Below are 72,089 nucleotides of genomic sequence, written 5' to 3'. Positions count from 1 at the left end.
TTCCTGGGAACGATCCAAGCGTAGACTGTTACAGACATTACTCCCACGGAGGGAAGTGCGCATGGTGACTGTTGTATTCAATCCCAATGCAATTTTTGTGTTTCATCAACGCTCTGATAGTCCACAGATTACAGAATGCCTCCAGATGTGCATCGGAGACTACTACTGGTATTCCAGGGAACGATCAAAGCGTAGACAATTTGAGACATTACTCCCATGGAGGGAAGTGCGCATGGTGACTGTTGTATTCAATCCCGATGCAATTTCTGTGTTTCATCAACACTCTGATACTCCACAGATTACAGAATGCCTCCAGATGTGCATCGGAAACTACTACTGGTCTTCCAGGGAACGATTAAAGGGTGGATTGTTTCGGACATTACTCCCATGGAGGAAAGTGCGCATGGTGACTGTTGTATTCAATCCCGATGCAATTTCTGTGTTTCATCAACACTCTGATAGTCCACAGATTACAGAATGTCACCAGATGTGCATCGGAAACTACTACTGAACTTCCAGGTAACGATCAAAGCGTAGACTCTTTGAGACATACCTCCCGTGGAGGAAAGTGAGCATGGTGACTGAATTATTCAATCCCTATGCAATTTCTGTGTTTCATCAACACTCCGATAGTCCACAGATTACAGAATGCGACCAGATGTGCATCGGAAACTACTACTGGTCTTCCAGGGAACGATCAAAGGGTGGACTGTTTCAGACATTACTCCCATGGAGGAAAGTATGCATGGAGACTGTTGTATTCAATCCCGATGCAATATCTGTGTTTCATCAAAGCTCTGAAAGTCCACAGATTACAGAATGCCTCCAGATGTGCATTGGAAACAACCACTGGTCTTTCAGGGTCGATCAAAGCGTAGACTGTTTGAGACATTACTAACATGGGGGAAAGTGCGCATGGTGACTGTTGCATTCAATCCCGTTGCAATTTCTGTGTTTCATCAACACTCTGATAGTCCACAGATTACAGAATGCCTCCAGATGTGCATCGGAAACTACTACTGGTCTTCCAGGGAATGATCAAATCGTAAACTCTTTGAGACATAACTCCCTTGGAGGAAGGTGCGCATGGTGACTGTTGTATTCATTCGCGATGCAGTTTCTGTGTTTCGTCAACACTCTGATAGTGAACAGATTACAGAATGCCTCCAGATGTGCATCGTAAACTACTCCTGGTCTTCCTGGGAACGATCCAAGCGTAGACTGTTAGATACATTTCTCCCATGGAGGGAAGTGCGCATGGTGACTTTTGTATTCAATCGCGGTGCAATTTCTGTGTTTCATCAACACTCTGATACTTTACAGATTACAGAATGACTCCAGATGTGCATCGTAAATTACTACTGGTCTTCCTGGGAACGATCCAAGCGTAGACTGTTAGAGGCATTACGCACATGGAGGGAAGTGCGCATGGTGACTGTTGTATTCAATCCCGATGAATTTTCTGTGTTTCATCAACACTCTGATAGTCCACAGATTACAGAATGCCACGAGATGTGCATCGGAAACTACTACAGGTCCTCCAGGGAACGATCAAAGCGTAGACTGTTTGAGACATACCCCCCGTGGAGGAAAGTGCGCATGGTGGCTGTTTTATTCAATCCCGATGCAATTTCTGTGTTTCATCAACACTCTGATACTCCACAGATTACAGAATGCCTCCAGACGTGCATCGGAGACTGCTACTGGTCTTCCTGGGAACGATCCAAGCGTAGACTGTTAGAGACATTACTCCCATGGAGGGAAGTGCGCATGGTGACTGTTGTATTCAATCCCAATGCAATTTTTGTGTTTCATCAACACTCTGATAGTCAGCATATTACAGAATGCCTCCAAATGTGCATTGGAAACTACCACTGGTCTTCCAGTTAACGATCAAAGCGTAGACTTATTGAGACATTACTAACATGGAGGAAGGTGCGCATGGTGAGTGTTGTATTTAATCCCGATGCATCTTCTGTGTTTCATCAACACTCTGATAGTCCACAGTTTACAGAATGCCTCCAGATGTGCATCGGAAACTACTACGGGTCTTCCAGGTAACGATCAAGGCGTAGACTCTTTGAGACATACCTCCCGTGGAAGAAAGTGCGCAAGGTGACTGTTTTATTCAATCCCGATGCAATTTCTGTGTTTAATCAACACTTTGAAGGTCCACAGATAACAGAATGCCTCCAGATGTGCTTCGGAAACTACAACTGGTCTTCCAGGGAACGATCAAATTGTAGACTGTTTGAGACATACCTCCCGTGGAGGAAAGTGCGCATGTGGCTGTTTTATTCAATCCCGATGAAATTTCTGTGTTTCATTAACACTCTGATAGTCCACAGATAAGAGAATGCCACCAGATGTGCATCGGAAACTACTACTGGTCATCCAGGGAACGATCAAAGTGTGGACTGTTTCAGACATTACTCCCATGGAGGAAAGTGCGCCTGGTGAATGTTGTATTCAATCCCGATGCAATTTCTGTGTTTCATCAACACTCTGATAGTCCACAGATTACAGAATGCCTCCAGATGTGCATTGGAAACTGCCACTAGTCTTCCAGGAAACGATCAAAGCGTAGACTGTTTGAGACATTACTAACATGGAGGGAAGTGCGCATGGTGACTGTTGTATTCAATCCCGATGCAATTTCTGTGTTTCATAACACTCTGATAGTCCACAGATTACAGAATGCCACCAGATGTGCATCGGAAACTACTACTGGTCTTCATGGGAACGATCAAATGTTGGATTGTTTCAGACATTACTCCCGTGGAGGAATGTGCGCATGGTGACTGTTGTATTCAATCCCGATGCAATTTCTGTGTTTCATCAACACTCTGATAGTCCACAGATTACAGAATGTCACCAGATGTGCATCGCAAACTACTACTGGACTTCCAGGTAACGATCAAAGCGTAGACTCTTTGAGACATACCTCCCGTGGAGGAAAGTGCGCATGGTGACTGAATTATTCAATCCCGATGCAATTTCTGTGTTTCATCAACACTCCAATAGTCCACAGATTACAGAATGCGACCAGATGTGCATCGGAAACTACTACTGGTCTTCCAGGGAACGATCAAATGGTGGACTGTTTCAGACATAACTCCCATGGAGGAAAGTATGCATGGAGACTGTTGTATTCAATCCCGATGCAATTTCTGTGTTTCATCAAAACTCCGAAAGTCCACAGATTGCAGAATGCCTCCAGATGTGCATTGGAAACAACCACTGGTCTTTCAGGGTCGATCAAAGCGTAGACTGTTTGAGACATTACTAACATGGGGGAAGGTGCGCATGGTGACTGCTGTATTCAATCCCGAAGCAATTTCTGTGTTTCATCAACACTCTGATAGTCCACAGATTTCAGAATGCCTCCAGATGTGCATTGGAAACTACTACTGGTCTTCCAGGGAATGATCAAAGCGTAAACTCTTTGAGACATTACTCTCTTGGAGGAAGGTGCGCATGGTGACTGTTGTATTCATTCGTGATGCAATTTCTGTGTTTCGTCATCACTCTGATAGTGAACAGATTACAGAATGCCTCCAGATGTGCATCGTAAACTACTCCTGCTCTTCCTGGGAACGATCCAAGCGTAGACTGTTAGAGACATTACTCCCATGGAGGGAAGTGCGCATGGTGACTGTTGTATTCAATCGCGGTGCAATTTCTGTGTTTCATCAACACTCTGTTACTCCACAGATTACAGAATGACTCCAGATGTGCATCGTAAATTACTACTGGTCTTCCTGGGAACGATCCAAGCGTAGACTGTTAGAGACATTACTCCTATGGAGGGAAGTGCGCATGGTGACTGTTGTATTCAATCCCGATGCATTTTCTGTGTTTCATCAACACTCTGATAGTCCACAGATTACAGAATGCCACCAGATGTGCATCGGAAACTACTACTGGTCTTCCAGGGAACGATCAAAGCGTAGACTGTTTGAGGCATTGCTCCTGTGGAGGAAAGTGCGCATGGTGACTGTTGTATTCAATCCCTATGCAATTTATGTGTTTCATCAACACTCTGATAGTCCACAGATTACAGAATGCCACCAGATGTGCATCGGAAACTGCTACTGGTCTTCCTGGGAACGATCCAAGCGTAGACTGTTAGAGACATTACTCCCATGGAGGGAAGTGCGCATGGTGACTGTTGTATTCAATCCCAATGCAATTTTTGTGTTTCATCAACACTCTGATAATCAGTATATTACAGAATGCCTCCAGATGTGCATTGGAAACTACCACTGGTCTTCCAGGGAACGATCAAAGCGTAGACTTATTGAGACATTACTAACATGGAGGAAAGTGCGCATGGTGACTGTTTTATTCAAACCCGATGCAATATCTGTGTTTCATCAACACTTTGAAGGTCCACAGATTACAGAATGCCTCCAGATGTGCATCGGAAACTACTACTGGACTTCCAGGGAGCGATCAAAGCGTAGACTGTTTGAGACATTACTCCCGTGGAGGAAAGTGGGCTTGGTGAGTGTTGTATTAAATCCCGATGCATCTTCTGTGTTTCATCAACACTCTGATAGTCCACAGATTACAGAATGCCTCCAGATGTGCATCGGAAACTACTACTGGTCTTCCAGGTAACGATCAAAGCGTAGACTCTTTGAGACATACCTCCCGTGGAGGAAAGTGCGCATGGTGACTGAATTATTCAATCCCGATGCAATTTCTGTGTTTCATCAACACACCAATAGTCCACAGATTACAGAAAGCGACCAGATGTGCATCGGAAACTACTACTCGTCTTCCAGGGAACGATCAAAGGGTGGACTGTTTCAGACATTACTCCCATGGAGGAAAGTATGCATGGAGACTGTTGTATTCAATCCCGATGCAATTTCTGTGTTTCATCAAAACTCTGAATGTCCACAGATTACAGAATGCCTCCAGATGTGCATTGGAAACAACCAATGGTCTTACAGGGTCGATCAAAGCGTAGACTGTTTGAGACATTACTAACATGGAGGAAAGTGCGCATGGTGACTGTTGTATTCAATCCCGATGCAGTTTCTGTGTTTCATCAACACTCTGATAGTCCACAGATTACAGAATGCCACGAGATGTGCATCGGAAACTACTACAGGTCCTCCAGGGAACGATCAAAGCGTAGACTGTTTGAGACATTGCTCCTGTGGAGGAAAGTGCGCATGATGACTGAATTATTCAATCCCGATGGAATTTCTGTGTTTCATCAACACTCTGATACTCCACAGATTACAGAATGCCTCCAGATGTGCATCGGAAACTGCTACTAGTCTTCCTGGGAACGATCCAAGCGTAGACTGTTTGAGACATACCCCCCGTGGAGGACAGTGCGCATGGTGGCTGTTTTATTCAATCCCGATGCAAGTTCTGTGTTTCAACAACACTCTGATACTCCACAGATTACAGAATGCTTCCAGATGTGCATCGGAAACAGCTACTGGTCTTCCTGGGAACGATCCAAGCGTAGACTGTTAGAGACATTACTCCCACGGAGGGAAGTGCGCATGGTGACTGTTGTATTCAATCCCAATGCAATTTTTGTGTTTCATCAACACTCTGATAGTCAGCATATTACAGAATGCCTCCAGATGTGCATCGGAAACTACCACCGGACTTCCAGGGAACGATCAAAGCGTAGACTGTTTGAGACATTACTCCCGTGGAGGAAAGTGCGCATGGTGAGTGTTGTATTAAATCCCGATGCAACTTCTGTGTTTCATCAACACTCTGATAGTCCACAGATTACAGAATGCTTCCAGATGTGCATCGGAAACTACTACTGGTCTTCCAGGGAATGATCAAAGCGTAAACTCTTTGAGACATAACTCCCTTGGAGGAAGGTGCGCATGGTGACTGTTGTATTCATTCGCGATGCAGTTTCTGTGTTTCGTCAACACTCTGATAGTGAACAGATTACAGAATGCCTCCAGATGTGCATCGTAAACTACTCCTGGTCTTCCTGGGAACGATCCAAGCGTAGACTGTTAGAGACATTACTCCCATGGAGGGAAGTGCGCATGGTGACTTTTGTATTCAATCGCGGTGCAATGTCTGTGTTTCGTCAACACTCTGATACTCCACAGATTACAGAATGACTCCAGATGTGCATCGTAAACTACTCCTGGTCTTCAAGGGAACGATCCAAGCGTAGACTGTTAGAGACATTACTCCCATGGAGGGAAGTGCGCATGGTGACTTTTGTATTCAATCGCGGTGCAATTTCTGTGTTTCATCAACACTCTGATACTCCACAGATTACAGAATGACTCCAGATGTGCATCGTAAATTACTACTGGTCTTCCTGGGAACGATCCAAGCGTAGACTGTTAGAGACATTACGCCCATGGAGGGAAGTGCGCATGGTGACTGTTGTATTCAATCCCGATGAAGGGAAGTGCGCATGGTGACTGTTGTATTCAATCCCAATGCAATTTTTGTGTTTCATCAACACTCTGATAGTCAGCATATTACAGAATGCCTCCAAATGTGCATTGGAAACTACCACTGGTCTTCCAGTTAACGATTAAAGCGTAGACTTATTGAGACATTACTAACATGGAGGAAAGTGCGCATGGTGACTGTTTTATTCAAACCCGATGCAATATCTGTGTTTCATCAACACTTTGAAGGTCCATAGATTACAGAATGCCTCCAGATGTTCATCGGAAACTACTACTGGACTTCCAGGGAACGATCAAAGCGTAGACTGTTTGAGACATTACTCCCGTGGAGGAAAGTGCGCATGGTGAGTGTTGTATTTAATCCCGATGCATCTTCTGTGTTTCATCAACACTCTGATAGTCCACAGATTACAGAATGCCTCCAGATGTGCATCGGAAACTACTACGGGTCTTCCAGGTAACGATCAAGGCGTAGACTCTTTGAGACATACCTCCCGTGGAAGAAAGTGCGCAAGGTGACTGTTTTATTCAATCCCGATGCAATTTCTGTGTTTAATCAACACTTTGAAGGTCCACAGATTACAGAATGCCTCCAGATGTGCTTCGGAAACTACAACTGGTCTTCCAGGGAACGATCAAATTGTAGACTGTTTGAGACATACCTCCCGTGGAGGAAAGTGCGCATGTGGCTGTTTTATTCAATCCCGATGAAATTTCTGTGTTTCATTAACACTCTGATAGTCCACAGATAAGAGAATGCCACCAGATGTGCATCGGAAACTACTACTGGTCATCCAGGGAACGATCAAAGTGTGGACTGTTTCAGACATTACTCCCATGGAGGAAAGTGCGCCTGGTGAATGTTGTATTCAATCCCGATGCAATTTCTGTGTTTCATCAACACTCTGATAGTCCACAGATTACAGAATGCCTCCAGATGTGCATTGGAAACTGCCACTAGTCTTCCAGGAAACGATCAAAGCGTAGACTGTTTGAGACATTACTAACATGGAGGGAAGTGCGCATGGTGACTGTTGTATTCAATCCCGATGCAATTTCTGTGTTTCATAACACTCTGATAGTCCACAGATTACAGAATGCCACCAGATGTGCATCGGAAACTACTACAGGTCTTCCTGGGAACGATCAAAGGTTGGATTGTTTCAGACATTACTCCCGTGGAGGAATGTGCGCATGGTGACTGTTGTATTCAATCCCGATGCAATTTCTGTGTTTCATCAACACTCTGATAGTCCACAGATTACAGAATGTCACCAGATGTGCATCGCAAACTACTACTGGACTTCCAGGTAACGATCAAAGCGTAGACTCTTTGAGACATACCTCCCGTGGAGGAAAGTGCGCATGGTGACTGAATTATTCAATCCCGATGCAATTTCTGTGTTTCATCAACACTCCAATAGTCCACAGATTACAGAATGCGACCAGATGTGCATCGGAAACTACTACTGGTCTTCCAGGGAACGATCAAAGGGTGGACAGTTTCAGACATAACTCCCATGGAGGAAAGTATGCATGGAGACTGTTGTATTCAATCCCGATGCAATTTCTGTGTTTCATCAAAACTCCGAAAGTCCACAGATTACAGAATGCCTCCAGATGTGCATTGGAAACAACCACTGGTCTTTCAGGGTCAATCAAAGCGTAGACTGTTTGAGACATTACTAACATGGGGGAAGGTGCGCATGGTGACTGCTGTATTCAATCCCGAAGCAATTTCTGTGTTTCATCAACACTCTGATAGTCCACAGATTTCAGAATGCCTCCAGATGTGCATTGGAAACTACTACTGGTATTCCAGGGAATGATCAAAGCGTAAACTCTATGAGACATTACTCCCTTGGAGGAAGGTGCGCATGGTGACTGTTGTATTCATTCGCGATGCAATTTCTGTGTTTCGTCATCACTCTGATAGTGAACAGATTACAGAATGCCTCCAGATGTGCGTCGTAAACTACTCCTGCTCTTCCTGGGAACGATCCAAGCGTAGACTGTTAGAGACATTACTCCCATGGAGGGAAGTGCGCATGGTGACTGTTGTATTCAATCGCGGTGCAATTTCTGTGTTTCATCAACACTCTGATACTCCACAGATTACAGAATGACTCCAGATGTGCATCGTAAATTACTACTGGTCTTCCTGGGAACGATCCAAGCGTAGACTGTTAGAGACATTACTCCCATGGAGGGAAGTGCGCATGGTGACTGTTGTATTCAATCCCGATGCATTTTCTGTGTTTCATCAACACTCTGATAGTCCACAGATTACAGAATGCCACCAGATGTGCATCGGAAACTGCTACTGGTCTTCCTGGGAACGATCCAAGCGTAGACTGTTAGAGACATTACTCCCATGGAGGGAAGTGCGCATGGTGACTGTTGTATTCAATCCCAATGCAATTTTTGTGTTTCATCAACACTCTGATAATCAGTATATTACAGAATGCCTCCAGATGTGCATTGGAAACTACCACTGGTCTTCCAGGGAACGATCAAAGCGTAGACTGTTTGAGACATTACTAACATGGAGGAAAGTGCGCATGGTGACTGTTGTATTCAATCCCGATGCAGTTTCTGTGTTTCATCAAAACTCTGAATGTCCACAGATTACAGAATGCCTCCAGATGTGCATTGGAAACAACCAATGGTCTTACAGGGTCGATCAAAGCGTAGACTGTTTGAGACATTACTAACATGGAGGAAAGTGCGCATGGTGACTGTTGTATTCAATCCCGATGCAGTTTCTGTGTTTCATCAACACTCTGATAGTCCACAGATTACAGAATGCCACGAGATGTGCATCGGAAACTACTACAGGTCCTCCAGGGAACGATCAAAGCGTAGACTGTTTGAGACATTGCTCCTGTGGAGGAAAGTGCGCATGATGACTGAATTATTCAATCCCGATGCAATTTCTGTGTTTCATCAACACTCTGATACTCCACAGATTACAGAATGCCTCCAGATGTGCATCGGAAACTGCTACTAGTCTTCCTGGGAACGATCCAAGCGTAGACTGTTTGAGACATACCCCCCGTGGAGGACAGTGCGCATGGTGGCTGTTTTATTCAATCCCGATGCAAGTTCTGTGTTTCAACAACACTCTGATACTCCACAGATTACAGAATGCTTCCAGATGTGCATCGGAAACAGCTACTGGTCTTCCTGGGAACGATCCAAGCGTAGACTGTTAGAGACATTACTCCCACGGAGGGTAGTGCGCATGGTGACTGTTGTATTCAATCCCAATGCAATTTTTGTGTTTCATCAACACTCTGATAGTCAGCATATTACAGAATGCCTCCAGATGTGCATTGGAAACAACCACTGGTCTTCCAGGGTCGATCAAAGCGTCGACTGTTTGAGACGTTACTAACATGGTGGAAAGTGCGCATGGTGACTGTTGTATTCAATCCCGATGCAATTTCTGTGTTTCATCAATACTCCGATAGTCCACAGATTACAGAATGCGACCAGATGTGCATCGGAAACTACTACTGGTCTCCCAGGGAACGATCAAAGGGTGGACTGTTTCAGACATTACTCCCATGGAGGAAAGTATGCATGGAGACTGTTGTATTCAATCCCGATGCAATTTCTGTGTTTCATCAAAACTCTGAAAGTCCACAGATTACAGAATGCCTCCAGATGTGCATTGGAAACAACCACTGGTCTTCCAGGGTCGATCAAAGCGTAGACTGTTTGAGACATTACTAACATGGAGGAAAGTGCGCATGGTGACTGTTGTATTCAATCCCGATGCAATTTCTGTGTTTCATCAACACTCTGATAGTCCACAGATTACAGAATGCCTCCAGATGTGCATCGGAAACTACTACTGGTCTTCCAGGGAATGATCAAAGTGTAAACTCTTTGAGACATTACTCCCTTGGAGGAAGGTGCGCATGAAGACTGTTGTATTCATTCGCGATGCAATTTCTGTGAATCGTCAACACTCTGATACTGAACAGATTACAGAATGCCTCCAGATGTGCATCGTAAACTACTCCTGGTCTTCCTGGGAACGATCCAAGCGTAGACTGTTAGAGACATTACTCCCATGGAGGGAAGTGCGCATGGTGACTGTTGTATTCAATCCCGATGCAATTTCTGTGTTTTATCAACACTTTGAAGGCCCACAGATTACAGAATGCCTCCAGATGTGCACCGGAAACTACTACTGGTCTTCAAGGGAACGATGAAAGCGTAGACTGTATGAGACATTACTCCCGTGGAGGAAAGTGCGCATAGTTAGTGTTGTATTCAATCCCGATGCAATTTCTGTGTTTCATAACACTCTGATAGTCCACAGATTACAGAATGCCACCGGATGTGCATCGGAAACTACTACTGGTCTTCAAGGGAACGATCAAAGGGTGGCTTGTTTCAGACATTACTCCCATGGAGGAAAGTGCGCACGGTGACTGTTGTATTCAATCCCGATGCAATTTCTGTGTTTCATCAACACACTGATAGTCCACAGATTACAGAATGTCACCAGATGTGCATCGGAAACTACTACTGGACTTCCAGGTAACGATCAAAGCGTAGACTCTTTGAGACATACCTCCCGTGGAGGAAAGTGCGCATGGTGACTGAATTATTCATTCCCGATGCAATTTCTATGTTTCATCAACACTCCGATAGTCCACAGATTACAGAATTCGACCAGATGTGCATCGGAAACTACTACTGGTCTTCCAGGGAACGATCAAAGTGTGGACCGTTTCAGACATTACTCCCATGGAGGAAAGTATGCATGGAGACTGTTGTATTCAATCCCGATGCAATTTCTGTGTTTCATCAAAACTCTGAAAGTCCACAGATTACAGAATGCCTCCAGATGTGCATTGGAAACAACCAGTGGTCTTTCAGGGTCGATGAAAGCGTAGACTGTTTGAGACATTACTAACATGGAGGAAAGTGCGCATGGTGACTGTTGTATTCAATCCCGATGCAATTTCTGTGTTTCATCAACACTCTGATAGTCCACAGATTAAAGAATGCCACGAGATGTGCATCGGAAACTACTACAGGTCCTCCAGGGAACGATCAAAACGTAGACTGTTTGAGACATTACTCCCATATAAGAAAGTGCGCGTATTGACTGTTGTATTCAATCCGGAAGCAATTTCTGTGTTTCATCAACACTCTGATACTCCACAGATTACAGAATGCCTCCAGATGTGCATCGGAAACTGCTACTGATCTTTCTGGGAACGCTCCAAGCGTAGACTGTTAGAGACGTTATTCCCATGGAGGGAAGTGCGCATGGTGACTGTTGTATTCAATCCCAATGCAATTTTTGTGTTTCATCATCACTCTGATAGGTAGCATATTACAGAATGCCTAAAGATGTGCATTGGAAACTACCACTGGTCTTCCAGGGAACGATCAAAGCGTAGACTTATTGACACATTACTAACATGGAGGAAAGTGCGCATGGTGACTGTTGTATTCAAACCCGATGCAATATCTGTGTTTCATCAACACTTTGAAGGTCTACCGATTACAGTATGCCTCCAGATGTGCATCGGAAACTACTACTGGACTTCCAGGGAACGATCAAAGCGTAGACTGTTTGAGACATTACTCCCATGGAGGAAAGTGCGCATGGTTGACTGTTTTATTCAATCCTGATGCAATTTCTGTGTTTCATCAACACTCTGATAGTCCACTGATTACAGAATGCCACCAGATGTGCATTGGAAACAACCACTGGTCTTCCGGGGTCGATCAAAACGTAGACTGTTTGAGACATTACTAACATGGAGGAAAGTGCGCATGGTGACTGTTGTATTCAATCCCGATGCAATTTCTGTGTTTCATCAATACTCCGATAGTCCACAGATTACAGAATGCGACCAGATGTGCATCGGAAACTACTACTGGTCTCCCAGGGAACGATCAAAGGGTGGACTGTTTCAGACATTACTCCCATGGAGGAAAGTATGCATGGAGACTGTTGTATTCAATCCCGATGCAATTTCTGTGTTTCATCAAAACTCTGAAAGTCCACAGATTACAGAATGCCTCCAGATGTGCATTGGAAACAACCACTGGTCTTCCAGGGTCGATCAAAGCGTAGACTGTTTGAGAAATTACTAACATGGAGGAAAGTGCGCATGGTGACTGTTGTATTCAATCCCGATGCAATTTCTGTGTTTCATCAACACTCTGATAGTCCACAGATTACAGAATGCCTCCAGATGCGCATCGGAAACTACTACTGGTCTTCCAGGGAATGATCAAAGTGTAATCTCTTTGAGACATTACTCCCTTGGAGGAAGGTGCGCATGGTGACTGTTGTATTCATTCGCGATGCAATTTCTGTGAATCGTCAACACTCTGATACTGAACAGATTACAGATTGCCTCCAGATGTGCATCGTAAACTACTCCTGGTCTTCCTGGGAACCATCCAAGCGTAGACTGTTAGAGACATTACTCCCATGGAGGGAAGTGCGCATGGTGACTGTTGTATTCAATCCCGATGCAATTTCTGTGTTTCATCAACACTTTGAAGGCCCACAGATTACAGAATGCCTCCAGATGTGCACCGGAAACTACTACTGGTCTTCAAGGGAACGATGAAAGCGTAGACTGTATGAGACATTACTCCCGTGGAGGACAGTGCGCATAGTGAGTGTTGTATTCAATCCCGATGCAATTTCTGTGTTTCATAACACTCTGATAGTCCACAGATTACAGAATGCCACCAGATGTGCATCGGAAACTACTACTGGTCTTCAAGGGAACGATCAAAGGGTGGCTTGTTTCAGACATTACTCCCATGGAGGAAAGTGCGCATGGTGACTGTTGTATTCAATCCCGATGCAATTTCTGTGTTTCATCAAAACTCTGAAAGTCCACAGATTACAGAATGCCTCCAGATGTGCATTGGAAACAACCACTGGTCTTTCAGGGTCGATCAAAGCGTAGACTGTTTGAGACATTACTAACATGGAGGAAAGTGCGCATGGTGACTGTTGTATTCAATCCCGATGCAATTTCTGTGTTTCATCAACACGCTGATAGTCCACAGATTAAAGAATGCCACGAGATGTGCATCGGAAACTACTACAGGTCCTCCAGGGAACGATCAAAACGTAGACTGTTTGAGACATTACTCCCATATAAGAAAGTGCGCGTATTGACTGTTGTATTCAATCCGGAAGCAATTTCTGTGTTTCATCAACACTCTGATAGTCCACAGATTACAGAATGCCACCAGATGTGCATCGCAAACTACTACTGGTCTTCCAGGTAACGATCAAAGCGTAGACTGTTTGAGACATACCCCCCGTGGAGGAAAGTGCGCATGGTGGCTGTTTTATTCAATCCCGATGCAATTTCTGTGTTTCATCAACACTCTGATACTCCACAGATTACAGAATGCCTCCAGATGTGCATCGGAAACTGCTACTGATCTTCCTGGGAACGATCCAAGCGTAGACTGTTAGAGACATTATTCCCATGGAGGGAAGTGCGCATGGTGACTGTTGTATTCAATCCCAATGCAATTTTTGTGTTTCATCAACACTCTGATAGTCAGCATATTACAGAATGCCTAAAGATGTGCATTGGAAACTACCACTGGTCTTCCAGGGAACGATCAAAGCGTAGACTTATTGACACATTACTAACATGGAGGAAAGTGCGCATGGTGACTGTTGTATTCAAACCCGATGCAATATCTGTGTTTCATCAACACTTTGAAGCTCCACCGATTACAGTATGCCTCCAGATGTGCATCGGAAACTACTACTGGACTTCCAGGGAACGATCAAAGCGTAGACTGTTTGAGACATTACTCCCATGGAGGAAAGTGCGCATGGTGAGTGTTGTATTAAATCCCGATGCATCTTCTGTGTTTCATCAACACTCTGATAGTCCACAGATTACAGAATGCCTCCAGATGTGCATCGGAAACTACTACTGGTCTTCCAGGGAACGATCAAAGCGTAAACTCTTTGAGACATTACTCCCTGGGAGGAAGGTGCGCATGGTGATTGTTGTATTCAATCCCGTTGCAATTTCTGTGTTTCATCAACACTCTGATTGTCCACAGATTACAGAATGCCACCAGATGTGCATCGGAAACTACTACTGGTCTCCCAGGGAACGATCAAAGGGTGGACTGTTTCAGACATTACTCCCATGGAGGAAAGTATGCATGGAGACTGTTGTATTCAATCCCGATGCAATTTCTGTGTTTCATCAAAACTCTGAAAGTCCACAGATTACAGAATGCCTCCAGATGTGCATTGGAAACAACCACTGGTCTTCCAGGGTCGATCAAAGCGTAGACTGTTTGAGACATTACTAACATGGACGAAAGTGCGCATGGTGACTGTTGTATTCAATCCCGATGCAATATCTGTGTTTCATCAACACTCTGATAGTCCACAGATTACAGAATGCCTCCAGATGTGCATCGGAAACTACTACTGGTCTTCCAGGGAATGATCAAAGTGTAAACTCTTTGAGACATTACTCCCTTGGAGGAAGGTGCGCATGGTGACTGTTGTATTCATTCGCGATGCAATTTCTGTGAATCGTCAACACTCTGATACTGAACAGATTACAGAATGCCTCTAGATGTGCATCATAAACTACTCCTGGTCTTCCTGGGAACGATCCAAGCGTAGACAGTTAGAGACATTACTCCCATGGAGGGAAGTGCGCATGGTGACTGTTGTATTCAATCCCGATGCAATTTCTGTGTTTCATCAACACTTTGAAGGCCCACAGATTACAGAATGCCTCCAGATGTGCACCGGAAACTACTACTGGTCTTCAAGAGAACGATGAAAGCGTAGACTGTATGAGACATTACTCCCGTGGAGGAAAGTGCGCATAGTGAGTGTTGTATTCAATCCCGATGCAATTTCTGTGTTTCATAACACTCTGATAGTCCACTGATTACAGAATGCCACCAGATGTGCATTGGAAACAACCACTGGTCTTCCGGGGTCGATCAAAGCGTAGACTGTTTGAGACATTACTAACATGGAGGAAAGTGCGCATGGTGACTGTTGTATTCAATCCCGATGCAATTTCTGTGTTTCATCAATACTCCGATAGTCCACAGATTACAGAATGCGACCAGATGTGCATTGGAAACTACTACTGGTCTCCCAGGGAACGATCAAAGGGTGGACTGTTTCAGACATTACTCCCATGGAGGAAAGTATGCATGGAGACTGTTGTATTCAATCCCGATGCAATTTCTGTGCTTCATCAAAACTCTGAAAGTCCACAGATTACAGAATGCCTCCAGATGTGCATTGGAAACAACCACTGGTCTTCCAGGGTCGATCAAAGCGTAGACTGTTTGAGACATTACTAACATGGAGGAAAGTGCGCATGGTGACTGTTGTATTCAATCCCGATGCAATTTCTGTGTTTCATCAACACTCTGATAGTCTACAGATTACAGAATGCCTCCAGATGTGCATCGGAAACTACTACTGGTCTTCCAGGGAATGATCAAACTGTAAACTCTTTGAGACATTACTCCCTTGGAGGAAGGTGCGCATGGTGACTGTTGTATTCATTCGCGATGCAATTTCTGTGAATCGTCAACACTCTGATACTGAACAGATTACAGATTGCCTCCAGATGTGCATCGTAAACTACTCCTGGTCTTCCTGGGAACGATCCAAGCGTAGACTGTTAGAGACATTACTCCCATGGAGGGAAGTGCGCATGGTGACTGTTGTATTCAATCCCGATGCAATTTCTGTGTTTCATCAACACTTTGAAGGCCCACAGATTACAGAATGCCTCCAGATGTGCACCGGAAACTACTACTGGTCTTCAAGGGAACGATGAAAGCGTAGACTGTATGAGACATTACTCCCGTGGAGGACAGTGCGCATAGTGAGTGTTGTATTCAATCCCGATGCAATTTCTGTGTTTCATAACACTCTGATAGTCCACAGATTACAGAATGCCACCAGATGTGCATCGGAAACTACTACTGGTCTTCAAGGGAACGATCAAAGGGTGGCTTGTTTCAGACATTACTCCCATGGAGGAAAGTGCGCATGGTGACTGTTGTATTCAATCCCGATGCAATTTCTGTGTTTCATCAAAACTCTGAAAGTCCACAGATTACAGAATGCCTCCAGATGTGCATTGGAAACAACCACTGGTCTTCCAGGTAACGATCAAAGCGTAGACTGTTTGAGACATTACTAACATGGAGGGAAGTGCGCATGGTGACTGTTGTATTTAATCCCGATGCAATTTCTGTGTTTCATCAACACTCTGATAGTCCACAGATTAAAGAATGCCACGAGATGTGCATCGGAAACTACTACAAGTCCTCCAGGGAACGATCAAAACGTAGACTGTTTGAGACATTACTCCCATATAAGAAAGTGCGCGTATTGACTGTTGTATTCAATCCGGAAGCAATTTCTGTGTTTCATCAACACTCTGATAGTCCACAGATTACAGAATGCCACCAGATGTGCATCGCAAACTACTACTGGTCTTCCAGGTAACGATCAAAGCGTAGACTGTTTGAGACATACCCCCCGTGGAGGAAAGTGCGCATGGTGGCTGTTTTATTCAATCCCGATGCAATTTCTGTGTTTCATCAACACTCTGATACTCCACAGATTACAGAATGCCTCCAGATGTGCATCGGAAACTGCTACTGATCTTCCTGGGAACGATCCAAGCGTAGACTGTTAGAGACATTATTCCGTTGGAGGGAAGTGCGCATGGTGACTGTTGTATTCAATCCCAATGCAATTTTTGTGTTTCATCAACACTCTGATAGTCAGCATATTACAGAATGCCTAAAGATGTGCATTGGAAACTACCACTGGTCTTCCAGGGAACGATCAAAGCGTAGACTTATTGGCACATTACTAACATGGAGGAAAGTGCGCATGGTGACTGTTGTATTCAAACCCGATGCAATATCTGTGTTTCATCAACACTTTGAAGGTCCACCGACTACAGTATGCCTCCAGATGTGCATCGGAAACTACTACTGGACTTCCAGGGAACGATCAAAGCGTAGACTGTTTGAGACATTACTCCCATGGAGGAAAGTGCGCATGGTGAGTGTTGTATTAAATCCCGATGCATCTTCTGTGTTTCATCAACACTCTGATAGTCCACAGATTACAGAATGCCTCCAGATGTGCATCGGAAACTACTACTGGTCTTCCAGGGAACGATCAAAGCGTAAACTCTTTGAGACATTACTCCCTGGGAGGAAGGTGCGCATGGTGATTGTTGTATTCAATCCCGTTGCAATTTCTGTGTTTCATCAACACTCTGATTGTCCACAGATTACAGAATGCCACCAGATGTGCATCGGAAACTACTACTGGTCTCCCAGGGAACGATCAAAGGGTGGACTGTTTCAGACATTACTCCCATGGAGGAAAGTATGCATGGAGACTGTTGTATTCAATCCCGATGCAATTTCTGTGTTTCATCAAAACTCTGAAAGTCCACAGATTACAGAATGCCTCCAGATGTGCATTGGAAACAACCACTGGTCTTCCAGGGTCGATCAAAGCGTAGACTGTTTGAGACATTACTAACATGGAGGAAAGTGCGCATGGTGACTGTTGTATTCAATCCCGATGCAATTTCTGTGTTTCATCAACACTCTGATAGTCCACAGATTACAGAATGCCTCCAGATGTGCATCGGAAACTACTACTGGTCTTCCAGGGAATGATCAAAGTGTAAACTCTTTGAGACATTACTCCCTTGGAGGGAAGTGCGCATGGTGACTGTTGTATTCAATCCCGATGCAATTTCTGTGTTTCATCAACACTTTGAAGGCCCACAGATTACAGAATGCCTCCAGATGTGCACCGGAAACTACTACTGGTCTTCAAGGGAACGATGAAAGCGTAGACTGTATGAGACATTACTCCCGTGGAGGAAAGTGCGCATAGTGAGTGTTGTATTCAATCCCGATGCAATTTCTGTGTTTCATAACACTCTGATAGTCCACAGATTACAGAATGTCACCAGATGTGCATCGGAAACTACTACTGGACTTCCAGGTAACGATCAAAGCGTAGACTCTTTGAGACATACCTCCCGTGGAGGAAAGTGCGCATGGTGACTGAATTATTCATTCCCGATGCAATTTCTGTGTTTCATCAACACTCCGATAGTCCACAGATTACAGAATTCGAACAGATGTGCATCGGAAACTACTACTGGTCTTCCAGGGAACGATCAAAGTGTGGACCGTTTCAGACATTACTCCCATGGAGGAAAGTATGCATGGAGACTGTTGTATTCAATCCAGATGCAATTTCTGTGTTTCATCAAAACTCTGAAAGTCCACAGTTTACAGAATGCCTCCAGATATGCATTGGAAACAGCCACTGGTCTTTCAGGGTCGATCAAAGCGTAGACTGTTTGAGACATTACTAACATGGAGGAAAGTGCGCATGGTGACTGTTGTATTCAATCCCGATGCAATTTCTGTGTTTCATCAACACTCTGATAGTCCACAGATTAAAGAATGCCACGAGATGTGCATCGGAAACTACTACAGGTCCTCCAGGGAACGATCAAAACGTAGACTGTTTGAGACATTACTCCCATATAAGAAAGTGCGCGTATTGACTGTTGTATTCAATCCGGAAGCAATTTCTGTGTTTCATCAACACTCTGATAGTCCACAGATTACAGAATGCCACCAGATGTGCATCGCAAACTACTACTGGTCTTAAAGGTAACGATCAAAGCGTAGACTGTTTGAGACATACCCCCGTGGAGGAAAGTGCGCATGGTGGCTGTTTTATTCAATCCCGATGCAATTTCTGTGTTTCATCAACACTCTGATACTCCACAGATTACAGAATGCCTCCAGATGTGCATCGGAAACTGCTACTGATCTTCCTGGGAACGATCCAAGCGTAGACTGTTAGTGAAATTATTCCCATGGAGGGAAGTGCGCATGGTGACTGTTGTATTCAATCCCAATGCAATTTTTGTGTTTCATCAACACTCTGATAGTCAGCATATTACAGAATGCCTAAAGATGTGCATTGGAAACTACCACTGGTCTTCCAGGGAACGATCAAAGCGTAGACTTATTGACACATTACTAACATGGAGGAAAGTGCGCATGGTGACTGTTGTATTCAAACCCGATGCAATATCTGTGTTTCATCAACACTTTGAAGGTCCACCGATTACAGTATGCCTCCAGATGTGCATCGGAAACTACTACTGGACTTCCAGGGAACGATCAAAGCGTAGACTGTTTGAGACATTACTCCCATGGAGGAAAGTGCGCATGGTGAGTGTTGTATTAAATCCCGATGCATCTTCTGTGTTTCATCAACACTCTGATAGTCCACAGATTACAGAATGCCTCCAGATGTGCATCGGAAACTACTACTGGTCTTCCAGGGAACGATCAAAACGTAAACTCTTTGAGACATTACTCCCTGGGAGGAAGGTGCGCATGGTGACTGTTGTATTCAATCCCGTTGCAATTTCTGTGTTTCATCAACACTCTGATTGTCCACGGATTACAGAATGCCACCAGATGTGCATCGGAAACTACTACTGGTCTTGCAGGTAACGATCAAAGCGTTGACTGTTTGAGACATACCTCCCGTTCAGGAAAGTGCGCATGTGGCTGTTTTATTCAATCCCGATGAAATTTCTGTGTTTCATCAACACTCTGATAGTCTACAGATTACAGAATGCCTCCAGATGTGCATCGGAAACTACTACTGGTCTTCCAGGGAATGATCAAACTGTAAACTCTTTGAGACATTACTCCCTTGGAGGAAGGTGCGCATGGTGACTGTTGTATTCATTCGCGATGCAATTTCTGTGAATCGTCAACACTCTGATACTGAACAGATTACAGATTGCCTCCAGATGTGCATCGTAAACTACTCCTGGTCTTCCTGGGAACGATCCAAGCGTAGACTGTTAGAGACATTACTCCCATGGAGGGAAGTGCGCATGGTGACTGTTGTATTCAATCCCGATGCAATTTCTGTGTTTCATCAACACTTTGAAGGCCCACAGATTACAGAATGCCTCCAGATGTGCACCGGAAACTACTACTGGTCTTCAAGGGAACGATGAAAGCGTAGACTGTATGAGACATTACTCCCGTGGAGGACAGTGCGCATAGTGAGTGTTGTATTCAATCCCGATGCAATTTCTGTGTTTCATAACACTCTGATAGTCCACAGATTACAGAATGCCACCAGATGTGCATCGGAAACTACTACTGGTCTTCAAGGGAACGATCAAAGGGTGGCTTGTTTCAGACATTACTCCCATGGAGGAAAGTGCGCATGGTGACTGTTGTATTCAATCCCGATGCAATTTCTGTGTTTCATCAAAACTCTGAAAGTCCACAGATTACAGAATGCCTCCAGATGTGCATTGGAAACAACCACTGGTCTTCCAGGTAACGATCAAAGCGTAGACTGTTTGAGACATTACTAACATGGAGGGAAGTGCGCATGGTGACTGTTGTATTTAATCCCGATGCAATTTCTGTGTTTCATCAACACTCTGATAGTCCACAGATTAAAGAATGCCACGAGATGTGCATCGGAAACTACTACAAGTCCTCCAGGGAACGATCAAAACGTAGACTGTTTGAGACATTACTCCCATATAAGAAAGTGCGCGTATTGACTGTTGTATTCAATCCGGAAGCAATTTCTGTGTTTCATCAACACTCTGATAGTCCACAGATTACAGAATGCCACCAGATGTGCATCGCAAACTACTACTGGTCTTCCAGGTAACGATCAAAGCGTAGACTGTTTGAGACATACCCCCCGTGGAGGAAAGTGCGCATGGTGGCTGTTTTATTCAATCCCGATGCAATTTCTGTGTTTCATCAACACTCTGATACTCCACAGATTACAGAATGCCTCCAGATGTGCATCGGAAACTGCTACTGATCTTCCTGGGAACGATCCAAGCGTAGACTGTTAGAGACATTATTCCGTTGGAGGGAAGTGCGCATGGTGACTGTTGTATTCAATCCCAATGCAATTTTTGTGTTTCATCAACACTCTGATAGTCAGCATATTACAGAATGCCTAAAGATGTGCATTGGAAACTACCACTGGTCTTCCAGGGAACGATCAAAGCGTAGACTTATTGGCACATTACTAACATGGAGGAAAGTGCGCATGGTGACTGTTGTATTCAAACCCGATGCAATATCTGTGTTTCATCAACACTTTGAAGGTCCACCGACTACAGTATGCCTCCAGATGTGCATCGGAAACTACTACTGGACTTCCAGGGAACGATCAAAGCGTAGACTGTTTGAGACATTACTCCCATGGAGGAAAGTGCGCATGGTGAGTGTTGTATTAAATCCCGATGCATCTTCTGTGTTTCATCAACACTCTGATAGTCCACAGATTACAGAATGCCTCCAGATGTGCATCGGAAACTACTACTGGTCTTCCAGGGAACGATCAAAGCGTAAACTCTTTGAGACATTACTCCCTGGGAGGAAGGTGCGCATGGTGATTGTTGTATTCAATCCCGTTGCAATTTCTGTGTTTCATCAACACTCTGATTGTCCACAGATTACAGAATGCCACCAGATGTGCATCGGAAACTACTACTGGTCTCCCAGGGAACGATCAAAGGGTGGACTGTTTCAGACATTACTCCCATGGAGGAAAGTATGCATGGAGACTGTTGTATTCAATCCCGATGCAATTTCTGTGTTTCATCAAAACTCTGAAAGTCCACAGATTACAGAATGCCTCCAGATGTGCATTGGAAACAACCACTGGTCTTCCAGGGTCGATCAAAGCGTAGACTGTTTGAGACATTACTAACATGGAGGAAAGTGCGCATGGTGACTGTTGTATTCAATCCCGATGCAATTTCTGTGTTTCATCAACACTCTGATAGTCCACAGATTACAGAATGCCTCCAGATGTGCATCGGAAACTACTACTGGTCTTCCAGGGAATGATCAAAGTGTAAACTCTTTGAGACATTACTCCCTTGGAGGGAAGTGCGCATGGTGACTGTTGTATTCAATCCCGATGCAATTTCTGTGTTTCATCAACACTTTGAAGGCCCACAGATTACAGAATGCCTCCAGATGTGCACCGGAAACTACTACTGGTCTTCAAGGGAACGATGAAAGCGTAGACTGTATGAGACATTACTCCCGTGGAGGAAAGTGCGCATAGTGAGTGTTGTATTCAATCCCGATGCAATTTCTGTGTTTCATAACACTCTGATAGTCCACAGATTACAGAATGTCACCAGATGTGCATCGGAAACTACTACTGGACTTCCAGGTAACGATCAAAGCGTAGACTCTTTGAGACATACCTCCCGTGGAGGAAAGTGCGCATGGTGACTGAATTATTCATTCCCGATGCAATTTCTGTGTTTCATCAACACTCCGATAGTCCACAGATTACAGAATTCGAACAGATGTGCATCGGAAACTACTACTGGTCTTCCAGGGAACGATCAAAGTGTGGACCGTTTCAGACATTACTCCCATGGAGGAAAGTATGCATGGAGACTGTTGTATTCAATCCAGATGCAATTTCTGTGTTTCATCAAAACTCTGAAAGTCCACAGTTTACAGAATGCCTCCAGATATGCATTGGAAACAGCCACTGGTCTTTCAGGGTCGATCAAAGCGTAGACTGTTTGAGACATTACTAACATGGAGGAAAGTGCGCATGGTGACTGTTGTATTCAATCCCGATGCAATTTCTGTGTTTCATCAACACTCTGATAGTCCACAGATTAAAGAATGCCACGAGATGTGCATCGGAAACTACTACAGGTCCTCCAGGGAACGATCAAAACGTAGACTGTTTGAGACATTACTCCCATATAAGAAAGTGCGCGTATTGACTGTTGTATTCAATCCGGAAGCAATTTCTGTGTTTCATCAACACTCTGATAGTCCACAGATTACAGAATGCCACCAGATGTGCATCGCAAACTACTACTGGTCTTAAAGGTAACGATCAAAGCGTAGACTGTTTGAGACATACCCCCGTGGAGGAAAGTGCGCATGGTGGCTGTTTTATTCAATCCCGATGCAATTTCTGTGTTTCATCAACACTCTGATACTCCACAGATTACAGAATGCCTCCAGATGTGCATCGGAAACTGCTACTGATCTTCCTGGGAACGATCCAAGCGTAGACTGTTAGTGAAATTATTCCCATGGAGGGAAGTGCGCATGGTGACTGTTGTATTCAATCCCAATGCAATTTTTGTGTTTCATCAACACTCTGATAGTCAGCATATTACAGAATGCCTAAAGATGTGCATTGGAAACTACCACTGGTCTTCCAGGGAACGATCAAAGCGTAGACTTATTGACACATTACTAACATGGAGGAAAGTGCGCATGGTGACTGTTGTATTCAAACCCGATGCAATATCTGTGTTTCATCAACACTTTGAAGGTCCACCGATTACAGTATGCCTCCAGATGTGCATCGGAAACTACTACTGGACTTCCAGGGAACGATCAAAGCGTAGACTGTTTGAGACATTACTCCCATGGAGGAAAGTGCGCATGGTGAGTGTTGTATTAAATCCCGATGCATCTTCTGTGTTTCATCAACACTCTGATAGTCCACAGATTACAGAATGCCTCCAGATGTGCATCGGAAACTACTACTGGTCTTCCAGGGAACGATCAAAACGTAAACTCTTTGAGACATTACTCCCTGGGAGGAAGGTGCGCATGGTGACTGTTGTATTCAATCCCGTTGCAATTTCTGTGTTTCATCAACACTCTGATTGTCCACGGATTACAGAATGCCACCAGATGTGCATCGGAAACTACTACTGGTCTTGCAGGTAACGATCAAAGCGTTGACTGTTTGAGACATACCTCCCGTTCAGGAAAGTGCGCATGTGGCTGTTTTATTCAATCCCGATGAAATTTCTGTGTTTCATCAACACTCTGATAGTCCACAGATAAGAGGATGCCACCAGATGTGCATCGGAAACTACTACTGGTCATCCAGGGAACGATCAAAGGGTGGACTCTTTCAGACATTACTCCCATGGAGGAAAGTGCGCCTGGTGACTGTTGTATTCAATCCCGATGCAATTTCTGTGTTTAATCAACACTCTGATAGTCCACAGATTACAGAATGCCTCCAGATGTGCATCGGAAACTACTACTGGTCTTCCAGGGAACGATGAAAGCGTAAACTCTTTGAGACATTACTCCCTTGGAGTAAGGTGCGCATGGTGACTGTTGTATTCAATCCCGATGCAATTTCTGTGTTTCGTCAACACTCTGATAGTCCACAGATTACAGAATGCCTCCAGATGTGCATCGGAAACTGCTACTGGTCTTCCTGGGAACGATCCAAACTTAGACTGTTAGAGACATTACTCCAATGGAGGGAAGTGCGCATGGTGACTGTTGTATTCAATCCCGATGCAATTTCTGTGTTCCATCAACACTCTGATGGTCCACAGATTACAGATTGCCTCCAGATGTGCATCGGAAACTACTACTGATCTTCCTAAAAACGATCCAAGCGTAGACTGTTAGAGACATTACTCCCATGGAGGGATGTGCGCATGGTGACTGTTGTATTCAATCCCGATGCAATTTCTGTGTTTCATCAACACTCTGATAGTCCACAGATTACAGAATGCCACCAGAAGTGCATCGGACACTACTACTTGTCTTCCAGGTAACGATCAAAGCGTAGACTGATTGAGACATACCTCCTGTGGAGGAAAGTGCGCATGGTGACTGTTATATTCACTCCCGATGCAATTTCTGTGTTTCATCAATATTTTGAAGGTCCACAGATTACAGAATGCATCCAGATGTGTTTCAGAAACTACTACTGGTCTTCTAGGTAACGATCAAAGCGTAGACAGATTGAGACATTATTCCAGTGGAGGAAAGTGCGCATGGTGACTGTTGTATTCAATCCCTATGCAATTTCTGTCTTTCATCAACACTCTGATACTCCACAGATTACAGAATGCCACCAGATGTGCATCGGAATCTACTACTGGTCTTCCAGGGAACGATCAAATGGTAGACTGTTTGAGACATTACTCCCGTGGAGGAAAGTGAGCGTGGTGACTGTTGTATTCAATCCCGATGCAATCTCTGTGTTTCATCAACACTCTGATAGTCCACAGATTACAGAATGCCTCCAGATGTGCATTGGAAACTACCACTGGTCTTCCAGGGAACGATCAAAGCGTAGACTGTTTGAGACATTACTAACATGGACGAAAGTGCGCATGTTGAGTGTTGTATTCAATCCCGATGCAATTTCTGTGTTTCATCAACACTCTGATAGTCCACATATTGCAGAATGCCACCAGATGTGCATCGGAAACTACTACTGGTCTTCCAGGTAACGATCAAACCGTAGACTCTTTGAGACATACCTTCCGTGGAGGAAAGTGCGCATGGTGACTGTTTTATTCAATCCCGGGCAAATTTCTGTGTTTCATCAACACTCTGGTAGTCCACAGATTACAGAATGCCACCAGATGTGAATCGGAAACTACTACTGGTCTTCCAGCGAACGATCAAAGCGTGGAATGTTTCAGGCATTACTCCCATGGAGGAAAGTGTGCATGGTGACTGTTGTATTCAATCCCGTGCAATCTCTGTGTTTCATCAACAATCTGTTAGTCTGCAGATTACAGAATGCCTCCACATGTGCATTGGAAACTACCACTGGTCTTCCAGGGACGATCAGAGCGTAGACTGTTTAAGGCATTACCAACATGGATTAAAGTGCGCATGGTGACTGTTGTATTCAATCCCGATGAAATTTCTGAGTTTCATCAACACTCTGATAGTCCACAGATTACAGAATGCCTCCAGATGGGCATCGGAAACTAATACTGGTCTTCCAGGGAACGATCGAATCGTAGACTGTTAGAGACATTACTCCCATGAAGGGAAGTGCGCATGGTGACTGTTTTATTCAATCCCGATGCAATTTCTGTGTTTCATCAACACTCTGATAGTCCACAGGTTACAGAATGCCTCCAGATGTGCATCGGAAACTACTACTGGTCTTCCAGGGAACGATCAAAGCGTAAACTCTTTGAGACATTACTCCCTTGGAGGAAGGTGCGCATGGTGACAGTTGTATTTAATCACGATGCAATTTCTGTGTTTCATCAACACTCTGATACTCCACTGATTACACAATGCCTCCAGATGTTCATCAGAAACTACTACTGGTCTTCCTGGGAACGATCCAAGCGTAGACTGTTTGAGACATTACTCCCATGGAGGGAAGTGCGAATGGTGATTGTTATATTCAATCCCGATGCAATTTCTGTGTTTCATCAACACTCTGATAGTCCACAGATTACAGAATGCCTCCAGATGTGCATCGGAAACTACCACTGGTCTTCCAGGGAACGATCAAAGCGTAGACTGATTGAGACATACCTCCCGTGGAGGAAAGTGCGCATTGTCACTGTTGTATTCACTCCCGATGCAATTTCTGTGTTTCATCAACATTTTGAAGGTCCACAGGCTACAGAATGCATCCAGATGTGTTTCAGAAGCTACTACTAGTCTTCCTGGGAACGATCCAAGCGTAGACTGTTTGAGACATTACTCCAGTGGAGGAAAGTGCGAATGGTGACTGTTGTATTCAATCCCTATGCAATTTCTGTGTTTCATCAACACTCTGATAGTCCACAGATTACAGAATGCCTCCAGATGTGCATTGGAAACTACCACTGGTCTTCCAGGGAACGATCAAGACCTAGACTGTTTGAGACATTACTAACATGGAGGAAAGTGCGCATGGTGACTGTTGTATTCAATTCCGATGCAATTTCTGTGTTTCATCAACACTCTGATAGTCCACAGGTTAGAGAATGCCTCCAGATGTGCATCGGAAACTACTACTGGTCTTCCAGGGAACGATCAAAGCGTAAACTCTTTGAGACATTACTCCCTTGGAGGAAGGTGCGCATGGTGACAGTTGTATTTAATCACGATGCAATTTCTGTGTTTCATCAACACTCTGATACTCCACTGATTACACAATGCCTCCAGATGTTCATCAGAAACTACTACTGGTCTTCCTGGGAACGATCCAAGCGTAGACTGTTTGAGACATTAGTCCCATGGAGGGAAGTGCGAATGGTGACTGTTATATTCAATCCCGATGCAATTTCTGTGTTTCATCAACACTCTGATAGTCCACAGATTACAGAATGCCTCCAGATGTGCATCAGAAACTACCACTGGTCTTCCAGGGAACGATCAAAGCGTAGACTGATTGAGACATACCTCCCGTGGAGGAAAGTGCGCATTGTCACTGTTGTATTCACTCCCGATGCAATTTCTGTGTTTCATCAACATTTTGAAGGTCCACAGACTACAGAATGCATCCAGATGTGTTTCAGAAGCTACTACTAGTCTTCCTGGGAACGATCCAAGCGTAGACTGTTTGAGACATTACTCCAGTGGAGGAAAGTGCGAATGGTGACTGTTGTATTCAATCCCTATGCAATTTCTGTGTTTCATCAACACTCTGATAGTCCACAGATTACAGAATGCCTCCAGATGTGCATTGGAAACTACCACTGGTCTTCCAGGGAACGATCAAGACCTAGACTGTTTGAGACATTACTAACATGGAGGAAAGTGCGCATGGTGACTGTTGTATTCAATTCCGATGCAATTTCTGTCTTTCATCAACACTCTGATAGTCCACAGGTTACAGAATGCCTCCAGATGTGCATCGGAAACTACTACTGGTCTTCCAGGGAACGATCAAAGCGTAAACTCTTTGAGACATTACTCCCTTGGAGGAAGGTGCGCATGGTGACAGTTGTATTTAATCACGATGCAATTTCTGTGTTTCATCAACACTCTGATACTCCACTGATTACACAATGCCTCCAGATGTTCATCAGAAACTACTACTGGTCTTCCTGGGAACGATCCAAGCGTAGACTGTTTGAGACATTAGTCCCATGGAGGGAAGTGCGAATGGTGACTGTTATATTCAATCCCGATGCAATTTCTGTGTTTCATCAACACTCTGATAGTCCACAGATTACAGAATGCCTCCAGATGTGCATCGGAAACTACCACTGGTCTTCCAGGGAACGATCAAAGCGTAGACTGTTTGAGACATTACTCCCATGGAGGAAAGTGCGCATGGTGACTATTGTATTCAATCCCGATGCAATTTCTGTGTTTTATCAACACTCTGATAGTCCACAGATTACAGAATGCCTCCAGATGTGCATCGGAAACTAATACTTGTCTTCCAGGGAACGATCAAAGCGTAGGCTGTTTGACACATTACTCCCATGGATGAAAGTGTGCATGGTGACTGTTGTATTCAATCCCGATGCAATCTCTGTGTTTCATCAACACTCTGATAGTCCACAGATTACAGAATGCCTCATGATGTGCATTGGAAACTACCACTGGTCTTCCAGGGAACGATCAAAGCGTAGACTGTTTGAGACATTACTAACAAGGAGGAAAGTGCGCATGATGACTGTTGTATTCAATCACGATGCAATTTCTGTGTTTCATCAACACTTTGAAGGTCCACAGATTACAGAATGCCACCAGATGTGCATCGGAAGCTAATACTGGTTTTCCAATGAACGATCAAAGCGTAAACTGTTTGAGATATTACTCCCATAGAGGAAAGTGCGTATGGTGACTGTTGTATTTAATCCCGATGCAATTTCTGTTTTTCATCAACACTCCGATAGTCCACAGTTTACAGAATGCCTCCAGATGTGCATCAGAAAGTACTACTGGTCTTCCAGATAACGATCCAATCGTAGACTGTTAGAGACATTACTCCCATGGAGGGAAGTGCGCATGGTGACTGTTGTATTCAATCCCGATGCAATTTCTGTGTTTTATCAACACTCTGATAGTCCACAGATTACAGAATGCCACCAGAAGTGCATCGGAAACTACTACTTGTCTTCCAGGTAACGATCAAAGCGTAGACTGATTGAGACATACCTCCCGTGGAGGAAAGTGCGCATTGTCACTGTTGTATTCACTCCCGATGCAATTTCTGTGTTTCATCAACATTTGGAAGGTCCACAGACTACAGAATGCATCCAGATGTGTTTCAGAAGCTACTACTAGTCTTCCTGGGAACGATCCAAGCGTAGACTGTTTGAGACATTACTCCAGTGGAGGAAAGTGCGAATGGTGACTGTAGTATTCAATCCCTATGCAATTTCTGTGTTTCATCAACACTCTGATAGTCCACAGATTACAGAATGCCTCCAGATGTGCATTGGAAACTACCACTGGTCTTCCAGGGAACGATCAAGACCTAGACTGTTTGAGACATTACTAACATGGAGGAAAGTGCGCATGGTGACTGTTGTATTCAATCCCGATGCATTTTCTGTGTTTCATCAACACTCTGATAGTCCACAGGTTACAGAATGCATACAGATGTGCATCGGAAAATACTACTGGTCTTCCGGGGAACGATCAAATCGTAAACTCTTTGAGACATTACTCCCTTGGAGAAAGGTGCGCATGGTGACAGTTGTATTAAATCACAATGCAATTTCTGTGTTTCATCAACACTCTGATACTCCACAGATTACACAATGCCTCCAGATGTTCATCAGAAACTAATACTCGTCTTCCTGGGAACGATCCAAGCGTAGACTGTTTGAGACATTACTCCCATGGAGAGAAGTGCGAATGGTGACTGTTGTATTCAATCCCGATGCAATTTCTGTGTTTCATCAACACTCTGATGGTATACAGATTACAGAATGCCTCCAGATATGAATCGGAAACTACCACTGGTCTTCCAGGGAACGATCAAAGGGTAGCATGTTTGAGACATTACTCCCATGGAGGAAAGTGCGCATGGTGACTGTTTTATTCAATCCCGATGCAATTTCTGTGTTTCATCAACACTCTGATAGTCCACAGATTACAGAATGCCACCAGATGTGCATCGGGAACTACTACAGGTCTTCCAGGGAACGACCAAAGGGTGGAATGTTTCAGACATTACTCCCATGGAGGAAAGTGTGCATGGTGACTGTTGTATTCAAACCCGTGCAATCTCTGTGTTTCATCAACAATCTGTTAGTAAACAGATTACAGAATGCCTCCACATGTGCATTGGAAACTACCACTGGTCTTCCAGGGACGATCAGAGCGTAGACTGTTTGAGACATTACTAACATGGAGGAAAGTGAGCATGGTGACTGTTGTATTCAATCCCGATGAAATTTCTGTGTTTCATCAACACTCTGACAGTCCACAGATTACAGAATGCCACCAGATGTTCATCGGAAACTACTACTGGTATTCCAGGGAACGATCAAATCGTAGACTGTTTGAGACATTACTCCTGTGGAGGAAAGTCCGCATGGTGACTGTAGTATTCAATCCCTATGCAATTTCTGTGTTTCATCAACACTCTGATAGTCCACAGATTACAGAATGTTACCAGATGTGCATCGGAAGCTACTGCTGGTCTTCCAATGAACGATCAAAGCGTAGACTGTTTTAGATATTACTCCCATGGAGGAAAGTGCGTATGGTGACTGTTGTATTCAATCCCGATGCAATTTCTGTGTTTCATCAACGCTCTGATACTCCACAGATAACAGAATGCTTCCAGATGTGCATCAGAAACTACCACTGGTCTTCCTGATAACGATCCAATCGTAGACTGTTAGAGACATTACTCCCATGGAGGGAAGTGCGCATGGTGACTGTTGTATTCAATCTAGATGCAATTTCTGTTTTTCATCAACACTCAGTTAGTGCACAGATTTCAGAATGCCTCCCGATGTGCATCGGAAACTACTACTGGTCTTCCAGGGAACGATCCAATCGTAGACTGTGAGAGACATTACTCCCATGGAGGGAAGTGCGCATGGTGACTGTTGTATTCAATCCCGATGCAATTTCTGTGCTTCATCACCACTTTGAAGGTCCACAGATTACAGAATTCATCCAGATGTGCTTTGGAAACTATCACTGGTCTTCCAGGGAACGATCAAAGCGTAGACTGTTTGAGACATTACTAACACGGAGGAAAGTGCGCATGGTGACTGTTGTATTGAATCCCGATGGAATATCTGTGTTTCATCAACACTTTGAAGGTCCACAGATTACAGAATGCCTCCAGATGAGCATTGGAAACTACCACTGGTCTTCCAGGGAACGATCAAAGCGTAGACTGTTTGAGACATTAGTAACATGGAGGAAAGTGCGCATGTTGAGAGTTGTATTCAATCCCGATGCAATTTCTGTGTTTCATCAACACTCTGATAGTCCACAGATTACAGAATGCCACCAGATGTGCATCGGAAACTACTACTGGTCTTCCAGGTAACGATCAAAGCGTAGACTCTTTGAGACATACCTCCCGTGAAGGAAAGTGCGCATGGTGACTGTTTTATTCAATCCCGATGCAATTTCTGTGTTTCATCAACACTCTGATAGTCCACAGATTACAGAATGCCACCAGATGTGCATCGGAAACTACTACTGGTCTGCCAGGGAACTATGAAAGGGTGGAATGTTTCAGACATTACTCCCATGGAGGAAAGTGTGCATGGTGACTGTTGTATTCAATCCTGTGCAATCTCTGTTTTTCATCAACAATCTGTTAGTCCACAGATTACAGAATGCCTCCACATGTGCATTAGAAACTACCACTGGTCTTCCAGGAACGATCAGAGCGTAGACTGTTTGAGACATTACTAACGTGGAGGAAAGTGCGCATGGTGACTGTTGTATTCAATCCCAATGCAATTTCTGTGTTTCATCAACACTCTGATAGTCCACAGTTTACAGAATGCCTCCAGATGTGCATCAGAAACTACTACTGGTCTTCCTGATAACGATCCAATTGTAGACTGTTAGAGACATTACTCCCATGGAGGGAAGTGCGCATGGTGACTGTTGTATTCAATCCCGATGCAATTTCTGTGTTTCATCAACACTCTGACGGTCCACAGATTATAGAATGACTCCAGATGTGCATCGGAAACTACTACTGATCTTCCTAAAAACGATCCAAGCGTAGACTGTAAGAGACATTACTCCCATGGAGGGAAGTGCGCATGGTGACTGTTGTATTCAATCCCGATGCAATTTCTGTGTTTCATCAACACTCTGATAGTCCACAGATTACAGAAGCCACCAGAAGTGCATCGGAAACTACTACTTGTCTTCCAGGTACCGATCAAAGCGTAGACTGATTGAGACATACCTCCCGTGGTGGAAAGTGCGCATGGTGACTGTTGTATTCACTCCCGATGCAATTTCTGTGTTTCATCAACACTCTGATAGTCCACAGATTACAGAATGCCAAACGAAGTGCATCGGAAACTACTAATTGACTTCCAGGTAACGATCAAAGCGTAGACTGATTGAGACATACCTCCCGTGGAGGAAAGTGCGCGTGGTGAGTGTTGTATTCAATCTAGATGCAATTTCTGTGTTTCATCAACACTCAGTTAGTGCACAGATTTCAGAATGCCTCCCGATGTGCATCGGAAACTACTACTGGTCTTCCAGGGAACGATCAAAGCTTAAACTGTTTGAGACATTACACCCTTGGAGGAAGGTGAGCATGCTGACTGTTGTATTCAATCCCGATGCAATTTCTGTGTTTCATCAACACTCTGATACTCCACAGCTTACAGAATGCCCCCAGATGTGCATCAGAAACTACTACTGGTCTTCCTGGAAACGATCCAAGCGTAGACAGTTTCAGACATTACTCCCATGGAGGGAAGTGCGCAAGGTGACTGTTGTATTCAATCCCGATGCAATTTCTGTGTTTCATCAACACTTTGAAGGTCCACAGATTACAGAATGCCTCCAGATGTGCATCGGAAACTACTGCTGGTCTTCCAGGGAACGATCAAAGCGTAGTCTGTTTGAGACATTACTCCCGTGGAGGAAAGAGCGCATGGTGAGTGTTGTATTCAATCCCGATGAAATTTCTGTGTTTCATCAACACTCTGATAGTCCACAGATTACAGAATGCCACCAGATGTGCATCGGAAACTATTACCGGTCTTCCAGGGAACGTCCAAGCGTAGACTGTTTGAGACATTACACCCAAGGAGGAAAGTGCGCATGGTGACTGTTGTAATCAATCCCCATGCAATTTCTGTGTTTCATCATCACTCTGATAGTCCACAGATTACAGAATGCCACCAGGTATGCATCGGAAACTACAACTGGTCTTCCAGGTAACGATCAAAGCGTAGACTGTTTGAGACATTACTCCCGTGGGGGAAAGAGCGCATGGTGAGTGTTGTATTCAATCCCGATGCAATTTCTGTGTTTCATCAACACTCTGATAGTCCACAGATTACAGAATGCCTCCAGATGTGCATTGGAAACTACCACTGGTCTTCCAGGGAACGATTAAAACGTAGACTGTTTGAGACATTACTTACATGGAGGAAAGTGCGCATGGTGACTGTAGTATTCAATCCCGATGCAATTTCTGTGTTTCATCAACACTCTGATAGACCACAGATTACAGAATGCCAAAAGAAGTGCATCGGAAACTACTACTTTTCTTCCAGGTAACGATCAAAGCGTAGACTGATTGAGACATACCTCCCGTGGAGGAAAGTGCGCATGGTGACTGTTGTATTCACTCCCGATGGAATTTCTGTGTTTCATCAACATTTTGAAGGTCTACAGATTACAGAATGCATCCAGATGTGTTTCAGAAACTACTACTTGTCTTCCTGGGAACGATCCAAGCGTAGACTTCTTGAGACATTACTCCAGTTGAGGAATGTGCGCATGGTGTCTGTTGTATTCAATCTAGATGCAATTTCTGTGTTTCATCAACACTCTGATATTCCACAGATTACAGAATGCCCCCAGATGTGCATCATAAACTACTACTGGTCTTCCTGGAAACGAGCCAAGCGTAGACAGTTTGAGACATTACTCCCATGGAGGGAAGTGCGCATGGTGACTGTTGTATTCAATCCCGATGCAATTTCTGTGTTTCATCAACACTTTGAAGGTCCACAGATTACAGAATGCCTCCAGATGTGCATCGGAAACTACTGCTGGTCTTCCAGGGAACGATCAAAGCGTAGTCTGTTTGAGACATTACTCCCGTGGAGGAAAGAGCGCATGGTGAGTGTTGTATTCAATCCCGATGCAATTTCTGTGTTTCATCAACACTCTGATAGTCCACAGATTACAGAATGCCACCAGATGTGTATCGGAAACTACTACCGGTCTTCCAGGGAACGTCCAAGCGTAGACTGTTTGAGACATTACACCCATGGAGGAAAGTGCGCATGGTGACTGTTGTAATCAATCCCCATGCAATTTCTGTGTTTCATCATCACTCTGATAGTCCACAGATTACAGAATGCCACCAGGTATGCATCGGAAACTACAACTGGTCTTCCCGGTAACGATCAAAGCGTAGACTGTTTGAGACATTACTCCCGTGGGGGAAAGAGCGCATGGTGAGTGTTGTATTCAATCCCGATGCAATTTCTGTGTTTCATCAACACCCTGATAGTCCACAGATTACAGAATGCCTCCAGATGTGCATTGGAAACTACCACTGGTCTTCCAGGGAACGATCAAAACGTAGACTCTTTGAGACATTACTTACATGGAGGAAAGTGCGCATGGTGACTGTAGTATTCAATCCCGATGCAATTTCTGTGTTTCATCAACACTTTGAAGGTCCACAGATTACAGAATGCCTCCAGATGTGCATCGGAAACTACTACTGGTCTTCCAGGGAACGATCAAAGCGTTGACTGTTTGAGACATTACTCCCGTGGAGGAAAGTGCGCATGGTGAGTGTTGTATTCAATCCCGATGCAATTTCTGTGTTTCATCAACACTCTGATAGTCCACAGATTACAGAATGCCACCAGATGTGCATCGGAAACTACTACCGGTCTTCCAGGGAACGTCCAAGCGTAGACTGTTTGAGACATTACACCCCTGGAGGAATGTGCGCATGGTGACTGTTGTATTCAATCCCGATGCAATTTCTGTGTTTCATCATCACTCTGATAGTCCACAGATTACAGAATGCCACCAGGCTTGCATCGGAAACTACTACTGGTCTTCCAGGGAACGATCAAATCGTAAACTCTTTGGGACATTACTTCCTTGGAGAAAGGTGCGCATGGTGACAGTTGTATTAAATCACGATGCAATTTCTGTGTTTCATCAACACTCTGATACTCCACAGATTACACAATGCCTCCAGATGTTCATCAGAAACTACTACTGGTCTTTCTGGGAACGTTCCAAGCGTAGACTGTTTGAGACATTACTTCCATGGAGGGAAGTGCGAATGGTGACTGTTGTATTCAATCCCGATGCAATTTCTGTGTTTCATCAACACTCTGATATTCCACAGATTACAGAATGCCACCAGATATACATCGGAAACCACCACTGGTCTTCCAGGGAACGATCAAAGCGTAGAATGTTTGAGACATTACTCCCATGGAGGAAAGTGCGCATGGTGACTGTTGTATTCAATCCCGATGCAATTTCTGTGTTTCATCAACACTCTGATAGTCCACAGATTACAGAATGCCACCAGATGTGCATTGGAAACTACCACTGGTCTTACAGGGACGATCAGAGCGTAGACTGTTTGAGACATTACTTACATGGAGGAAAGTGAGCATGGAGACTGTCGTATTCAATCCCGATGAAATTTCTGAGTTTCATCAACACTCTGACAGTCCACAGATTACAGAATGCCACCAGATCTTCATCGGAAACTACTACTGGTCTTCCAGGGAACGATCAAAGCGTAGACTGTTTGAGACATTACTCCTGTGGAGGAAAGTCCGCATGGTGACTGTAGTATTCAATCCCTATGCAATTTCTGTGTTTCATCAACACTCTGATAGACCACAGATTACAGAATGCCAAAAGAAGTGCATCGGAAACTACTACTTTTCTTACAGGTAACGATCAAAGCGTAGACTGATTGAGACATACCTCCCGTGGAGGAAAGTGCGCATGGTGACTGTTGTATTCACTCCCGATGGAATTTCTGTGTTTCATCAACATTTTGAAGGTCTACAGATTACAGAATGCATCCAGATGTGTTTCAGAAACTACTACTTGTCTTCCTGGGAACGATCCAAGCGTAGACTTTTTGAGACATTACTCCAGTTGAGGAATGTGCGCATGGTGTCTGTTGTATTCAATCTAGATGCAATTTCTGTGTTTCATCAACACTCAGTTAGTCCACAGATTTCAGAATGCCTCCCGATGTGCATCGGAAACTACTACTGGTCTTCCAGGGAACGATCAACGCGTAGGCTGTTTGACACATTACTCCCATGGAGGAAAGTGTACATGGTGACTGTTGTATTCAATCCCGATGCAATCTCTGTGTTTCATCAACACTCTGATAGTCCACAGATTACAGAATGCCTCCAGATGTGCATTGGAACCTACCACTGGTCTTCCAGGGAACGATCAAATCGTAGACTGTTTGAGACATTACTAACATGGAGGAAAGTGCGCATGGTGACTATAGTATTCAATCCCGATGCAATTTCTGTGTTTCATCAACACTTTGAAGGTCCACAGATTACAGAATGCCTCCAGATATGCATCGGAAACTACTACTGGTCTTCCAGGGAACGATCAAAGCGTAGACTGTGAGAGACATTACTCCCATGGAGGGAAGTGCGCATGGTGACTGTTGTATTCAATCCCGATGCAATTTCTGTGTTTCATCACCACTTTGAAGGTCCACAGATTACAGAATGCATCCAGAAGTGCTTTGGAAGCTATCACTGGTCTTCCAGGGAACGATCAAATCGTAGACTGTTTGAGACCTTACTAACACGGAGGAAAGTGCGCATGGTTACTGTTCTATTCAATCCCGATGGAATATCTGTGTTTCATCAACACTTTGAAGGTCCACAGATTACAGAATGCCTCCAGATGAGCATTGGAAACTACCACTGGTCTTCCAGGGAACGATCAAAGCGTAGACTGTTTGAGACATTAGTAACATGGAGGAAAGTGCGCATGGTGACTGTAGTATTCAATCCCGATGCAATCTCTGATAGTCCACAGATTACAGAATGCCTCCAGATGTGCATTGGAAACTACCACTGGTCTTCCAGGGAACGATCAAAGCGTAGACTCTTTGAGACATTACTAACATGGAGGAAAGTGCGCATGTTGAGTGTTGTATTCAATCCCGATGCAATTTCTGTGTTTCATCAACACTCTGATAGTCCACAGATTACAGAATGCCACCAGATGTGCATCGGAAACTACTACTGGTCTTCCAGGTAACGATCAAAGCGTAGACTCTTTGAGACATACCTCCCGTGAAGGAAAGTGCGCATGGTGACTGTTTTAATCAATCCCGATGCAATTTCTGTGTTTCATCAACACTCTGATAGTCCACAGATTACAGAATGCCACCAGATGTGCATCGGAAACTACTACTGGTCTGCCAGGGAACGATGAAAGGGTGGAATGTTTCAGACATTACTCCCATGGAGGAAAGTGTGCATGGTGACTGTTGTATTCAATCCTGTGCAATCTCTGTGTTTCATCAACAATCTGTTAGTCCACAGATTACAGAATGCCTCCACATGTGCATTAGAAACTACCACTGGTCTTCCAGGAACGATCAGAGCGTAGACTGTTTGAGACATTACTAACGTGGAGGAAAGTGCGCATGGTGACTGTTGTATTCAATCCCAATGCAATTTCTGTGTTTCATCAACACTCTGATAGTCCACAGTTTACAGAATGCCTCCAGATGTGCATCAGAAACTACTACTGGTCTTCCTGATAACGATCCAATCGTAGACTGTTAGAGACATTACTCCCATGGAGGGAAGTGCGCATGGTGACTGTTGTATTCAATCCCGATGCAATTTCTGTGTTTCATCAACACTCTGACGGTCCACAGATTACAGAATGACTCCAGATGTGCATCGGAAACTACTACTGATCTTCCTAAAAACGATCCAAACGTAGACTGTTAGAGACATTACTCCCATGGAGGGAAGTGCGCATGGTGACTGTTGTATTCAATCCCGATGCAATTTCTGTGTTTCATCAACACTCTGATAGTCCACAGATTACAGAAGCCACCAGAAGTGCATCGGAAACTACTACTTGTCTTCCAGGTACCGATCAAAGCGTAGACTGATTGAGACATACCTCCCGTGGTGGAAAGTGCGCATGGTGACTGTTGTATTCACTCCCGATGCAATTTCTGTGTTTCATCAACACTCTGATAGTCCACAGATTACAGAATGCCAAACGAAGTGCATCGGAAACTACTACTTGACTTCCAGGTAACGATCAAAGCGTAGTCTGATTGAGACATACCTCCCGTGGAGGAAAGTGCGCGTGGTGACTGTTTTATTCACTCCCGATGGAATTTCTGTGTTTCATCAACATTTTGAAGGTCTACAGATTACAGAATGCATCCAGATGTGTTTCAGAAACTACTACTTGTCTTCCTTGGAACGATCCAAGCGTAGACTTTTTGAGACATTACTCCAGTGGAGGAAAGTGCGCATGGTGACTGTTGTATTCAATCTAGATGCAATTTCTGTGTTTCATCAACACTCAGTTAGTGCACAGATTTCAGAATGCCTCCAGATGTGCATCGGAAACTACTACTGGTCTTCCAGGGAACGATCAAAGCTTAAACTGTTTGAGACATTACACCCTTGGAGGAAGGTGAGCATGCCGACTGTTGTATTCAATCCCGATGCAATTTCTGTGTTTCATCAACACTCTGATACTCCACAGATTACAGAATGCCCCCAGATGTGCATCAGAAACTACTACTGGTCTTCCTGGAAACGAGCCAAGCGTAGACAGTTTGAGACATTACTCCCATGGAGGGAAGTGCGCATGGTGACTGTTGTATTCAATCCCGATGCAATTTCTGTGTTTCATCAACACTTTGAAGGTCCACAGATTACAGAATGCCTCCACATGTGCATCGGAAACTACTGCTGGTCTTCCAGGGAACGATCAAAGCGTAGTCTGTTTGAGACATTACTCCCGTGGAGGAAAGAGCGCATGGTGAGTGTTGTATTCAATCCCGATGCAATTTCTGTGTTTCATCAACACTCTGATAGTCCACAGATTACAGAATGCCACCAGATGTGCATCGGAAACTACTACCGGTCTTCCAGGGAACGTCCAAGCGTAGACTGTTTGAGACATTACACCCATGGAGGAAAGTGCGCATGGTGACTGTTGTAATCAATCCCCATGCAATTTCTGTGTTTCATCATCACTCTGATAGTCCACAGATTACAGAATGCCACCAGGTATGCATCGGAAACTACAACTGGTCTTCCAGGTAACGATCAAAGCGTAGACTGTTTGAGACATTACTCCCGTGGGGGAAAGAGCGCATGGTGAGTGTTGTATTCAATCCCGATGCAATTTCTGTGTTTCATCAACACTCTGATAGTCCACAGATTACAGAATGCCTCCAGATGTGCATTGGAAACTACCACTGGTCTTCCAGGGAACGATCAAAACGTAGACTGTTTGAGACATTACTTACATGGAGGAAAGTGCGCATGGTGACTATAGTATTCAATCCCGATGCAATTTCTGTGTTTCATCAACACTTTGAAGGTCCACAGATTACAGAATGCCTCCAGATATGCATCGGAAACTACTACTGGTCTTCCAGGGAACGATCAAAGCGTAGACTGTGAGAGACATTACTCCCATGGAGGGAAGTGCGCATGGTGACTGTTGTATTCAATCCCGATGCAATTTCTGTGTTTCATCACCACTTTGAAGGTCCACAGATTACAGAATGCATCCAGAAGTGCTTTGGAAGCTATCACTGGTCTTCCAGGGAACGATCAAATCGTAGACTGTTTGAGACCTTACTAACACGGAGGAAAGTGCGCATGGTTACTGTTCTATTCAATCCCGATGGAATATCTGTGTTTCATCAACACTTTGAAGGTCCACAGATTACAGAATGCCTCCAGATGAGCATTGGAAACTACCACTGGTCTTCCAGGGAACGATCAAAGCGTAGACTGTTTGAGACATTAGTAACATGGAGGAAAGTGCGCATGGTGACTGTAGTATTCAATCCCGATGCAATCTCTGATAGTCCACAGATTACAGAATGCCTCCAGATGTGCATTGGAAACTACCACTGGTCTTCCAGGGAACGATCAAAGCGTAGACTCTTTGAGACATTACTAACATGGAGGAAAGTGCGCATGTTGAGTGTTGTATTCAATCCCGATGCAATTTCTGTGTTTCATCAACACTCTGATAGTCCACAGATTACAGAATGCCACCAGATGTGCATCGGAAACTACTACTGGTCTTCCAGGTAACGATCAAAGCGTAGACTCTTTGAGACATACCTCCCGTGAAGGAAAGTGCGCATGGTGACTGTTTTAATCAATCCCGATGCAATTTCTGTGTTTCATCAACACTCTGATAGTCCACAGATTACAGAATGCCACCAGATGTGCATCGGAAACTACTACTGGTCTGCCAGGGAACGATGAAAGGGTGGAATGTTTCAGACATTACTCCCATGGAGGAAAGTGTGCATGGTGACTGTTGTATTCAATCCTGTGCAATCTCTGTGTTTCATCAACAATCTGTTAGTCCACAGATTACAGAATGCCTCCACATGTGCATTAGAAACTACCACTGGTCTTCCAGGAACGATCAGAGCGTAGACTGTTTGAGACATTACTAACGTGGAGGAAAGTGCGCATGGTGACTGTTGTATTCAATCCCAATGCAATTTCTGTGTTTCATCAACACTCTGATAGTCCACAGTTTACAGAATGCCTCCAGATGTGCATCAGAAACTACTACTGGTCTTCCTGATAACGATCCAATCGTAGACTGTTAGAGACATTACTCCCATGGAGGGAAGTGCGCATGGTGACTGTTGTATTCAATCCCGATGCAATTTCTGTGTTTCATCAACACTCTGACGGTCCACAGATTACAGAATGACTCCAGATGTGCATCGGAAACTACTACTGATCTTCCTAAAAACGATCCAAACGTAGACTGTTAGAGACATTACTCCCATGGAGGGAAGTGCGCATGGTGACTGTTGTATTCAATCCCGATGCAATTTCTGTGTTTCATCAACACTCTGATAGTCCACAGATTACAGAAGCCACCAGAAGTGCATCGGAAACTACTACTTGTCTTCCAGGTACCGATCAAAGCGTAGACTGATTGAGACATACCTCCCGTGGTGGAAAGTGCGCATGGTGACTGTTGTATTCACTCCCGATGCAATTTCTGTGTTTCATCAACACTCTGATAGTCCACAGATTACAGAATGCCAAACGAAGTGCATCGGAAACTACTACTTGACTTCCAGGTAACGATCAAAGCGTAGTCTGATTGAGACATACCTCCCGTGGAGGAAAGTGCGCGTGGTGACTGTTTTATTCACTCCCGATGGAATTTCTGTGTTTCATCAACATTTTGAAGGTCTACAGATTACAGAATGCATCCAGATGTGTTTCAGAAACTACTACTTGTCTTCCTTGGAACGATCCAAGCGTAGACTTTTTGAGACATTACTCCAGTGGAGGAAAGTGCGCATGGTGACTGTTGTATTCAATCTAGATGCAATTTCTGTGTTTCATCAACACTCAGTTAGTGCACAGATTTCAGAATGCCTCCAGATGTGCATCGGAAACTACTACTGGTCTTCCAGGGAACGATCAAAGCTTAAACTGTTTGAGACATTACACCCTTGGAGGAAGGTGAGCATGCCGACTGTTGTATTCAATCCCGATGCAATTTCTGTGTTTCATCAACACTCTGATACTCCACAGATTACAGAATGCCCCCAGATGTGCATCAGAAACTACTACTGGTCTTTCTGGAAACGAGCCAAGCGTAGACAGTTTGAGACATTACTCCCATGGAGGGAAGTGCGCATGGTGACTGTTGTATTCAATCCCGATGCAATTTCTGTGTTTCATCAACACTTTGAAGGTCCACAGATTACAGAATGCCTCCACATGTGCATCGGAAACTACTGCTGGTCTTCCAGGGAACGATCAAAGCGTAGTCTGTTTGAGACATTACTCCCGTGGAGGAAAGAGCGCATGGTGAGTGTTGTATTCAATCCCGATGCAATTTCTGTGTTTCATCAACACTCTGATAGTCCACAGATTACAGAATGCCACCAGATGTGCATCGGAAACTACTACCGGTCTTCCAGGGAACGTCCAAGCGTAGACTGTTTGAGACATTACACCCATGGAGGAAAGTGCGCATGGTGACTGTTGTAATCAATCCCCATGCAATTTCTGTGTTTCATCATCACTCTGATAGTCCACAGATTACAGAATGCCACCAGGTATGCATCGGAAACTACAACTGGTCTTCCAGGTAACGATCAAAGCGTAGACTGTTTGAGACATTACTCCCGTGGGGGAAAGAGCGCATGGTGAGTGTTGTATTCAATCCCGATGCAATTTCTGTGTTTCATCAACACTCTGATAGTCCACAGATTACAGAATGCCTCCAGATGTGCATTGGAAACTACCACTGGTCTTCCAGGGAACGATCAAAACGTAGACTGTTTGAGACATTACTTACATGGAGGAAAGTGCGCATGGTGACTGTAGTATTCAATCCCGATGCAATTTCTGTGTTTCATCAACACTTTGAAGGTCCACAGATTACAGAATGCCACCAGATGTGCATCGGAAACTACTACCGGTCTTCCAGGGAACGTCCAAGCGTAGACTGTTTGAGACATTACACCCCTGGAGGAATGTGCGCATGGTGACTGTTGTATTCAATCCCGATGCAATTTCTGTGTTTCATCATCACTCTGATAGTCCACAGATTACAGAATGCCACCAGGTGTGCATCGGAAACTACTACTGGTCTTACAGGGAACGATCAAATCGTAAACTCTTTGAGACATTACTTCCTTGGAGAAAGGAGCGCATGGTGACAGTTGTATTAAATCACGATGCAATTTCTGTGTTTCATCAACACTCTGATACTCCACAGATTACACAATGCCTCCAGATGTTCATCAGAAACTACTACTGGTCTTCCTGTGAACGATCCAAGCGTAGACAGTTTGAGACATTACTCCCATGGAGGGAAGTGCGCATGGTGACTGTTGTATTCAATCCCGATGCAATTTCTGTGTTTCATCAACACTTTGAAGGTCCACAGATTACAGAATGCCTCCACATGTGCATCGGAAACTACTGCTGGTCTTCCAGGGAACGATCAAAGCGTAGTCTGTTTGAGACATTACTCCCGTGGAGGAAAGAGCGCATGGTGAGTGTTGTATTCAATCCCGATGCAATTTCTGTGTTTCATCAACACTCTGATAGTCCACAGATTACAGAATGATACCAGATGTGCATCGGAAACTACTACCGGTCTTCCAGGGAACGTCGAGCGTAGACTGTTTGAGACATTACACCCATGGAGGAAAGTGCGCATGGTGACTGTTGTAATCAATCCCCATGCAATTTCTGTGTTTCATCATCACTCTGATAGTCCACAGATTACAGAATGCCACCAGGTATGCATCGGAAACTACAACTGGTCTTCCAGGTAACGATCAAAGCGTAGACTGTTTGACACATTATTCCCGTGGGGGAAAGAGCATATGGTGAGTGTTGTATTCAATCCCGATGAAATTTCTGTGTTTCATCAACACTCTGATAGTCCACAGATTACAGAATGCCTCCAGATGTGCAATGGAAACTACCACTGGTCTTCCAGGGAACGATCAAAACGTAGACTGTTTGAGACATTACTTACATGGAGGAAAGTGCGCATGGTGACTGTAGTATTCAATCCCGATGCAATTTCTGTGTTTCATCAACACTTTGAAGGTCCACAGATTACAGAATGCCTCCAGATGTGCATCGGAAACTACTACTGGTCTTCCAGGGAACGATCAAAGCGTTGACTGTTTGAGACATTACTCCCGTGGAGGAAAGTGCGCACGGTGAGTGTTGTATTCAATCCCGATGCAATTTCTGTGTTTCATCAACACTCTGATAGTCCACAGATTACAGAATGCCACCAGATGTGCATCGGAAACTACTACCGGTCTTCCAGGGAACGTCCAAGCGTAGACTGTTTGAGACATTACACCCCTGGAGGAGTATGCGCATGGTGACTGTTGTATTCAATCCCGATGCAATTTCTGTGTTTCATCATCACTCTGATAGTCCACAGATTACAGAATGCTACCAGGTGTGCATCGGAAACTACTACTGGTCTTCCAGGGAACGATCAAATCGTAAACTCTTTGAGACATTACTTCCTTGGAGAAAGGTGCGCATGGTGACAGTTGTATTAAATCACGATGCAATTTCTGTGTTTCATCAACACTCTGATACTCCACAGATTACACAATGCCTCCAGATGTTCATCAGAAACTACTACTGGTCTTCCTGGGAACGATCCAAGCGTAGACTGTTTGAGACATTACTTCCATGGAGGGAAGTGCGAATGGTGACTGTTGTATTCAATCCCGATGCAATTTCTGTGTTTCATCAACACTCTGATATTCCACAGATTACAGAATGCCACCAGATATACATCGGAAACCACCACTGGTCTTCCAGGGAACGATCAAAGCGTAGAATGTTTGAGACATTACTCCCATGGAGGAAAGTGCGCATGGTGACTGTAGTATTCAATCGCGATGCAATCTCTGATAGTCCACAGATTACAGAATGCCTCCAGATGTGCATTGGAAACTACCACTGGTCTTCCAGGGAACGATCAAAGCGTAGACTGTTTGAGACATTACTAACATGGAGGAAAGTGCGCATGTTGAGTGTTGTATTCAATCCCGATGCAATTTCTGTGTTTCATCAACACTCTGATAGTCCACAGATTATAGAATGCCACCAGATGTGCATCGGAAACTACTACTGGTCTTCGAGGTAACGATCAGAGCGTAGACTCTTTGAGACATACCTCCCGTGGAGGAAAGTGCGCATGGTGACTGTTTTATTCAATCCCGATGCAATTTCTGTGTTTCATCAACACTCTGATAGTCCACAGATTACAGAATGCCACCAGATGTGCATCGAAAACTACTACTGGTCTGCCAGGGAACGATGAAAGGGTGGAATGTTTCAGACGTTACTCCCATGAAGGAAATTGTGCATTGTGACTGTTGTATTCAATTCTGTGCAATCTCTGTGTTTCATCAACAATCTGTTAGTCCACAGATTACAGAATGCCTCCACATGTGCATTGGAAACTACCACTGGTCTTCCAGGGAACGATCAAATCGTAGACTGTTTGAGACATTACTAACATGGATTAAAGTGCGCATGGTGACTGTTGTATTCAATCCCGATGAAATTTCTGAGTTTCATCAACACTCTGATAGTCCACAGATTACAGAATGCCACCAGATGTTCATCGGAAACTACTACTGGTCTTCCAGGGAACGATCAAAGCGTAGACTGTTTGAGACATTACACCTGTGGAGGAAAGTCCGCATGGTGACTGTAGTATTCAATCCCTATGCAATTTCTGTGTTTCATCAACATTCTGATAGCCCACAGATTACAGAATGGCACCAGATGTGCATCGGAAGCTACTACTGGTTCTCCAAAGAACGATCAAAGCGTAGACTGTTTGAGATATTACTCCCATGGAGGAAAGTGCGTATGGTGACTGTTGTATTCAATCCCAATGCAATTTCTGTGTTTCATCAACACTCTGATAGTCCACAGTTTACAGAATGCCTCCAGATGTGCATCAGAAACTACTTCTGGACTTCCTGATAACGATTCAATCGTAGACTGTTAGAGACATTACTCACATGGAGGGAAGTGCGCATGGTGACTGTTGTATTCAATCCCGATGCAATTTCTGTGTTTCATCAACACTCTGACGGTCCACAGATTACAGAATGACTCCAGATGTGCATCGGAAACTACTACTGATCTTCCTAAAAACAATCCAAGCGTAGACTGTTAGAGACATTACTCCCATGGAGGGAAGTGCGCATGGTGACTGTTGTATTCAATCCCGTGCAATCTCTGTGTTTCATCAACAATCTGTTAGTCCACAGATTACAGAAGCCACCAGAAGTGCATCGGAAACTACTACTAGTCTTCCAGGTTTCGATCAAAGCGTAGACTGATTGAGACATACCTCCCGTGGAGGAAAGTGCGCATGGTGACTGTTGTATTCACTCCCGATGCAATTTCTGTGTTTCATCAACATTTTGAAGGTCCACAGATTACAGAATGCATCCAGATGTGTTTCAGAAGCTACTACTTGTCTTCCTGGGAACAATCCAAGCGTAGACTGTTTGAGACGTTACCCCAGTGGAGGAAAGTGCGAATGGTGACTGTTGTATTCAATCCCTATGCAATTTCTGTGTTTCATCAACACCCTGATAGTCCACAGATTACAGAATGCCTCCAGATGTGCATTGGAAACTACCACTGGTCTTCCAGGGAACGATCAAGACCTAGACTGTTTGAGACATTACTAACATGGAGGAAAGTGCGCATGGTGACTGTTGTATTCACCCCGATGCAATTTCTGTGTTTCATCAACACTCTGATAGTCCACAGGTTACAGAATGCCTCCAGATGTGCATCGGAAACTACAACTGGTCTGCCAGGGAACGATCAAATCGTAAACTCTTTGAGACATTACTCCCTTGGGGAAAGGTGCGCATGGTGACAGTTGTATTAAATCACGATGCAATTTCTGTGTTTCATCAACACTCTGATACTCCACAGATTACATAATGCCTCCAGATGTTCATCAGAAACTACTACTGGTCTTCCTGGGAACGATCCAAGCGTAGACTGTTTGAGACATTACTCCCATGGAGGGAAGTGCGAATGGTGACTGTTGTATTCAATCCCGATGCAATTTCTGTGTTACATCAACACTCTGATAGTCCACAGATTACAGAATGCCTCCAGATATGCATCGGAAACTACCACTGGTCTTCCGGGAACGATGAAAGCGTAGAATGTTTGAGACATTACTCCCATGGAGGAAAGTGTGCATGGTGACTGTGGTATTCAATCCCGTGCAATCTCTGTGTTTCATCAACAATCTGTTAGTCCACAGATTACAGAATGCCACCAGATGTGCATCGAAAGCTACTACTGGTCTTCCAATGAACGATCAAAGCATAGACTGTTTTAGATATTACTCCCATGGAGGAATGTGCGTATGGTGACTGTTGTATTCAATCCCGATGCAATATCTGTGTTTCATCAACACTCTCATACTCCACAGTTTACAGAATGCTTCCAGATTTGCATCAGAAACTACTACTGGTCTTCCTGATAACGATCCAATCGTAGACTTTAGAGACATTAATCCAATGGAGGGAAGTGCGCATGGTGACTGTTGTATTCAATCCCGATGCAATTTCTGTGTTTCATAAACACTCTGATGGTCCACAGATTACAGAATGACTCCAGATGTGCATCGGAAACTACTACTGTTCTTCCTAAAAACGATCCAAGCGTAGACTGTTAGAGACATTACTCCCATGGAGGGAAGTGCGCATGGTGACTGTTGTATTCTATCGCGATGAAATTCCTGTGTTTCATCATCACTCTGACAGTCCACAGATTACATAATGCTACCAGATGTTCATCGGAAACTACTACTGGTCTTCCAGGGAACGATCAAAGCGTAGACTGTTTGAGACATTACTCCTGTGGAGGAAAGTCCGCATGGTGACTGTAGTATTCAATCCCTATGCAATTTCTTTGTTTCATCAACACTCTGATATTCCACATATTACAGAATGCCACCAGATGTGCATCGGAAGCTTTTACTGGTCTTCCAATGAACGATCAAAGCGTGAACTGTTTTAGATATTACTCCCTTGGAGGAAAGTGCGTATGGTGACTGTTGTATTCAATCCCGATGTAATTTCAGAGTTTCATCAACACTCTGATACTCCACAGTTTACAGAATGCCTCCAGATGTGCATCAGAAACTACTACTGGTCTTCCTGATAACGATCCAATCGTAGACTGCTAGAGACATTACTCCCATGGAGGGAAATGCGCATGGTGACTGTTGTATTCAATCCCAATGCAATTTCTGTGTTTCATCAACACTCTGATGGTCCACAGATTACAGAATGACTCTAGATGTTCATCGGAAGCTACTAATGATCTTCCTAAAAACGATCCAAGCGTAGACTGTTGGAGACATTACTCCCATGGAGGGAAGTGCGCATGGTGACTGTTGAATTCAATCTAGATGCAATTTGTGTGTTTCATCAACACTCAGTTAGTCCACAGATTTCAGAATGCCTCCAGATGTGCATCGGAAACTACTACTGGTATTCCAGGGAACGATCAACGCGTAGGCTGTTTGACACATTACTCCCATGGAGGAAAGTGTGCATGGTGACTGTTGTATTCAATCCCGATGCAATCTCTGTGTTTCATCAACACTCTGATAGTTAACAGTTTACTGAATGCCTCCAGATGTGCATCGGAAACTACTACTGGTCTTCCAGGTAACGATCAAATTGTAAACTGTTTGAGACATTACTCCCTAGGAGGAAGGTGAGCATGGTGACTGTTGTATTCAATCCCGATGCAATTTCTGTGTTTCATCAACAATCTGACACTCCACAGATTACAGAATGCCTCCAGATGTGCATCAGAAACTACTACTGGTCTTCCTGGAAACGATCCAAGCGTAGACAGTTTGAGACATTGCTCCCATGGAGGGAAGTGCGCATGGTGAGTATTGTATTCAATCCCGATGCAATTTCTGTGTTTCATCAACACTCTGATAGTCCACAGATTACAGAATACCACCACATGTGCATCGGAAACTACTACCGGTCTTCCAGGAAACGTCCAAGCGTAGAATGTTTGAGACATTACACCCATGTAGGAAAGTGCGCATGGTGACTGTTGTATTCAATCCCGATGCAATTTCTGTGTTTCATCATCACTCTGATAGCCCACAGATTACAGAATGCCACCAGGTGTGCATCGGAAACTACTACTGGTCTTCCAGGTAACGATCAAAGCGTAGACTGTTTGAGACATACCTCCCGTTGGAGGAAAGTGCGCATGGTGACTGTTTTATTCAATCCCGATGTAATTTCTGTGTTTCATCAACACGCTGATAGTCCACAGATTACAGAATGCCTCCAGATGTGCATTGGAAACTACCACTGGTCTTCCAGGGAACGATCAAAACGTAGACTCTTTGAGACATCACTAACATGGAGGAAAGTGCGCATGGTGACTGTTGTATTTAATCCGAATGCAATTTCTGTGTTTCATCAACACTCTGATAGTCCACAGATTACAGAATGCCTCCAGATGTGCATCGCAAACTACTACTGGTCTTCCAGGGAACGATCAAATTGTAAACTGTTTGAGACATTACCCCCTTGGAGGAAGGTGAGCATGGTGACTGTTGTATTCAATCCCGATGCAATTTCTGTGTTTCATCAACACTCTGATAGTCCACAGATTACAGAATGTCTCCAGAAGTGCATCGGAAACTTCCACTGGTTTTCCAGGGATCGATCAAAGCGTAGACTGTTTGAGACATTACTCCCATGGAGGAAAGTGCGCATGGTGACTGTTGAATTCAGTCCCGATGCAATTTCTGTGTTTCATCAACACTGTGATAGTCCACAGATTTCAGAATGCCTCCAGATGTGCATCGGGAACTACTACTGGTCTTCCAGGGAACGATCAAAGCGTAGACTGTTTGAGACATTACTAACATGGAGGAAAGTGCGCATGGTGACTGTTGTATTCAATCGCTATGCAATTTCTGTGTTTCATCAAAACTCTGATAGTCCACAGATTACAGAATGCCACCAGAAGTGCATAGGAAACTACTACTTGTCTTCCAGGTAACGATCAAAGCGTAGACTGATTGAGACATACCTCCCGTGGAGGAAAGTGCGCATGGTGACTGTTGTATTCACTCCCGATGGAATTTCTGTGTTTCATCAACATTTTGAAGGTCCACAGATTACAGAATGCATCCAGATGTGTTTCAGAAACTACTACTTGTCTTCCTGGGAACGATCCAAGCGCAGACTGTTTGAGACATTACTCCAGTGGAGGAAAGTGCGCATGGTGACTGTTGTATTCAATCCCTATGCAAATTCTGTGTTTCATCAACACTCTGATAGTCCACGGATTACAGAATGCCTCCAGATGTGCATTGGAAACTACCACTGGTCTTCCAGGGAACGATCAATACCTAGACTGTTTCAGACATTACTAACATGGAGGAAAGTGCGCATGGTGACTGTTGTGTTCAATCCCGATGCAATTTCTGTGTTTCATCAACACTCTGATAGTCCACAGGTTACAGAATGCCTCCAGATGTGCTTTGGAACCTACCACTGGTCTTCCACGGAACGATCAAAGCGTAGACTGTTTAAGACATTACTCACATGGAGGAAAGTGCGCATGGTGACTGTTGTATTCAATCTAGATGCAATTTCTGTGTTTCATCAACACTCAGTTAGTCCACAGATTTCAGTATGCCTCCAGATGTGCATCGGAAACTACTACTGGTCTTCCAGGGAACGATCAACGCGTAGGCTGTTTGACACATTACTCCCATGGAGGAAAGTGTGCAAGGTGACTGTTGTATTCAATCCCGATGCAATCTCTGTGTTTCATCAACACTCTGATAGTCCACAGATTACAGAATGCCTCCAGATGTGCATTGGAAACTACCACTGGTCTTCCAGGGAACGATAAAATCGTAGACTGTTTGAGACATTACTAACATGGAGGAAAGTGCGCATGGTGACTGTAGTATTCAATCCCGATGCAATTTCTGTGTTTCAACAACACTTTGAAGGTCCACAAATTACAGAATGCCTCCAGATGTGCATCGGAAACTACTACTGGTCTTCCAGGGAACGATCAAAGCGTAGACTGTTTGAGACATTACTCCTGTGGAGGAAAGTGCGCATGGTGAGTGTTGTATTCAATCCCGATGCAGTTTCTGTGTTTCATCAACACTCTGATAGTGCACAGATTACAGAATGCCACCAGATGTGCATCGGAAGCTACTACTGGTCTTCCAATGAACGATCAAAGCGTAGACTGTTTGAGTTATTACTTCCATGGAGGAAAGTGCGCATGGTGACAGTTGTATTCAATCCCGATGCAATTTCTGTGTTTCATCTACACTCTGATACTCCACAGTTTACAGAATGCCTCCAGATGTGCATCGGAAACTACTACTTGTCTTCCAGGGAACGATCCAATCGTAGACTGTTAGAGACATTACTCCCATGGAGGGAAGTGCGCATGGTGACTGTTGTATTCAATCCCGATGCAATTTCTGTGTTTCATCAACACTCAGATAGTCCGCAGATTACAGAATGCATCCAGATGTGCATTGGAAACTATCACTGGTCTTACAGGGAACGATCAAAGCGTAGACTGTTTGAGACATTACTAACATGGAGGAAAGTGCGCATGGTGACTGTTGTATTCAATCTTGATGCAATTTCTGTGTTTCATCAACACTTTGAAGGTCAACAGATTACAGAATGCCTCCAGATGTGCATCGGAAACTACTACTGGTCTTCCAAGGAACGATCAAAGCGTAGACTCTTTGAGACATTACTCCCATGGAGGAAAGTGCGCATGGTGAGTGTTGTATTCAATCCCGATGCAATTTCTGTGTTTCATCAACACTCTGATAGTTCACAGATTACAGAATGCCACCAGATGTGCATCGGAAACTACTACTGGTCTTCCAGGTAACGATCGAAGCGTAGACAGATTGAGACATTGATCCTGTAGAGGAAAGTGCGAATGGTGACTGTTCTATTCAATCCCTATGCAATTTCTGTGTTTCATCAACACTCTGATACACAGATTACAGAATGCCACCAGATGTGCATCGGAAACTACTACCGGTCTTCCAGGGAACGTCCAAGCGTAGAATGTTTGAGACATTACACCCATGTAGGAAAGTGCGCATGGTGACTGTTGTATTCAATCCCAATGAAATTTCTGTGTTTCATCATCACTCTGATAGTCCACAGATTACAGAATGCCACCAGGTGTGCATCGGAAACTACTACTGGTCTTCCAGGTAACGATCAAAGCGTAGACTGTTTGAGACATACCTCCTGTGGAGGAAAGTGCGCATGGTGACTGTTTTATTCAATCCCGATGTAATTTCTGTGTTTTATCAACACACTGATAGTCCACAGATTACAGAATGCCTCCAGATGTGCATTGGAAACTACCACTGGTCTTCCAGGGAACGAACAAAACGTAGACTCTTTGAGACATTACTAACATGGAGGAAAGTGCGCATGGTCACTGTTGTATTCAATCCGGATGCAATTTCTGTGTTTCATCAACACTCTGATAGTCCACAGATTACAGAATGCCTCCAGATGTGCATCGCAAACTATTACTGGTCTTCCAGGGAACGATCAAAGCGTAAACTGTTTGAGACATTACTCCCTTGGAGGAAGGAGAGCATGGTGACTGTTGTATTAAATCCCGATGCAATTTCTGTGTTTCATCAACAATCTGATACTCCACAGATTACAGAATGCCTCCAGATGTGCATTGGAAACTACCACTGGTCTTCTAGGGAACGATCAAAGCGTAGACAGTTTGAGACATTACTCCCATGGAGGGAAGTGCGCATGGTGACTGTTGTATTCAATCCCGATGCAATTTCTGTGTTTCATCAATACTCTGATAGTCCACAGATTTCAGAATGCCTCCAGATGTGCATCGGGAACTACTACCGGTCCTCCAGGGAACGATCAAAGCGTAGACTGTTTGAGACATTACTCCAATGGAGGAGAGTGCGCATGGTGACTGTTGTATTTAATCCCGATGCAATTTCTGTGTTTCATCATCACTCTGATAGGCCACAGATTACAGAATGCCTCCAGATGTGCATTGGAAACTACCACTGGTCTTCTAGGGAACGATCAAAGCGTAGACTGTTTGAGACATTACTAACATGGAGGAAAGTGCGCATGGTGACTGTTGTATTCAATCCCGATGCAATTTCTGTGTTTCATCAAGACTTTGAAGGTCCACAGATTACAGAATGCCTCCAGATGTGCATCGGAAACTACTACTGGTCTTCCAAGGAACGATCAAAGCGTAGACTGTTTGAGACATTACTAACATGGAGGGAAGTGCGCATGGTGACTGTTGTATTCAATCCCGATGCAATTTCTGTGTTTCATCAACAATCTGATACTCCACAGATTACAGAATGCCTCCAGATGTGCATCAGAAAATACTACTGGTCTTCCTGAAAACGATCCTAGCGTAGACAGTTTGAGACATTACTCCCATGGAGGGAAGTGCGCATGGTGACTGTTGTATTCACTCCCGATGGAATTTCTGTGTTTCATCAACATTTTGAAGGTCCACAGATTACAGAATGCATCCAGATGTGTTTCAGAAACTACTACTTGTCTTCCTGGGAACGATCCAAGCGCAGACTGTTTGAGACATTACTCCAGTGGAGGAAAGTGCGCATGGTGACTGTTGTATTCAATCCCTATGCAAATTCTGTGTTTCATCAACACTCTGATAGTCCACGGATTACAGAATGCCTCCAGATGTGCATCGGAACCTACCACTGGTATTCCACGGAACGATCAAAGCGTAGACTGTTTAAGACATTACTCACATGGAGGAAAGTGCGCATGGTGACTGTTGTATTCAATCTAGATGCAATTTCTGTGTTTCATCAACACTCAGTTAGTCCACAGATTACAGAATGCCTCCAGATGTGCATTGGAAACTACCACTGGTCTTCCAAGGAACGATAAAATCGTAGACTGTTTGAGACATTACTAACATGGAGGAAAGTGCGCATGGTGACTGTAGTATTCAATCCCGATGCCATTTCTGTGTTTCAACAACACTTTGAAGGTCCACAAATTACAGAATGCCTCCAGATGTGCATCGGAAACTACTACTGGTCTTCCAGGGAACGATCAAAGCGTAGACTGTTTGAGACATTACTCCTGTGGAGGAAAGTGCGCATGGTGAGTGTTGTATTCAATCCCGATGCAGTTTCTGTGTTTCATCAACACTCTGATAGTCCACAGATTACAGAATGCCTCCAGATGTGCATCGCAAACTATTACTGGTCTTCCAGGGAACGATCAAAGCGTAAACTGTTTGAGACATTACTCCCTTGGAGGAAGGAGAGCATGGTGACTGTTGTATTCAATCCCGATGCAATTTCTGTGTTTCATCAACAATCTGATACTCCACAGATTACAGAATGCCTCCAGATGTGCATCAGAAACTGCTACTTGTCTTCCTGGAAACGATCCTAGCGTAGACAGTTTGAGACATTACTCCCATGGAGGGAAGTGCGCATGGTGACTGTTGTATTCAATCCCGATGCAATTTCTGTGTTTCATCAATACTCTGATAGTCCACAGATTTCAGAATGCCTCCAGATGTGCATCGGGAACTACTACCGGTCCTCCAGGGAACGATCAAAGCGTAGACTGTTTGAGACATTACTCCAGTGGAGGAAAGTGCGCATGGTGACTGTTGTATTCAATCCCTATGCAAATTCTGTGTTTCATCAACACTCTGATAGTCCACAGATTACAGAATGCCTCCAGATGTGCATTGGAAACTACCACTGGTCTTCCAAGGAACGATAAAATCGTAGACTGTTTGAGACATTACTAACATGGAGGAAAGTGCGCATGGTGACTGTAGTATTCAATCCCGATGCCATTTCTGTGTTTCAACAACACTTTGAAGGTCCACAAATTACAGAATGCCTCCAGATGTGCATCGGAAACTACTACTGGTCTTCCAGGGAACGATCAAAGCGTAGACTGTTTGAGACATTACTCCTGTGGAGGAAAGTGCGCATGGTGAGTGTTGTATTCAATCCCGATGCAGTTTCTGTGTTTCATCAACACTCTGATAGTCCACAGATTACAGAATGCCTCCAGATGTGCATCGCAAACTATTACTGGTCTTCCAGGGAACGATCAAAGCGTAAACTGTTTGAGACATTACTCCCTTGGAGGAAGGAGAGCATGGTGACTGTTGTATTCAATCCCGATGCAATTTCTGTGTTTCATCAACAATCTGATACTCCACAGATTACAGAATGCCTCCAGATGTGCATCAGAAACTGCTACTTGTCTTCCTGGAAACGATCCTAGCGTAGACAGTTTGAGACATTACTCCCATGGAGGGAAGTGCGCATGGTGACTGTTGTATTCAATCCCGATGCAATTTCTGTGTTTCATCAATACTCTGATAGTCCACAGATTTCAGAATGCCTCCAGATGTGCATCGGGAGCTACTACCGGTCCTCCAGGGAACGATCAAAGCGTAGACTGTTAGAGACATTACTCCTATGGAGGAGAGTGCGCATGGTGACTGTTGTATTTAATCCCGATGCAATTTCTGTGTTTCATCAACACTCTGATAGGCCACAGATTACAGAATGCCTCCAGATGTGCATTGGAAACTACCACTGGTCTTCTAGGGAACGATCAAAGCGTAGACTGTTTGAGACGTTACTAACATGGAGGAAAGTGCGCATGGTCACTGTTGTATTCAATCCGGATGCAATTTCTGTGTTTCATCAACACTCTGATAGTCCACAGATTACAGAATGCCTCCAGATGTGCATCGCAAACTATTACTGGTCTTCCAGGGAACGATCAAAGCGTTAACTGTTTGAGACATTACTCCCTTGGAGGAAGGTGAGCATGGTGACTGTTGTATTCAATCCCGATGCAATTTCTGTGTTTCATCAACAATCTGATACTCCACAGATTACAGAATGCCTCCAGATGTGCATCAGAAAATACTACTGGTCTTCCTGGAAACGATCCTAGCGTAGACAGTTTGAGACATTACTCCCATGGAGGGAAGTGCGCATGGTGACTGTTGTATTCACTCCCGATGGAATTTCTGTGTTTCATCAACATTTTGAAGGTCCACAGATTACAGAATGCATCCAGATGTGTTTCAGAAACTACTACTTGTCTTCCTGGGAACGATCCAAGCGCAGACTGTTTGAGACATTACTCCAGTGGAGGAAAGTGCGCATGGTGACTGTTGTATTCAATCCCTATGCAAATTCTGTGTTTCATCAACACTCTGATAGTCCACGGATTACAGAATGCCTCCAGATGTGCATTGGAAACTACCACTGGTCTTCCAGGGAACGATCAATACCTAGACTGTTTCAGACATTACTAACATGGAGGAAAGTGCGCATGGTGACTGTTGTGTTCAATCCCGATGCAATTTCTGTGTTTCATCAACACTCTGATAGTCCACAGGTTACAGAATGCCTCCAGATGTGCATCGGAACCTACCACTGGTCTTCCACGGAACGATCAAAGCGTAGACTGTTTAAGACATTACTCACATGGAGGAAAGTGCGCATGGTGACTGTTGTATTCAATCTAGATGCAATTTCTGTGTTTCATCAACACTCAGTTAGTCCACAGATTTCAGAATGCCTCCAGATGTGCATCGGAAACTACTACTGGTCTTCCAGGGAACGATCAACGCGTAGGCTGTTTGACACATTACTCCCATGGAGGAAAGTGTGCAAGGTGACTGTTGTATTCAATCCCGATGCAATCTCTGTGTTTCATCAACACTCTGATAGTCCACAGATTACAGAATGCCTCCAGATGTGCATTGGAAACTACCACTGGTCTTCCAGGGAACGATAAAATCGTAGACAGTTTGAGACATTACTAACATGGAGGAAAGTGCGCATGGTGACTGTAGTATTCAATCCCGATGCAATTTCTGTGTTTCAACAACACTTTGAAGGTCCACAAATTACAGAATGCCTCCAGATGTGCATCGGAAACTACTACTGGTCTTCCAGGGAACGATCAAAGCGTAGACTGTTTGAGACATTACTCCTGTGGAGGAAAGTGCGCATGGTGAGTGTTGTATTCAATCCCGATGCAGTTTCTGTGTTTCATCAACACTCTGATAGTGCACAGATTACAGAATGCCACCAGATGTGCATCGGAAGCCACTACTGGTCTTCCAATGAACGATCAAAGCGTAGACTGTTTGAGTTATTACTTCCATGGAGGAAAGTGCGCATGGTGACAGTTGTATTCAATCCCGATGCAATTTCTATGTTTCATCAACACTCTGATACTCCACAGTTTACAGAATGCCTCCAGATGTGCATCGGAAACTACTACTTGTCTTCCAGGGAACGATCCAATCGTAGACTGTTAGAGACATTACTCCCATGGAGGGAAGTGCGCATGGTGACTGTTGTATTCAATCCCGATGCAATTTCTGTGTTTCATCAACACTCTGATAGTCCACAGATTACAGAATGCATCCAGATGTGCATTGGAAACTATCACTGGTCTTACAGGGAACGATCAAAGCGTAGACTGTTTGAGACATTACTAACATGGAGGAAAGTGCGCATGGTGACTGTTGTATTCAATCTTGATGCAATTTCTGTGTTTCATCAACACTTTGAAGGTCAACAGATTACAGAATGCCTCCAGATGTGCATCGGAAACTACTACTGGTCTTCCAAGGAACGATCAAAGCGTAGACTCTTTGAGACATTACTCCCATGGAGGAAAGTGCGCATGGTGAGTGTTGTATTCAAACCCGATGCAATTTCTGTGTTTCATCAACACTCTGATAGTTCACAGATTACAGAATGCCACCAGATGTGCATTGGAAACTACTACTGGTCTTCCAGGTAACGATCAAAGCGTAGACAGATTGAGACATTGATCCTGTAGAGGAAAGTGCGAATGGTGACTGTTCTATTCAATCCCTATGCAATTTCTGTGTTTCATCAACACTCTGATACACAGATTACAGAATGCCACCAGATGTGCATCGGAAACTACTACCGGTCTTCCAGGGAACGTCCAAGCCTAGAATGTTTGAGACATTACACCCATGTAGGAAAGTGCGCATGGTGACTGTTGTATTCAATCCCAATGAAATTTCTGTGTTTCATCATCACTCTGATAGTCCACAGATTACAGAATGCCACCAGGTGTGCATCGGAAACTACTACTGGTCTTCCAGGTAACGATCAAAGCGTAGACTGTTTGAGACATACCTCCCGTGGAGGAAAGTGCGCATGGTGAGTGTTGTATTCAATCCCGATGCAGTTTCTGTGTTTCATCAACACTCTGATAGTCCACAGATTACAGAATGCCTCCAGATGTGCATCGGAACCTACCACTGGTCTTCCAGGGAACGATCAAAGCGTAGACTGTTTAAGACATTACTCACATGGAGGAAAGTGCGCATGGTGACTGTTGTATTCAATCTAGATGCAATTTCTGTGTTTCATCAACACTCAGTTAGTCCACAGATTTCAGAATGCCTCCAGATGTGCATCGGAAACTACTACTGGTCTTCCAGGGAACGATCAACGCGTAGGCTGTTTGACACATTACTCCCATGGAGGAAAGTGTGCAAGGTGACTGTTGTATTCAATCCCGATGCAATCTCTGTGTTTCATCAACACTCTGATAGTCCACAGATTACAGAATGCCTCCAGATGTGCATTGGAAACTACCACTGGTCTTCCAGGGAACGATAAAATCGTAGACTGTTTGAGACATTACTAACATGGAGGAAAGTGCGCATGGTGACTGTAGTATTCAATCCCGATGCAATTTCTGTGTTTCAACAACACTTTGAAGGTCCACAAATTACAGAATGCCTCCAGATGTGCATCGGAAACTACTACTGGTCTTCCAGGGAACGATCAAAGCGTAGACTGTTTGAGACATTACTCCTGTGGAGGAAAGTGCGCATGGTGAGTGTTGTATTCAATCCCGATGCAGTTTCTGTGTTTCATCAACACTCTGATAGTCCACAGATTACAGATTCCTCCAGATGTGCATCGCAAACTATTACTGGTCTTCCAGGGAACGATCAAAGCGTAAACTGTTTGAGACATTACTCCCTTGGAGGAAGGAGAGCATGGTGACTGTTGTATTCAATCCCGATGCAATTTCTGTGTTTCATCAACAATCTGATACTCCACAGATTACAGAATGCCTCCAGTTGTGCATCAGAAACTACTACTGGTCTTCCTGGAAACGATCCTAGCGTAGACAGTTTGAGACATTACTCCCATGGAGGGAAGTGCGCATGGTGACTGTTGTAGTCAATCCCGATGCAATTTCTGTGTTTCATCAATACTCTGATAGTCCACAGATTTCAGAATGCCTCCAGATGTGCATCGGGATCTACTACCGGTCCTCCAGGGAACGATCAAAGCGTAGACTGTTTGAGACATTACTCCTATGGAGGAGAGTGCGCATGGTGACTGTTGTATTTAATCCCGATGCAATTTCTGTGTTTCATCAACACTCTGATAGGCCACAGATTACAGAATGCCTCCAGATGTGCATTGGAAACTACCACTGGTCTTCTAGGGAACGATCAAAGCGTAGACTGTTTGAGACATTACTAACATGGAGGAAAGTGCGCATGGTCACTGTTGTATTCAATCCGGATGCAATTTCTGTGTTTCATCAACACTCTGATAGTCCACAGATTACAGAATGCCTCCAGATGTGCATCGCAAACTATTACTGGTCTTCCAGGGAACGATCAAAGCGTAAACTGTTTGAGACATTACTCCCTTGGAGGAAGGTGAGCATGGTGACTGTTGTATTCAATCCCGATGCAATTTCTGTGTTTCATCAACAATCTGATACTCCACAGATTACAGAATGCCTCCAGATGTGCATCAGAAAATACTACTGGTCTTCCTGGAAACGATCCTAGCGTAGACAGTTTGAGACATTACTCCCATGGAGGGAAGTGCGCATGGTGACTGTTGTATTCACTCCCGATGGAATTTCTGTGTTTCATCAACATTTTGAAGGTCCACAGATTACAGAATGCATCCAGATGTGTTTCAGAAACTACTACTTGTCTTCCTGGGAACGATCCAAGCGCAGACTGTTTGAGACATTACTCCAGTGGAGGAAAGTGCGCATGGTGACTGTTGTATTCAATCCCTATGCAAATTCTGTGTTTCATCAACACTCTGATAGTCCACGGATTACAGAATGCCTCCAGATGTGCATTGGAAACTACCACTGGTCTTCCAGGGAACGATCAATACCTAGACTGTTTCAGACATTACTAACATGGAGGAAAGTGCGCATGGTGACTGTTGTGTTCAATCCCGATGCAATTTCTGTGTTTCATCAACACTCTGATAGTCCACAGGTTACAGAATGCCTCCAGATGTGCATCGGAACCTACCACTGGTCTTCCACGGAACGATCAAAGCGTAGACTGTTTAAGACATTACTCACATGGAGGAAAGTGCGCATGGTGACTGTTGTATTCAATCTAGATGCAATTTCTGTGTTTCATCAACACTCAGTTAGTCCACAGATTTCAGAATGCCTCCAGATGTGCATCGGAAACTACTACTGGTCTTCCAGGGAACGATCAACGCGTAGGCTGTTTGACACATTACTCCCATGGAGGAAAGTGTGCAAGGTGACTGTTGTATTCAATCCCGATGCAATCTCTGTGTTTCATCAACACTCTGATAGTCCACAGATTACAGAATGCCTCCAGATGTGCATTGGAAACTACCACTGGTCTTCCAGGGAACGATAAAATCGTAGACAGTTTGAGACATTACTAACATGGAGGAAAGTGCGCATGGTGACTGTAGTATTCAATCCCGATGCAATTTCTGTGTTTCAACAACACTTTGAAGGTCCACAAATTACAGAATGCCTCCAGATGTGCATCGGAAACTACTACTGGTCTTCCAGGGAACGATCAAAGCGTAGACTGTTTGAGACATTACTCCTGTGGAGGAAAGTGCGCATGGTGAGTGTTGTATTCAATCCCGATGCAGTTTCTGTGTTTCATCAACACTCTGATAGTGCACAGATTACAGAATGCCACCAGATGTGCATCGGAAGCCACTACTGGTCTTCCAATGAACGATCAAAGCGTAGACTGTTTGAGTTATTACTTCCATGGAGGAAAGTGCGCATGGTGACAGTTGTATTCAATCCCGATGCAATTTCTGTGTTTCATCAACACTCTGATACTCCACAGTTTACAGAATGCCTCCAGATGTGCATCGGAAACTACTACTTGTCTTCCAGGGAACGATCCAATCGTAGACTGTTAGAGACATTACTCCCATGGAGGGAAGTGCGCATGGTGACTGTTGTATTCAATCCCGATGCAATTTCTGTGTTTCATCAACACTCTGATAGTCCACAGATTACAGAATGCATCCAGATGTGCATTGGAAACTATCACTGGTCTTACAGGGAACGATCAAAGCGTAGACTGTTTGAGACATTACTAACATGGAGGAAAGTGCGCATGGTGACTGTTGTATTCAATCTTGATGCAATTTCTGTGTTTCATCAACACTTTGAAGGTCAACAGATTACAGAATGCCTCCAGATGTGCATCGGAAACTACTACTGGTCTTCCAAGGAACGATCAAAGCGTAGACTCTTTGAGACATTACTCCCATGGAGGAAAGTGCGCATGGTGAGTGTTGTATTCAATCCCGATGCAATTTCTGTGTTTCATCAACACTCTGATAGTTCACAGATTACAGAATGCCACCAGATGTGCATCGGAAACTACTACTGGTCTTCCAGGTAACGATCAAAGCGTAGACAGATTGAGACATTGATCCTGTAGAGGAAAGTGCGAATGGTGACTGTTCTATTCAATCCCTATGCAATTTCTGTGTTTCATCAACACTCTGATACACAGATTACAGAATGCCACCAGATGTGCATCGGAAACTACTACCGGTCTTCCAGGGAACGTCCAAGCGTAGAATGTTTGAGACATTACACCCATGTAGGAAAGTGCGCATGGTGACTGTTGTATTCAATCCCAATGAAATTTCTGTGTTTCATCATCACTCTGATAGTCCACAGATTACAGAATGCCACCAGGTGTGCATCGGAAACTACTACTGGTCTTCCAGGTAACGATCAAAGCGTAGACTGTTTGAGACATACCTCCCGTGGAGGAAAGTGCGCATGGTGACTGTTTTATTCAATCCCGATGTAATTTCTGTGTTTTATCAACACTCTGATAGTCCACAGATTACAGAATGCCTCCAGATGTGCATTGGAAACTACCACTGGTCTTCCAGGGAACGAACAAAACGTAGACTCTTTGAGACATTACTAACATGGAGGAAAGTGCGCATGGTCACTGTTGTATTCAATCCGGATGCAATTTCTGTGTTTCATCAACACTCTGATAGTCCACAGATTACAGAATGCCTCCAGATGTGCATCGCAAACTATTACTGGTCTTCCAGGGAACGATCAAAGCGTAAACTGTTTGAGACATTACTCCCTTGGAGGAAGGAGAGCATGGTGACTGTTGTATTCAATCCCGATGCAATTTCTGTGTTTCATCAAGAATCTGATACTCCACAGATTACAGAATGCCTCCAGATGTAGTTTCAGAAACTACTACTGGTCTTCCTGGAAACGATCCTAGCGTAGACAGTTTGAGACATTACTCCCATGGAGGGAAGTGCGCATGGTGACTGTTGTATTCAATCCCGATGCAATTTCTGTGTTTCATCAATACTCTGATAGTCCACAGATTTCAGAATGCCTCCAGATGTGCATCGGGAACTACTACCGGTCCTCCAGGGAACGATCAAAGCGTAGACTGTTTGAGACATTACTCCTATGGAGTAGAGTGCGCATGGTGACTGTTGTATTTAATCCCGATGCAATTTCTGTGTTTCATCAACATTCTGATAGGCCACAGATTACAGAATGCCTCCAGATGTGCATTGGAAACTACCACTGGTCTTCTAGGGAACGATCAAAGCGTAGAGTGTTTGAGACATTACTAACATGGAGGAAAGTGCGCATGGTGACTGTTGTATTCAATCCCGATGCAATTTCTGTGTTTCATCAAGACTTTGAAGGTCCACAGATTACAGAATGCCTCCAGATGTGCATCGGAAACTACTACTGGTCTTCCAAGGAACGATCAAAGCGTAGACTGTTTGAGACATTACTAACATGGAGGGAAGTGCGCATGGTGACTGTTGTATTCAATCCCGATGCAATTTCTGTGTTTCATCAACAATCTGATACTCCACAGATTACAGAATGCCTCCAGATGTGCATCGGAACCTACCACTGGTCTTCCACGGAACGATCAAAGCGTAGACTGTTTAAGACATTACTCACATGGAGGAAAGTGCGCGTGGTGACTGTTGTATTCAATCTAGATGCAATTTCTGTGTTTCATCAACACTCAGTTAGTCCACAGATTTCAGAATGCCTCCAGATGTGCATCGGAAACTACTACTGGTCTTCCAGGGAACGATCAACGCGTAGGCTGTTTGACACATTACTCCCATGGAGGAAAGTGTGCAAGGTGACTGTTGTATTTAATCCCGATGCAATCTCTGTGTTTCATCAACACTCTGATAGTCCACAGATTACAGAATGCCTCCAGATGTGCATTGGAAACTACCACTGGTCTTCCAGGGAACGATAAAATCGTAGACTGTTTGAGACATTACTAACATGGAGGAAAGTGCGCATGGTGACTGTAGTATTCAATCCCGATGCAATTTCTGTGTTTCAACAACACTTTGAAGGTCCACAAATTACAGAATGCCTCCAGATGTGCATCGGAAACTACTACTGGTCTTCCAGGGAACGATCAAAGCGTAGACTGTTTGAGACATTACTCCTGTGGAGGAAAGTGCGCATGGTGAGTGTTGTATTCAATCCCGATGCAGTTTCTGTGTTTCATCAACACTCTGATAGTCCACAGTTTACAGAATGCCTCCAGATGTGCATCGCAAACTATTACTGGTCTTCCAGGGAACGATCAAAGCGTAAACTGTTTGAGACATTACTCCCTTGGAGGAAGGAGAGCATGGTGACTGTTGTATTCAATCCCGATGCAATTTCTGTGTTTCATCAACAATCTGATACTCCACAGATTACAGAATGCCTCCAGATGTGCATCAGAAACTACTACTGGTCTTCCTGGAAACGATCCTAGCGTAGACAGTTTGAGACATTACTCCCATGGAGGGAAGTGCGCATGGTGACTGTTGTATTCAATCCCGATGCAATTTCTGTGTTTCATCAATACTCTGATAGTCCACAGATTTCAGAATGCCTCCAGATGTGCATCGGGAACTACTACCGGTCCTCCAGGGAACGATCAAAGCGTAGACTGTTTGAGACATTACTCCTATGGAGGAGAGTGCGCATGGTGACTGTTGTATTTAATCCCGATGCAATTTCTGTGTTTCATCAACACTCTGATAGGCCACAGATTACAGAATGCCTCCAGATGTGCATTGGAAACTACCACTGGTCTTCTAGGGAACGATCAAAGCGTAGACTGTTTGAGACATTACTAACATGGAGGAAAGTGCGCATGGTCACTGTTGTATTCAATCCGGATGCAATTTCTGTGTTTCATCAACACTCTGATAGTCCACAGATTACAGAATGCCTCCAGATGTGCATCGCAAAGTATTACTGGTCTTCCAGGGAACGATCAAAGCGTAAACTGTTTGAGACATTACTCCCTTGGAGGAAGGTGAGCATGGTGACTGTTGTATTCAATCCCGATGCAATTTCTGTGTTTCATCAACAATCTGATACTCCACAGATTACAGAATGCCTCCAGATGTGCATCAGAAAATACTACTGGTCTTCCTGGAAACGATCCTAGCGTAGACAGTTTGAGACATTACTCCCATATAGGAAAGTGCGCATGGTGACTGTTGTATTCACTCCCGATGGAATTTCTGTGTTTCATCAACATTTTGAAGGTCCACAAATTACAGAATGCATCCAGATGTGTTTCAGAAACTACTACTTGTCTTCCTGGGAACGATCCAAGCGCAGACTGTTTGAGACATTACTCCAGTGGAGGAAAGTGCGCATGGTGACTGTTGTATTCAATCCCGATGCAAATTCTGTGTTTCATCAACACTCTGATAGTCCACGGATTACAGAATGCCTCCAGATGTGCATTGGAAACTACCACTGGTCTTCCAGGGAACGATCAATACCTAGACTGTTTCAGACATTAGTAACATGGAGGAAAGTGCGCATGGTGACTGTTGTGTTCAATCCCGATGCAATTTCTGTGTTTCATCAACACTCTGATAGTCCACAGGTTACAGAATGCCTCCAGATGTGCATCGGAACCTACCACTGGTCTTCCACGGAACGATCAAAGCGTAGACTGTTTAAGACATTACTCACATGGAGGAAAGTGCGCATGGTGACTGTTGTATTCAATCTAGATGCAATTTCTGTGTTTCATCAACACTCAGTTAGTCCACAGATTTCAGAATGCCTCCAGATGTGCATCGGAAACTACTACTGGTCTTCCAGGGAACGATCAACGCGTAGGCTGTTTGACACATTACTCCCATGGAGGAAAGTGTGCAAGGTGACTGTTGTATTCAATCCCGATGCAATCTCCGTGTTTCATCAACACTCTGATAGTCCACAGATTACAGAATGCCTCCAGATGTGCATTGGAAACTACCACTGGTCTTCCAGGGAACGATAAAATCGTAGACTGTTTGAGACATTACTAACATGGAGGAAAGTGCGCATGGTGACTGTAGTATTCAATCCCGATGCAATTTCTGTGTTTCAACAACACTTTGAAGGTCCACAAATTACAGAATGCCTCCAGATGTGCATCGGAAACTACTACTGGTCTTTTAAGGAACGATCAAAGCGTAGACTGTTTGAGACATTACTCCTGTGGAGGAAAGTGCGCATGGTGAGTGTTGTATTCAATCCCGATGCAGTTTCTGTGTTTCATCAACACTCTGATAGTGCACAGATTACAGAATGCCACCAGATGTGCATCGGAAGCCACTACTGGTATTCCAATGAACGATCAAAGCGTAGACTGTTTGAGTTATTACTTCCATGGAGGAAAGTGCGCATGGTGACAGTTGTATTCAATCCCGATGCAATTTCTGTGTTTCATCAACACTCTGATACTCCACAGTTTACAGAATGCCTCCAGATGTGCATCGGAAACTACTACTTGTCTTCCAGGGAACGATCCAATCGTAGACTGTTAGAGACATTACTCCCATGGAGGGAAGTGCGCATGGTGACTGTTGTATTCAATCCCGATGCAATTTCTGTGTTTCATCAACACTCTGATAGTCCACAGATTACAGATTGCATCCAGATGTGCATTGGAAACTATCACTGGTCTTACAGGGAACGATCAAAGCGTAGACTGTTTGAGACATTACTAACATGGAGGAAAGTGCGCATGGTGACTGTTGTATTCAATCTTGATGCAATTTCTGTGTTTCATCAACACTTTGAAGGTCAACAGATTACAGAATGCCTCCAGATGTGCATCGGAAACTACTACTGGTCTTCCAAGGAACGATCAAAGCGTAGACTCTTTGAGACATTACTCCCATGGAGGAAAGTGCGCATGGTGAGTGTTGTATTCAATCCCGATGCAATTTCTGTGTTTCATCAACACTCTGATAGTTCACAGATTACAGAATGCCACCAGATGTGCATCGGAAACTACTACTGGTCTTCCAGGTAACGATCAAAGCGTAGACAGATTGAGACATTGATCCTGTAGAGGAAAGTGCGAATGGTGACTGTTCTATTCAATCCCTATGCAATTTCTGTGTTTCATCAACACTCTGATACACAGATTACAGAATGCCACCAGATGTGCATCGGAAACTACTACCGGTCTTCCAGGGAACGTCCAAGCGTAGAATGTTTGAGACATTACACCCATGTAGGAAAGTGCGCATGGTGACTGTTGTATTCAATCCCAATGAAATTTCTGTGTTTCATCATCACTCTGATAGTCCACAGATTACAGAATGCCACCAGGTGTGCATCGGAAACTACTACTGGTCTTCCAGGTAACGATCAAAGCGTAGACTGTTTGAGACATACCTCCCGTGGAGGAAAGTGCGCATGATGACTGTTTTATTCAATCCCGATGTAATTTCTGTGTTTTATCAACACTCTGATAGTCCACAGATTACAGAATGCCTCCAGATGTGCATTGGAAACTACCACTGGTCTTCCAGGGAACGAACAAAACGTAGACTCTTTGAGACATTACTAACATGGAGGAAAGTGCGCATGGTCACTGTTGTATTCAATCCGGATGCAATTTCTGTGTTTCATCAACACTCTGATAGTCCACAGATTACAGAATGCCTCCAGATGTGCATCGCAAACTATTACTGGTCTTCCAGGGAACGATCAAAGCGTAAACTGTTTGAGACATTACTCCCTTGGAGGAAGGAGAGCATGGTGACTGTTGTATTCAATCCCGATGCAATTTCTGTGTTTCATCAACAATCTGATACTCCACAGATTACAGAATGCCTCCAGATGTGCATCAGAAACTACTACTGGTCTTCCTGGAAACGATCCTAGCGTAGACAGTTTGAGACATTACTCCCATGGAGGGAAGTGCGCATGGTGACTGTTGTATTCAATCCCGATGCAATTTCTGTGTGTCATCAATACTCTGATAGTCCACAGATTTCAGAATGCCTCCAGATGTGCATCGGGAACTACTACCGGTCCTCCAGGGAACGATCAAAGCGTAGACTGTTTGAGACATTACTCCTATGGAGGAGAGTGCGCATGGTGACTGTTGTATTTAATCCCGATGCAATTTCTGTGTTTCATCAACACTCTGATAGGCCACAGATTACAGAATGCCTCCAGATGTGCATTGGAAACTACCACTGGTCTTCCAGGGAACGATCAAAGCGTAGACTGTTTGAGACATTACTAACATGTAGGAAAGTGCGCATGGTGACTGTAGTATTCAATCCCGATGCAATTTCTGTGTTTAATCAACACTTTGAAGGTCCACAGATTACAGAATGACTCCAGATGTGCATCGGAAACAACTACTGATCTCCCAGGGAACGATCAAACTGTAGACTGTTTGAGACCTTACTCCCGTATAGGAAACTGCGCATGGTGAGTGTTGTATTCAATCCCGATGCAGTTTCTGTGTTTCATCAACACTCTGATAGTGCACAGATTACAGAATGCCACCAGATGTGCATCGGAAGCTACTACTGGTCTTCCAATGAACGATCAAAGCGTAGACTGTTTGAGTTATTACTTCCATGGAGGAAAGTGCGCATGGTGACAGTTGTATTCAATCCCGATGCAATTTCTGTGTTTCATCAACACTCTGATAGTCCACAGATTACAGAATGCATCCAGATGTGCATTGGAAACTATCACTGGTCTTACAGGGAACGATCAAAGCGTAGACTGTTTGAGACATTACTAACATGGAGGAAAGTGCGCATGGTCACTGTTGTATTCAATCCGGATGCAATTTCTGTGTTTCATCAACACTCTGATAGTCCACAGATTACAGAATGCCTCCAGATGTGCATCGCAAAGTATTACTGGTCTTCCAGGGAACGATCAAAGCGTAAACTGTTTGAGACATTACTCCCTTGGAGGAAGGTGAGCATGGTGACTGTTGTATTCAATCCCGATGCAATTTCTGTGTTTCATCAACAATCTGATACTCCACAGATTACAGAATGCCTCCAGATGTGCATCAGAAAATACTACTGGTCTTCCTGGAAACGATCCTAGCGTAGACAGTTTGAGACATTACTCCCATATAGGAAAGTGCGCATGGTGACTGTTGTATTCACTCCCGATGGAATTTCTGTGTTTCATCAACATTTTGAAGGTCCACAAATTACAGAATGCATCCAGATGTGTTTCAGAAACTACTACTTGTCTTCCTGGGAACGATCCAAGCGCAGACTGTTTGAGACATTACTCCAGTGGAGGAAAGTGCGCATGGTGACTGTTGTATTCAATCCCGATGCAAATTCTGTGTTTCATCAACACTCTGATAGTCCACGGATTACAGAATGCCTCCAGATGTGCATTGGAAACTACCACTGGTCTTCCAGGGAACGATCAATACCTAGACTGTTTCAGACATTAGTAACATGGAGGAAAGTGCGCATGGTGACTGTTGTGTTCAATCCCGATGCAATTTCTGTGTTTCATCAACACTCTGATAGTCCACAGGTTACAGAATGCCTCCAGATGTGCATCGGAACCTACCACTGGTCTTCCACGGAACGATCAAAGCGTAGACTGTTTAAGACATTACTCACATGGAGGAAAGTGCGCATGGTGACTGTTGTATTCAATCTAGATGCAATTTCTGTGTTTCATCAACACTCAGTTAGTCCACAGATTTCAGAATGCCTCCAGATGTGCATCGGAAACTACTACTGGTCTTCCAGGGAACGATCAACGCGTAGGCTGTTTGACACATTACTCCCATGGAGGAAAGTGTGCAAGGTGACTGTTGTATTCAATCCCGATGCAATCTCCGTGTTTCATCAACACTCTGATAGTCCACAGATTACAGAATGCCTCCAGATGTGCATTGGAAACTACCACTGGTCTTCCAGGGAACGATAAAATCGTAGACTGTTTGAGACATTACTAACATGGAGGAAAGTGCGCATGGTGACTGTAGTATTCAATCCCGATGCAATTTCTGTGTTTCAACAACACTTTGAAGGTCCACAAATTACAGAATGCCTCCAGATGTGCATCGGAAACTACTACTGGTCTTTTAAGGAACGATCAAAGCGTAGACTGTTTGAGACATTACTCCTGTGGAGGAAAGTGCGCATGGTGAGTGTTGTATTCAATCCCGATGCAGTTTCTGTGTTTCATCAACACTCTGATAGTGCACAGATTACAGAATGCCACCAGATGTGCATCGGAAGCCACTACTGGTATTCCAATGAACGATCAAAGCGTAGACTGTTTGAGTTATTACTTCCATGGAGGAAAGTGCGCATGGTGACAGTTGTATTCAATCCCGATGCAATTTCTGTGTTTCATCAACACTCTGATACTCCACAGTTTACAGAATGCCTCCAGATGTGCATCGGAAACTACTACTTGTCTTCCAGGGAACGATCCAATCGTAGACTGTTAGAGACATTACTCCCATGGAGGGAAGTGCGCATGGTGACTGTTGTATTCAATCCCGATGCAATTTCTGTGTTTCATCAACACTCTGATAGTCCACAGATTACAGATTGCATCCAGATGTGCATTGGAAACTATCACTGGTCTTACAGGGAACGATCAAAGCGTAGACTGTTTGAGACATTACTAACATGGAGGAAAGTGCGCATGGTGACTGTTGTATTCAATCTTGATGCAATTTCTGTGTTTCATCAACACTTTGAAGGTCAACAGATTACAGAATGCCTCCAGATGTGCATCGGAAACTACTACTGGTCTTCCAAGGAACGATCAAAGCGTAGACTCTTTGAGACATTACTCCCATGGAGGAAAGTGCGCATGGTGAGTGTTGTATTCAATCCCGATGCAATTTCTGTGTTTCATCAACACTCTGATAGTTCACAGATTACAGAATGCCACTAGATGTGCATCGGAAACTACTACTGGTCTTCCAGGTAACGATCAAAGCGTAGACAGATTGAGACATTGATCCTGTAGAGGAAAGTGCGAATGGTGACTGTTCTATTCAATCCCTATGCAATTTCTGTGTTTCATCAACACTCTGATACACAGATTACAGAATGCCACCAGATGTGCATCGGAAACTACTACCGGTCTTCCAGGGAACGTCCAAGCGTAGAATGTTTGAGACATTACACCCATGTAGGAAAGTGCGCATGGTGACTGTTGTATTCAATCCCAATGAAATTTCTGTGTTTCATCATCACTCTGATAGTCCACAGATTACAGAATGCCACCAGGTGTGCATCGGAAACTACTACTGGTCTTCCAGGTAACGATCAAAGCGTAGACTGTTTGAGACATACCTCCCGTGGAGGAAAGTGCGCATGATGACTGTTTTATTCAATCCCGATGTAATTTCTGTGTTTTATCAACACTCTGATAGTCCACAGATTACAGAATGCCTCCAGATGTGCATTGGAAACTACCACTGGTCTTCCAGGGAACGAACAAAACGTAGACTCTTTGAGACATTACTAACATGGAGGAAAGTGCGCATGGTCACTGTTGTATTCAATCCGGATGCAATTTCTGTGTTTCATCAACACTCTGATAGTCCACAGATTACAGAATGCCTCCAGATGTGCATCGCAAACTATTACTGGTCTTCCAGGGAACGATCAAAGCGTAAACTGTTTGAGACATTACTCCCTTGGAGGAAGGAGAGCATGGTGACTGTTGTATTCAATCCCGATGCAATTTCTGTGTTTCATCAACAATCTGATACTCCACAGATTACAGAATGCCTCCAGATGTGCATCAGAAACTACTACTGGTCTTCCTGGAAACGATCCTAGCGTAGACAGTTTGAGACATTACTCCCATGGAGGGAAGTGCGCATGGTGACTGTTGTATTCAATCCCGATGCAATTTCTGTGTGTCATCAATACTCTGATAGTCCACAGATTTCAGAATGCCTCCAGATGTGCATCGGGAACTACTACCGGTCCTCCAGGGAACGATCAAAGCGT

Source organism: Schistocerca gregaria, chromosome 6, assembly GCF_023897955.1.
Source record: "Schistocerca gregaria isolate iqSchGreg1 chromosome 6, iqSchGreg1.2, whole genome shotgun sequence".
Lineage (NCBI taxonomy): Eukaryota > Metazoa > Arthropoda > Insecta > Orthoptera > Acrididae > Schistocerca > Schistocerca gregaria.
Note: the sequence above shows the minus strand (reverse complement) of the source record.